The sequence below is a fragment of the Pantherophis guttatus genome, chromosome 1 (assembly GCF_059756535.1).
Source record: "Pantherophis guttatus breed Tessera chromosome 1, ASM5975653v1, whole genome shotgun sequence".
Classification (NCBI taxonomy): Eukaryota; Metazoa; Chordata; class Lepidosauria; order Squamata; family Colubridae; genus Pantherophis; species Pantherophis guttatus.
In genome coordinates, this window is record NC_142063.1 from 164,651,802 (window position 1) to 164,723,890 (window position 72,089).

Consider the following 72,089-nt stretch of genomic DNA (forward strand, 5'->3'; position numbering starts at 1 on the left):
GCCTAAACCTGGCATTAGTAAAATGAGACTGTTGTCTTTAACTGCAAAGATAATTGAGGAGTTAGAAGCATCAGACCTGGTTCAGTTCCCTGGTTCTCAGCTGCAGTGAAGGCGACTGTAATGTTGAAATAAGCTTTGATGGCTACTGTTGGTGTATGTGGGATGAAGAAAATGACACAACTCCATTGCCATAGCCCTTCTTCAACCTTTCCTACTTCTGCTTCTATTCCTTTTTAGTTGGATTAAACTAATTTCTGCTACTTGAAAGAGAAGTTTAGAAAGGGGGAAGACTATGAGTTCAAGTCTCACCTTAGCCATGAAAGCCAGCTGGATGATGCTGAGCCAGTCTTAGCCCAACCCACTTTACAGGGATGTTGTTGTGGAGAAAATAGAAGGAGGAAGGTGTGTTAGATATATTCGCCACCTTAAGTTATTTGTAAAAATAATAAAGGCAAGATGGATACATTTACATATACATATGTGTGTATTTGTGTATGTGTGTATATACATACAGTATAGTATATGTATACACACATACACACATACATGTATACCAGTGGTGGGTTGCCCCCAGTTCGGACCCGTTCGCAAGAACTGGTAGTAAAACTGGTGGGAGGCCCCACCCACTGCCCCAGATGTCATCATCGGCGATCTGCGCATACGCGATCCCATTGCAAACCAGTAGTAAAGGTAAGTAGAACCCACCCCTGATGCACACATACACACACACACACACACACACACACACACACACACACAGAGTTTGTGTATGTGTATGGTATGTTGATTAGAGAGTTAGATTGGGTACTGATTTAAGTTCCTATTTAGCTACGGAGCTCAAGGAATCCTTTTCATCTGGACACTATCCCTCTACCCAATCTATGTCAAATGCTTTATTGTTATGAAGCTAAAATCGGAGGAGAGAGTGTTTTGTTCTGCCCAATTAAAAGGTAGAGCACAACATTATTAAAGTGAGATATCATGTAAATATAATTGAGTTAGATCATCATGATACCAAGGAAGTACTGTAACTAGAAAACCAAAGAAATAATTAAAGGTGTTTATTGCAAAAGTGATAATAAGTTGCTGCTGGAAGTTTGTTGAAGGCAACCTTTCCAGTGCTGAGAATAGTTTGTTTGTTGATAGAGCGCATGCTTTTAAAAAAGGTCCAATATTCAATTCATGTTCCAAAGGTGCTTTTTCAAATGACAGCTGGACTTTTCTTTTCTTTTCTTTTTTTCCCAATTTTTATTTATAAGTACAAACTAAACAGAACAATGAAACATACAAAACATAAAAACATATAAACATCCATTCCAATACATGTCCAGTTTGTCGCAACTGTAATATACATTTCTCTTTGTATTTTGACTCTTCCTTATTTGGTCATTCCCTTTTATCTATCTACTATTGATCTTTGTTGACCTATGTCTGTTCTTTGTTTCCATCATATTATATTTGGTCATTTTGTTTACTTCCTATTGCTTCATCTCTTTCCTATCTTTCAACCAACTATACCACTTTTCCCATACTAAGTAAAAGTCATGTTCTTCCCTATTTTGTAATTCCTTTGTGAGTCTATCTAATTCCGCACATTCCATAACTTTATTGATTACTTTATCTGGTGTTGGTATATCACTACTCTTCCAGTGTTGCGCGTATAGTATTCGTGCTGCTGTTATCATATGTATAATTAAATAGGTTGTTTCTTTTTCATAGTATCCATTCACTATGCCTAATAAGAAGCTTTCTGGTCTTAGTTCTATCTTTTGGTGTGTTATTTCCTCTATTTGTATTTTGATCCTTTGCCAATATTGTTTCGCCATTGGGCAGGTCCACCACATATGGTAATAGGTGCCTTTGTGGTGGTTGCATTTCCAACATGTTGATGGCGTGCCGGGGAACATTCTTGCCAATCTGGCTGGTGGCAAGTGCCACCTATAAAACATTTTATAGAGATTTTCTTTATAGGGTACAGACATTGTCAATTTATAATTTATTTTCCATAGTTTTTCCCATTTGTCTAATTGAATACTATAACCGAAATTTTTTGCCCAGGTTATCATATTTTCTTTCACTACCTCTTCTTCTAATTTATATCCTCGTAAATAATTGTAAATTTTTTTGATCAGTTTGTCCTGTGTCCCTTGCAAAATTTTATGTAATTCGGTTTGACCTTTTTGGAATTCAAATTGAGCCGAATCTTTATTGTATCTTGATTTTATTTGTATATATGGCCACCAGTCAATGTCTGTACCCATCTCTTTTAGTTCTTGCCTCATTCTTAGTTCCCCCTGATTGTTTAACAGGTCTTTATAAGTTTTCGTTTTGTTATAGTTGATGGCATTTGGATAGATCTGGGCTTCCATCGTTGACAACCACTCCGGGATTTTGTAATAATGTGCCTTTTTAATACTCTGCCATGTTTGGTATAATGCATGTCTGATTGTATGTCTTTGAAAATATTCATGCCTTTTGTCTGTGCCCTCCCATAAGAAGGCATGCCATCCTCACTAAAGATCGAATCCTTCCAAATTCTTTGCTTTTCAAACTGGATAACTGAGAATCTCCATAGATATTCAATTCATGGCAACTTTTGTTAAAGGAGATCAGATACAGGAGCTGGGAAAGAGCAGTGCTAGTGGTGTTGGAGAGAACCTACACGGTCAAGGAAGACATCCTTAGGATGAATGAATCATTGTTCCAACCTGCAACAAAGAATCTTACCCACACAATTTTTAAAAATTGGTTCTTTTGTACACTCAGGGAGAATTTTTCATGGGCAGCACTCAAACATATGGACTCTCTTTCATCAGTACCTCAAATGTTTGAAGGCTTTGCGGTGTTGTTTAGGTGGATGTGAAAGAAGATATCATCCTGGCATTGTTTGTTCATTTTTAAACTTTACAATGATGCATTTCATGCATTCGTTTGAATTTGCAGACATGAAATATGGAGAGTCATTACCTGTGTAGGTTTTAGGCAAGCTGACAAAGAAGCACAACTGTTCCAGCAAATTCTGATCTACTGTCTTTCTAGATATTTATTTCATGTTCATTATCATGGTATCTGAGCTGTTATGATTGATCTAGTCTTCAGCACAGTAAGACTCTATAAGATGTTCTATTAATCCTAAAACATCTCCCATCCATCAACTTAGTTCCTTCAGAGGAGTTATAAAAAAAGAAATTTAAGAGCGCAATTTAACATGGCCTGAATTAATATTTTTGTGCACCCAGATGGCCTAATTGATGGCCAACTTAACTGCTCCCATGTCTTTGTCACTAGAATGTTAACTCTTAACTTATAGTATGTTGGCATAAAGAATGACAGATGAATAATAGAATCAGAATTGATGTCAACAGTAAGGAGGACTTTTGAAAGAGTCCATCATGCTTTCAAAGAAAGGGTAAAAAGTCTTTGTTCCAGAGCTGCAGTAGCAACAACATGTTTTTTTCTGAAGCCCATTGTATAGGAAAAATTCAGTGTACTTTTCAATGATGGGATAAAGTAATGGGATGGAACAGTTTTTCATGATTCGTTCCTCCACATATAGAGATGGTTTCAAAAGCTGGAGCTGCAAACATTCGCTTATGGCAGGGGACAAAATTTCACTAGTTCAAAGCCTGCGGTTTTAAACAATTTTACACCACTTCACAAGAACAATAGCACTAGGCTTTACACAATATGTTAAAAGAGTCTCAATTCAAAATTAGGCAAGGATAGAATAACGAGGGAGAGGAATTATTGGGTGCTTTAATATGAGAACTGGCTATTTTAGGCTTCTGAAAGTATTAAAACATACATTGCAACTTAACCTCCTTCAAATGAAAAATCACACTAATTGTTAGGCCCCCAGCTCTTATGGGGTGGCTCTGATGAAGGCTTTAAATAGGATGCTGGTGGGTTATAAGCATTTTATTGCATTTCTGGCTTATGGTAACGTCGTATTATTTAATGGCCATAGCCAAAAGTACAGTGGCTCGGCTCAAGTTGGCTCTTGTTAACAATGAGAAGATAGCAGGGCAAAGAAAGAAACAGAGTTGTGACAACTTGAGGATGATCAAAAGCAGTCTTCAATTACCTGCAGGATTGTCACAGAAAGAAAGGAATGGATTTGTTTATGGACATTTCAGTCATCCAGGTCATAGTTGTCCAAAAGGTGCTTTTTCAAATCCTTCCATTCTCCACCATTCAGTCAGAGCTGAAGAAGCTTCTTGGATGAGAAGTGAAATGTCTTCAAATAAAAGCAAGAAAGCCCAGTTGCCTCTTGAAAAAGCACCAGAAGGCAAATGGCTAAAGTTATAAGGAAGGAGGTTCAGTTTAGGCAACAGACTTCCTGACTATATGACTTGTCTGCCAGGTGAGTTGTTCTTGTGTTGGTCTTCCAACAGAAAACTGGATAGTGATCTGTTAGAAATGTTCTAGTAGATCTTCACAAATACAGGTAGTCATCAACTTACAAGAGTTCATTTAGTGGCCATTCAAAGTTCATTCAAAGCCCATTGAAAGCCTTGGTAAGACCACACTTGGAATATACTGCATCCAATTTTGATCACCACAATAAAAAAAAAGGTGAAAAAAGTACAGAAAAGGGCGACAAAGAGGATTGGGGGGCTGAAGACTAAAACATATGAATAACAGTTGCAGGAATTGGGTATTGCTATTCCAGTACAGTATTCAGTATACAGTATTCCAATACTTGAGGGATTGCCATAAAGAAGAGGGGGTAAACCTATTTTCCAAAGCACCAGAAGGGAAGACAAGAAACAATGCTTGGAAACTGAACAAAGAAAGAAGCAACCTAAAATTAAGGAGAAATTTCCTGACAGTAAGAACAATCAATCAGTGGAACAATTTGCCATCAGAAGTTGTGGGTGCTCCCACACTGGAGGCTTTTAAGAAGGGACTGGACAACCATTTGTCTAAAATGATATAGGGTCTCCTGCTTGAAGACCTCCAAGGTCCCTTCCAACTCTGTTATTCTATTATTGGTCTGCCTCAATCATCAGGATTTAACTGGCTCTTAAAGTGGTTCCTTAAAATATCCAAATGAGAGAGGAGAGATCTCAATTCAATAGTGAAACCCCCTTTTGTTTTATATTAAGATTTCTTAAGAGGTCATTCTGTCATGAAAGTGTGATGAATTGCTTAGTTCTTCATGCCTATGCCCCTCTGTATCTGTATCTCTGGGTAAAATGTAAAACAAAACAGTAAGAAGCAGAGAGAGGCCAGTATATACTACCAAAATGCCATTTTGGGAATGCTATAAGGCTTGATCTATACCAAATGAAGCTTGTCTACTTAGTCTGCTCCTTATTTTCTAGAAGTCTAGGAGAATGTGCAAATACATCAGCACATCTCCAAGTACCATAGTAAAGGTGGTATTCTGTTATGCTCTGAATGAGCCCTTTAGCCTCTTCACTGAGTGGTGTTTGCCCTTTTATTCCACAAAGAATGTAAACCTGGTTCTTAAATACTTTATTGATTACATTCCTGTAAAGTTTCTAAGATGATGGTAATAGCCTTCTCACTATAATATTAATCTCTCCACCAAGGGAAAGCAAAGCCAAACAAGTGAATTTCCCTCTGCCAACATGCAGTTAGATCAGTTGTAAAAATAAACAAAGCAAATGTCACTAGTGAGAAACATTGCACACAATTCTGAATATCAATGGCATGTCCAGCCCTGGGGATCTTAGAAAAACACATTAGCCATGCTGCTGAAGACAGCAAAACTCTTTAAAATCCTTCCATGAATCTCATCAGTTTTTTTTAACATGTAGGTGCTTTAAGATACTTCAGAATAGGATAATCTCCATACTACAAAGGGGAGGATGTACAGATAATGCAAGGGAAAAAAAGCATTTGGTTTTGTAAGTATGAATTGATTTGGGGTTTGGGACTGAATCCTAATGTCAAATGCTTTCTTCTGAATAAGATCAGTGTGGGCAGGGAGAAGGGGCCGATTTTGTAATAGCAATGAACAACTAACTTTTCACTCTGATATAGGGATTCTCTCACTCAATAACAGAGTTGGAACGGACCTGAGAGGTCTTCTAGTCCAACCCCCTGCTCAGGCAGGAAACCCTATACCAGTAATGGCTAACCTTTTTCTCGTCGTGTGCCGAAAGCGCGTGTATGCACATGTGCACATACATTCCGGCACCCATAGCACACATGACCCCCATGCTCCCCATGCCCCCCTCTGCGCATGTGCACATGACCGCACACACACTCCCCCCACCCCCTGCACATGCGCACACAAACGCCCTAGCAGGCCTCCCTGCAGCATCCTGGGCCCAAAAATGGGCCGTGGGGGGGGGATCAATTTGCCTCCTTGCAGCAAATAGCCTGCTTTAGTTTCATTTTCATCACAGCCTGATTAGCATAAGAAAAAAAATCTGCCTCCCAGCAATTTGCCTCCTTGCAGCAAACAGTGGAGGCCCGTGCAGCAATAGGCAATGGCGATCCCTGCAGCCTGAAACAGCTGAGGGTCGGGAGGCCAATCCAACTGACAACAAACTGCTTGTGCTAATCAGGCTGTGCTGAAGCTGAAACGGGCTGTTTGCTGTTTGCTGCAAGGAGATAAATTGCTGGGAGGCAGAGGCCAAAGGGTGGGGCCGGTGGGTGGGTGGGGCCGGTGGGTACATTCGGTATATAAGATGCACCCAAATTTTCACCCTCTTTTAGGGGGAGAAAATGTGTGTCTTATACTCTGAAAAATACAGTACTTGTTTATATGCATTGCAGATTTAAAAAAAATACCAACCTGGGTTAAAAAGTTCCTGTTTTCAAAAAGAAGAGTTTTATGCTTTGGGCATGCATAGGCAACACAGAAACAGAGAATATATCTCTACCTCTATCTCGCCACCCATGAGCAAGGATTCTCAAATGGCTGTCTGTGAAATTTTTTCTCTGCTCAGTTATGACTGGCACTGAATCTTGTAAACTTTCAGTGCCAACTGAAGATGTATCTGCTCTCCCAAATCTTTGGTTAAATTTGTGCTGCTGAGCCTTCTGTCTTGCTATTGATTTTCTGCCTGTTCTTGCCAGTGTTCCAGGGTATTTAGCTAATTTATGGCTTATTTTAGATGCAAGAATTCTTGGAGGGCATTTATTGTGCAATTGTTTCACTGCAAATTGTTTTAATTTGTTCTGCGCCTGCACTGGGATTATTTTATGAATGCTGAGTGGTTTAGAAATGTATTAAATAAATAATGTCAGAACATCTTTAATAGGGAAGCCACCAGCATGTTCTTTCCAGTATTTAAGCTGTGACATTGAGAAGGAACAAAGAGCCATATCTGAAGCAGGCTGGAGTAGCCAGGAAAACCATGGGCCTCTCAATTCCAAAGCCCTCCTTCCTTCTTGCTGCATCTCTCAACAAGCCATCTGGCTAACCTAACTACTCATGTTGCTGGAGTAGATTAATTACATCCCATTGGTTTCAACTGGAGGGCATTCATCTGGGTAGTTGTTCAGGACAGGATAGGACAGGACAGGAAGACATACAAATCTAGCCTATCTATCCTCACTTCCTACTACCCAGCTGTCAGGAACCTGATAAAGAGCCAGACTTCACCCAGTTTCGAACTCAAATGGAAGCAAGCAGAAATTCAAGGACACAGTTGTGGAAAAGCTAATTATATTAGAGGTATTGGAAAAGCTCTCTCTTTACCTATCTACCTATCTACCATTTATCTACCTATCTATCATCTATCTATTTGTCATCTATCTATCTATCTATCTATCTATCTATCTATCTATCTATCTATCTTCTATCTATCATCTTCTCTATCATCTATCTACAGTACTTATCTACCTATCTATCTACCTATCTACTCCTCCCTCCCTCTCTCCCTCTCCCTCCCTCCCTCTCTCTCTCTCCCTAATCACCCAAGATTTAACATTAATTTTTCTTTTGCCTCCTCAAATACTCTAGCAGGTTGAGAACTGGTTATTTCTCAGTGAAGGGGGTAATTGATGTTTGTGCATGGTCATTGTAAAGATTACATCAGTGTCTTGTGGCAAGGAGAACAAATGATAAACAATGCATAACAATACCGTCATGCAAATGCTACAGTTAAAATATTTGCATCAAGTATCAGGATGAAAATACAAAACCCCAGCACTTGCATGATGGTGACTATCAGCCTTTGCTTATGTCACTGAACAGATGTATCTGGTTTCATGTTCTCTACTCTCTGTTCATATAGGAAGTAGTTCTCTGATTACTTTTCAAATACTGCTCTATGCTTTGTTAAAGTAGGACACATGGTTATTCTAATTAAGCCTTAAAGATAATTTCATCTAATCGTTTCCATATTTGCATATACGTTGGAGATGATTGAAGAACATTTGAAAGCCTCCTTCTGAGGTTTCCATATCATAAGAGTTTGATTATGGGAATCCTAAAAGTTAACTGTGTAGCAGCAGATATGAGATTCTTTGACTCTAAAAAAGGTTTGCTTCCCAATAACAGTCAATGATTGTTTTCTTAACATCCTTATACTTAGTCAGAAAATAAGTTAAATGTCTTTCAGAAATATTGTCTTCTTTTTATCTGGTTAAACCTTCTGGCTCACTTTCCATATAGTTCGTTTTTCCTGCCTGAGGAGGACGTATTATAAGAAGACCGGGGTAGGAAGAGAAATCAGTACTAGGCCAAATGAAATCCAGAAAAAATGATATTGTTCTAAGCAGACTTTGTGGGGGAGTGTGTGGTGCTAAACGTGTAACAGCTAAATGGTACCGGACTAGAATGTGGGAGGCTGTGAGTTCAAGTCCCAGTTTAGGCATGAAAGCCAGCTGAGTGACCTTGGGCCGGTCCCTCTCTCTCAGCCCAACCTAACAGGGTTGTTGTGGGAAAAATAAGAGGAAGGTGCATCAGGTATATTTGCTGCTTTGAATTATTTGTAAAAATAATAAGGGCAAGATACAAATAAATAAAGAGATAAAATAAATGCACTTCTCCAATGCATATTTTCTATGCACCTGCTTCTCAGCTTAGTGTCACCTTGCAGAAAATTCACTGGGAGACCCCCAAAGAATATACGTGTCTGATGCTCTTCTTTATGCATTGAATTGTCATGTCTTCCTCTCTCTGTGTAATATCTAGGCTAAAACACCTATGAAATCTCACAACAGAACTAATGTTTGCATATTAATTTAATTGCCTGTAGTTAAAGTCAAGCTTCATAGAACAGAATTTTATTTAGAAATGACATCTCTTCTCCACTAAAAGCTCATAGTAAAGGTAAAGGTTCCCCTCGCACATATGTGCTAGTTGTTTCCGACTCTAGGGGGCAGTGCTCATCTCCGTTTCAAAGCCAAAGAGCCAGCACTTTGTGAAGACGTCTCCGTGGTCATGTGGCCGGCATAACTAAACGCCAAAGGCTCAAAGAACGCTGTTACCTTCCCACCAAAAGTGGTCTCTATTTTTCTACTTGCATTTTTTACATGCTTTCAAACTGCTAGGTTGGCAGATGCTGGGACAAGTAACGGGAGCTCACTCCATTACGCGGCACTAGGGATTTGAACCGCTGAACTGCCGACCTTTCAATCGACAAGCTCAGCATCTTAGCCACTAAGCCACTGCATCCCATCAAAAAAGCTCATACTGTATGTATCAAATAAAAATACATTACGAAAATGTATATTTTGGAAACTTTAGGAGATTATTAGGGAACTTAGGGTTTTTTTAAATACTATTATTTTTTAGCCAATAGTCATGCAAAGAAAATCAGATGTTTTCAGGTAAATATACTTCTTGATTTATCAATGCCAATCATTTAACTACTGGAAATAAAAATGTGTATATTATCAAATAATGACCTGTATCACGAGAGAAAAAAAGTAAATAATATCATGATGATATTCTGCTAACTTTGTGGAAACCACAGTATTGACATTAGTGATTGGTTCATCTTGGACTAGACTGGAGGCTTCCCATATGGACTTGAAAGGTTAAGTTGAGAAATCTGAATTTTGTGTCTGCTGTTGAGCATCCCTGAAAAACCCCAGATCATATTAATCACAACAGTTTCTATCCCTGTATCCACAAGTGTCTAACACTATCTGGGGAGTCAAGTTAAGCAATCATTGTCTCAACCCAATTCACCTCACAGATTTGTTGTTAGCCTAATAGGAGAAGGAGGGAGTATTATGTATATGCCAATCACAGAATTCAGAATTCGGAATACAGAAAAGAATAAATACTATATAGAACAAATCAGTCCCAAGTTCGCACTTCAGATATACATGACCAGACTCAAATTATCTTATTTTGGATACATTACGTGAAGATTTAGCTCACTTGAGAAGGCTCTAATCTTGGCAAAAGTGGAAGGAAGGAAAAGAGAAGGATGACCTAACAGCAATGTGGACTTCAGTTGCAAAGGGTGCACTGTTGGAGGATCAGATTGGGGACAAGTCATTTTGGAGAAGGTTGCTTTATGTTTTACTACCAATAGCAATAGCACTTAGACTTATATACCAATTCACAGTGCTTTTACACTGTGTCTAAGCGGTTTACAGAGTCAGCATATTGCCCCCAACAATCTGGGTCCTCATTTTACCCACCTCGGAAGGATGGAAGGCTGAGTCAACCTTGACCCTGGTGAGATTCAATCTGCCAAATTGCAGGCAGCCGGCAGTCAGCAGAAATAGCCTGCAGTACTGCACTCTAACCACTGTGCCACCACGGCTACTAAGAGTCAGTACAATCAATGACACCATTAAATACTGTCAAATTGTTACTGACTATCTCTATTCTCAATAAAATACACATGGATTCTTTTTCTTTTAATAAATGGCACTCATATTTTATACCTTTGTATCTGTGTCTGTACCAGGGGTGAAATTCAGCAGGTTCTGACAGGTTCTGGAGAACTGTTAGCAGAAATTTTGAGCAATTCAGAGAACTGGCAAATACCACCTCTGGTTGGCCCCAGAGTGGGGTGGGAATGGGGATTTTGCAGTATCTTTCCCCTGCCACGCCCACCAAGCCACGCCCACCAAGCCACGCCCACATAACTGGTAGTAAAAAAAATTGGATTTCACCACTGGTCTGTGCAGGTAGTCCTCAACTTACAACAGTTCATTTAGTTACCATTCAAAGTTACAACAGCACTGAAAAAAAGGGACTTATGACCATTTTTCACATTTATGACCATTGCAACATCCCCATGGTCATGTGATCAAAATTCAGATGCTTGGCAACTGGTTCACATTTATGACGGTTGCACTGTCTCAGGGTCAAGTGATCCCCCTTTGGGACCTTCCGACAAGCAAAATCAATGGGGAAGCCAGAATCACTTAACAACCATGTTACTAAATGAATGAGGATAGTGATTCACTTAACAACTGTGGCAAGAAAGATCGTAAAATGGGGCAAAATTCACTTAACAAATGTTTCATTTAGCAACAGAAATTTGGGGCGCAATTGTGGTGGTAAGTTGAGGACTACCTGTATTTGTATTGATGTGTACATATGTGTCTCTGTGTGTGTGTCTCTCACTCTATGTGTGCGCGTGCATATGTGTGTGTGAGAAATATAAATGCAAAGAAGAGAAAGAAAAATGTTGCTGACTTTACCTAGCAGAGAGATGGGGCTTCATTTTATAATGATTGTATTCATCATTTTTTAATATCAAATTATTCAGCTTTAGGGTTCAGTGCCTTAGGTTCAGGACTAATGGGATAATGAATAATAACAAACGTCCACATTTTTTGCTGGCCAGGGATTGAATCTAGAATATTAATAAGGTAATCTCTACCTTCTCTGCTTCTGCCTCACTGCAGTTATACCCAGAGTAAATTTCAGCTGACAGTCTGAACTGATCCAACTAAACATAATTGGTGAAGGGAATGCAGCTTTGATGTTCATTACTTACCATTTCCTGAGGCAGCAGAGAATTTTTACCTAACAATGATCTTCATTTGCTGAGGAAATTATCTAAAGTAAAGAAAGTCAACAAATAAGTTTGATGGATTATCAGCAGTGCCTGCAGAATTATTAATATTTATTCGTAAAAGAGGCAGAGTGGTGTCTCTTTCATTAAGTTAAGCTGCATAAAAAAAAGCACCTCCTAATGTAAACTTCAGTGGGTTACTGTTTGTAAAACTGGTGGGTGCCTGATGTAATTTAAAACACTTGGTGAATTCGACAATTGTGCTGAATTTCAAACAGATGGAATAAAATGGACCCATTTATCCATTTTACTCTAATTTTTAACACTGGTACCTGCTATCATTTGTCAAATGTGCGTCTGATGATTATTTAGGCTTGTGAAGGAAAACCATTTTTTCTGTTTTGTTAAGTTTCTATGGTAAGTACTAAAGTTTGACCTGGTGTATCAGCTGCTGCTAGATTTTTATGGTGTATGTTTCCTGAAGCTTAGATGCTCTCAGGTCCTGGATGTGTAAAGAGGAAAAAGTGTAGTTTCTACAGCTTTATGCCTATTCCTGTATGAACTGTGACTTCTCTGAGCTGCCTCCTCTTATATAGATTGGGATATGAGAATATGAGAATGGGAATTGCTAACCCTTGATCCTTCTTCAGGATGCCTGAACCATAGGCTCTTCTGGTGATGCTGTGCCACCAGAAGAGCCTTGGTGGCGCAACAGACTAAAGTGCTGTTAAGTAGCACCAGCTGCCTGCAATTACTGCAAGTTCAAATCTCACCAGGCTCAAGGTTGATTCAGCCTTCCATCCTTTTGAGGTAGATAAAATGAGGACCCGGATTGTGGGGGCAATAAGCTGACTTTGTATAAAAAGAACACCCTTGGGGGGGGGAAAGCCCTACTAAGCAGGTATATACAAAAGTATGAAGGCTATTGCTTAACGCATTGTAAGCTGCCCTGAGTCTCTGGAGAAGGGCAGCATATAAATTGAACCAATAAATAAATAAATAAATAAATAAATAAATAAATAACTCATAAGAAGCTACTTCCACAGGACATTCTTGAGGACAAATTCAGAATAGGGAAGAATAAAAATTCAATTACAGAAGAGACTGGGGGAACAACAAGTGCCTAATCACCCCATACAGTACTTATTCAGCAGCAGTTTTTGACCAATGATTAAGGGATCAAACTCTACGACTACATTTTAGCCAGTGACTCTCCAGAGCAGATTAACTAAGTAAGCAAGCTCAGTAGAAAGAGCTTACATAAGGATGGGCAGTATTCCCAGTTTGAAGACTGTAAGTTATGTCTCCCAGAAGTTGGTAATATCATAAGACAATATTTTGGCCCCTTTTAAAAAAAAATTAGAGCTTTTCCGGTACTGAAAAATAATATCGTTATAGTTACTTAATCTGAAAGTGGATCCTCATGTAATATGATGAGGCCTCTGTGAATAAGCCCTAATTTTATGTGAATTTGGTATTGGAAGAGGGCATTTTTTTTTTATTGAAAAAGTTTTTCAAATACAAATTTTTCCCCCTTTCCCCCCCTCCTCCCTAACCCCCCCTCACCCTCCCCTCCCCCCATGGCTTCTTCAGGGTACAACCCAAATTCATAACAGATTATATAATACTTTACCATCCCCTTGCTCCATCCCCCATATACTGACCCTTTCTTTCTAATAATGTTATTATATTCCCCTTATACTATACATTTCGGAATAACATTCTACTATAACATTATATAATAACTCCTAATTTAGCATAGTAATATTATTATATCCCCCAATTTAACAATTTCTACTCATGATCTACTCTTTTACTCCTCCCCCATACATATATCTCTTAAATCAAATCTTTTTTTTTGTGTATATTAATATAATATTTCAAAGCAACCTTCCACTATAAAACTATATAATAAATCCTAATTTAACATTTATTCAACTCATAGTCTGCCCATTTCCTCCACCCCCATAGATATATCTCTTAACTCAAATCTTTTACATATATTCATATCTAAACATAATATCCCTTTTCTTCAAATAAACAATCAATAAGCTAACCTATCTCCACCCACATTCCTACAGAACTACCATACATAATAATTCTTGATCTCTTTATTCTTCTGCCCACACCACTAAGAAGTATTCCCTTATATAAATAAAATCCTCAAATGACTTTAAGCTTGTAATCCATATAATATCTTCTGTAGTGTCTTTCAGCTGGATTGTTAACTCCATCACCCATATTAGGGTAACATCACATCCTAATTCCAATAGTATGTTCGGTATCTTCAATTACCATCTGCCCCCATCAACAATAGATGACTTGATATATAAAAAACAACCACCCGAGTGACTTTATATTTGTATTCCATATAGTGTCTATAGTAGTGTCTTTCATCTAAATTATTAATTCCAACACCGTAATAGGGTAACAACCAGATCTTCTGCGTGCCCGAATCCCATAACTCTCTTGCCTTGTAGCTCAACATAAACGTAATACATTTATCAAAGAATCCAAAATAGATAATTCCAATCCATTCAGTTTAAGGCCCTTTTCACATCCCAAAAGTACAGCACTGCAGAGGTCTGTCACTGTCCTCAGGATAATTTAAATCAATACTTCGCCTCAGCTATCTTGTCATATATTCAATCATCTCTTAGATAACTGGCATTGCACTGTTGTTTAGTTTAAAAAATTTTGTTTTTGTAAGACTTGCTTCTTCTTTTCTTGACTTTTTGTGGGTTAGATCTCCATCCTGATTTCCTTTCTATAAATTGTGTATCAACTATTTGGTTTTCATGCTGATCTATAACTTGAACTTGTTGGTTTTGCTTTTGTGGCTTAAGTCTCCATTCTGGTTTCTTTTCTTTGAGTTGTATGTCAACTGATTGATTTCTATGCTGGTCTGTAACTTGATGAATCATCACATTAGAATCCAAAGCCGCCTCTCTTGTATTTATAAATAGTCCAGCTGTAACCTCTGAAGGAGAATCCAGAAACTGCTCATCTACAAAGTCCTCTGTAACTTGTTGTTTTTCCATTACTTCCATCTCTTTCTGCTTATCCTGAATTTCTATCTCTTGTTGATTTTGCTTTTCTTTATTCCACTCATGTATTATACATGAAGATGTTGAACCCATTTTAAGAACCTTATAGTAAAATTCTTCCGCTTTTTCAACAGAATTTAGTTGATATCTTTCTCCTTGATATCTCAATATTATGCCAACTGGGACATCCCACCTGAATGAGATGTTTTGTTTGTTTAGCTCAGTCACCAAAAATCCGAATTTCTTTCTATCTTTTAATATCTTGGGCGGCAACTCTTTATATATCCAGATCTTTCTTCCATGCAATTGTAGAGTAGAATTAAAAGATTTTTGCACAATATCATTTTTTATTTCTTTATCTGTAAAATAAATCACCACATCTCTGGGCAATTGCCTTTGCTTTGCAATCCAAGAATTTACTCTATAGGTCTTGTCGATCTTACAAGATACCTCCTCTGGATGAATCTTTAAAATCCCAGCCAGAACTTCAGCAGATATTTTTCTTAAATCATCTCTATTGTTTTCCTGTAATCCTCTCATTCTGACCGCAAATTCTGTGAGCCTGTATTGCATCATTGTAACTTCTCTTTCAATCCCTTGTTTTATATTTTCTGTATTGTAAATCTCGTGATCAGCTTCCTTTTTAGACTTTACTTCAGAACTATTGTCTTGAATATTTATCAAATCATTTTCCATTCTTTGTATTTTATTATTCAAATTATAAATCTTATCATCAACTTCCTCCATTTTAGACTCTAATAACTTGATATTTGTATCCATCTTTATAACTATTTCTGAAAAAGCATTAGTCACTGTTACAATCTTTCTTTGTAAGTTATCATACTTTAATTGTATGAATTCTTTAATTTCCTGCTTAAATTTTTCAAAATTCTGGTTCACAATCTCGTCATGTCTTGCCATTTCCTTCAAAACAAATTCTTTTAAATTAAAACCATCCTTCTGAGTCTGTAAACTAGAAACTTGCTCACACAATTGTAAATGGGGGAAACCCCCCCCCGCTGCTTGTTTGTCTGGCTTTGTTAATTTTAACGCCATCCTGCCACACAGACAAACTCTTTTTGAAGAAAGAGGACTTCTCTCCAACAAGATCAATATCAGATCGCCAAAAAAAAAAAAAAAAAAGAAACTTAGAATAGAAATTTTTTTTCTTTTCTCTATTCTAGCCAGCACTGTTTGCTCTGTTACTTTGTATCTTGTTACGGAAGGACTTTCACTTTCGGCTACTTCTCAAGCCTCAGCAGTCGCCATTTTAAGCTTTTTTTCCCCTTCGCTTAGAAACGCTTATAAAATCATTAAAAATACTTGCAGTTTAGGGTCCCAAGTCCAGATCTCATCCTCTTTGATTAAACAATCTGTTGTTTTCATTGAAAGGCTTGATCTCGTCGCCTGGCTCTGCAAGAAGCAGAGGTCTCCCGAAGCCCAGAGCAGCAGCGAGGGAAATAGGGAGCCTCATCCTGCTTCGTCCCCAAGAGTAAAGGAAAAACTCTGGGGACTTCGCAGAGAGCTCTACCTGCCCTCACCTGCTCTATCTCACATTTCCTTATGGAAATGGAGTTTTTCGAGCCGCCTTTCAGATGTAAAGGCGGCTCTTTACAAGCGACGGGGCTGGCGGTCTCAAAGGACCATCTGGTGGCGACGGAAGTCAAACCGGAAGCCGAGGGCATTATTTGAAATGTTGGAATGTCATTGAGATTCAGACATAAACCAGCTTCTTCGAGTTGTTTTGAGATTCAAGATCCAAAATGAAAAAAAAAATGTCCATAAGAAATTCTGGGGAGTCATCAAAATGCTTTCAAAAGTCTTCCTTCCTTCCTTCCTTCCTTCCTTCCTTCCTTCCTTCCTTCCTTCCTTCCTTCCTTCCTTCCTTCCTTCTTTCCTTCCTTCCTCCCTCCCTTCCTTCCTTCTTCCCTCCCTCCATTGTGATAAATGGATATTAAAATATATTGATCTTGTCTAATTTTGCTGATTTTTTGAAATATCCCCTTGCATCTTTTTTTTAAAGGTGAGATAGTAGGAATGAGAAAGAATTGAGAAAAGAACAGCAGCTGCCAGATTGTTCAGGACAAGTCTTGGTTGTGCCCTTTTGAAATCTTTCCCGACAATTGTTTAAAATGTAACCTTTTACTTTCCCACTTTGCTTTTCAGGAGTATCAGTCTTGGCATGACACTGAAGAATGACTGTTGAGATATTCTTGTAGGATCTAGCATTTTGTGGGTTGCAATTTGTGTTAGTGTCATTGAAGGATCCCTCTGATAGGAAACCATATCACAGTTGTGACATCCTGGCACTACTCTAGTTTCTTCAGCAAAAGAAGTAGCAGCAGACTGAGACAATGAGAGACAATGGCCCTGAGAAATAAGCAGGTTACAGAGAAATAATGCTGAACAAGTGACTTTTCCACATACTCTTTTTTTTTTAAACCCAAATGTTGAAGCTAGAATCTGTGTTAGCCTGGCATTTAGTCACCAACCATTGAGAGACATGAACTGTCACAATCATGCAGATTGTATTTGCTTGAGTTGACCCGTATGTCTGTCCAGGACCACCCATCTGGAGCTCATGTTCAGAAGGCTGAGAGGTGAATTGCACTACAAGGCACATTGGAGGAACCTGTTCAGATGTGTAACATTTTCTTGGAAGAAGAGAGCAAGAAAGTTAAGCCTTGGAGCTAGAGAAAATGAACTCAAAGACTCAAAGCCGTACTATTACCAAAAGAGCTGTGATAAATATCAAATTCAATAAAATATCAAATATAATATCAAATTCAATAAAACGATAAAACCAGCTATCATTTGATTGCTATCATGGCTACTCATGCCAGTGTCAGGCAGTGTATCACGCAATTCATTCTCTCCCCCCACCCCCTTACTATTTTCCATGTGTAGAAATGAAGTTGCAACCCTGACTTTTGCCTTGAAAGCAGCACAGAAAAGAAAAAAAAAAAGCCTTCAAATCTGCAAAGTGCTTCAAAAGGTTAAGCACTGCTTTGTAGCTGCCTGGTTTATTGCTCTGCTTTGAATTTGATCCCCCTTCAATCATGAATCTGCTTTGATGGAATGATGTGATCAATGCTTCATCAAATCAACCACTTTCCACAGCTGTAGGCAGCCTGAATTCTTATCTCCTCTGTATGGAAGGTGCGAGAGGCGCAGTTTCCTAAGTTTTTCTCTCCCACTGCTAAACTTAATGTTAAGGCTTGCTGGAGACCATTTTGATCTGACGCCAAAAACAAAATACCATCTCTCTTCCACAATTCGAAATAGGGAATTCAAACAAACTAGTCATTGATTCTAACAATTCAAAATGTCCTCCACATCTAAAGAGAAAGAGCCATGGTGGTGCAGTGGTTAGAATGCCATATTGCAGGTTAATTCTGCCGACTGCCAGGTATTCGATCCTGACTGGCTCAAGGTTGACTCAGCCTTCATGTTTCTGAGGTTGGTAAAATGAGGACCCAGATTGTTGGGGGCAACATGCTGATGTTGTAAACTGCGTAGAGAGGGCTGTAATACACTATGAAGTGGTATATAAGTCTAAATGCAATTGCTATTGCTATAAAATAATTGCTTAAAAGCTTTTAGTAAAATTACTAAATCTGGGCTGAAAAATTCTGAATGACCACTAGATGTCAGCAAAGAAGTTGACAACTCTTTACTGCCAATTTAGTGTCATCCAGCATTTTGCAACTCAGATACCTAAGACTCCTAACTGATTTTTATTGCAAGATCTTGCTGATCCAACACACAGAGCATTTCTCTTCAATTTACCAGTTTAGCATTACACCCTTATTGGCTTCCTGTCAATTCTTATCTCTTTGGCATATCCTTTTGAAAGCACATGCTATCCAAAAATATTTCTTTCTCTCTCCCCCATTTTCAACCAAGGAAATGGCAATTTTGTTGAAAAGCAAATGGGAAAATGAAATAGGAAATTCATTTTCAGAACATTTATTCCCTTGACTCCTTTACAGGTTGATAAAAAGAAAAGTGAATATTTGGAAGAAATAATTGGCATTGTGCATCACACTATTGAATATATCCCTGAGATTATTTAGTCACAGTCATGATGAAATATGATTTTTAAAATATAGGAAATACATGGAGATTATGAAAAGCTATTGTGATATTAGTTTGCATGCTTATGAACATTTCATGCTTTAAATATATGGCTGCAATATTCATATTTTTGTATTTAGGAAGATCTATGAAATGAAACATACTATTATTGCATCATACTCATGAAAAAAAACAACCCCAATAATACCAAAAGCCAGAATTTCCATTCCCATAGTTTCAATAATAAATTCTCATTGAAGTCTGATTGGACAGGATTGTATATAATTATCTTACCTGTAAAAATGATGTAAAAGCAATAACTGCAGCAGGTGAAAATTATCGTTTCATGTTATGAATATTTAAAAAAAGCCCCACCAATTTATTATCCAAAGACGGTAATTACCAGGTTTATAGAACAGCATCGATTATTATTTCATTAAACAAATAAAGCAAATAGAAAGTGTTTACAACTGCAACACAGGTTTACTTGGATCCTTAGGGAACTGGTGGGTGGTATAATAATTCTTTGAACTAAATTGAAGCTTCTGTTTCAGGTTTTTAAAAACCCGATAGGTGAATTACAGCTTCAGTTATTTAGTGCCTCCAGAATCATGTCATACGCATTACTCGCTGCAGTTTATTTTTCACAAAATATCATCTCACCCATGAAATATTGTATTCATTTTGTAAACTAGATCATTTAACATGAATTGAAACTGGAATAACTGTCCAGTTTTTTTTAAAAAAAAACAAGAACAAAAAGGAGTGCAGGCAATTATACATGTCCCAGGATAATGTTACAGGATCCAATCTGGATCGGTCACTGGAACCAGAGGATTCAGCCTTCTGGAAGTTAAAACTTCTGGTCCCAGTGACTGACTCAGATTGGATCCTGCAAAATGAAGATTCTGTTTTCCTTATATAGGGAATTTTGTGGCCTGAGATTTAAAGCTGACACGTGTTTAGGGGTGCCTTTCTTTTTAGGAAGGATTGGGGGGAACAATGAATGAAGTAAGGAAGAAATGTGGGATGATTCAGGCTATGTCATCATTGGGGTCTAACCAGTGGTGAAATGTAAAATTTGTTACTACCGGTTCTGTGGGCGTGGCTTTTACAACCTCTTCGGCTGAAGAGGTTGTAAAAAAAGTGCCTTTAAAAGCCTCTGACAATCCCAGCTGAGCCACACGATCATCAGAGACATTTTTTTTTACTTTTAAAAGCATTTTTTCAACCGAAGAGGTTGTAGAAAAAATGCTTTTAAAAATAATTTAAAAAAGACTGATGATCGTGTGGCTCAGCTGGGCATGGGGAGGGGACCCCGGGATTTTTGCTTCTCTGAACCCCCACTGCCCTACTGGATTGGGCGATCCGGTCCGAACCGGGAGCATTTCACCCCTAGGTCTAACCCCACAAAAATTGTTAACTGTTAATGTAATTATACGGGGAGCTTTTACAGATAAATGTTTGAGGAAACATTATGTGGGCTGCTTTAAGTTGCACAAAATAAAGTGAGATAGATATCTAATCAATAAGTATCTGCTTAAAAGTCTAAGGATGATTTGCATTTCTCTAGGTGCTGCACAGGATTACTTTTGCTGCAGCATATACAGCATAAGAGCCCACACTTCATTGGAATTTCTTGCATAAAAGAAATAGCACTGAGGGCTTATAGGTAGTGCCTTGCATGTTTTAATTTAGGAGACATGTCATCTTCTCAGAAATTAGGTTGACACATGACTGAAAATGTTTAGCATTTAGCAATCACAGCTGGGACCAGCAATCCAGTTTTTAAGTGAAGTGGTGGCTGAGTGAAACCATGGCTGTGCTTATGATCTGACTTCAGCTTTCCCTTGCTTTACAGATCTGCAAAAGTTGTAACCTCAAGGATTGATCGCAACCAGGGCCGGATTTTCCTGTAGGCTAACTAGGCTTCAGCCTAGGGCCTCAAGATCAAGAGGGGCCTACATTCAAATTGTTAGCAAAATTAAAATTACACTTTCACTATAGGTGAAAGGGCCTCATAAGTGGAATAGCCTAGGGCCTCTTTTCATCTAAATCCGGCCCTGATCGCAACGTTACTTTTTCATCACTGCTGTAACTGGGAATGGTTGCTAAATAAGGCAGTCGCTAAATGAGAACCTGTACTAGAAAGATGCTATAAATTGCTAGTGTAAATAGCCTCTGAAGCTTTGAGAAGGTTGCGGTAATCCTTTCTTTTACTCATTGAACCAGACCTTCTCCAACTAGGTGGATTATTTCCCAGGTAAAGTAATTAATCTCCAAATACAGTAAACAACTGAGCAAAATAGGAATGGAAAGCTAAGGGGAGGACTTTAATGTGAAATCATGTAAGATTACAGTCAGGAAACCATTGTATTATTTTCAGGGAAGCAATATTATGATTCTATTCTTCAATTTAAGAATACAATTAGCTATAAAAAATATGTGACTTGCTGCCTTAAAATAGATTACCACTGAATGTTGAAATGTTTGAAAGCTTGAATGACCTGGAAGGAATTTGAGACTCTGTATTGCTCTAATTTCTTGGAGTAAGCAGCTGGCACTGATAAATTGCAGGGACCAATGTCGAACAGCATTTTATTCTTTGCACAATGCTGTAGTAATGACAAGTGGCCTAAAACAGGCCTGAACAATTGAGGGATCACTGAGGTGATTGTTGCTGATGAGATACAGAAGTAAGCCAAAATTGGAAACAGTCTTCATTAAATAGTAAAGTTGTGCAGATCAGCCATGTTCTACTTCAGAGGCAAGATTTGTGGGTGACATTATCTGGTTCAAATTTGTGATCTGAGATTTAAAGGTGACAAGATTCAGGGAATCATTTCAAACAGATTTGCAACTCAGTTAGTTAAAAGTAATGACCATAGAGTATAATAAAGAAACACCAACTTTTCTGAAGGTTTTCTCCCCCCCCACCTTTTGGGAACAAGGGAATTAAAATAACAGTGATGGGAGACCATTTAGAGAATATTGATCCTGAAAAGTTACAGCTAAATTCATGGTAATAATGTTCTGAAATATTTCACAGTACTTCTTTGAAGTCAAAGATAGCAGGGAAGAAATGCCATTTCAGCAGCCTCTATATTGTACAACAAAGATTCCACAGAGAAATTGTGTTACACCAATGTCCAAAATGCCCACTCTAACTTTCAGAAATTGTTTTCAAATCAAACTCTTGGAAAGATGGAAGAATGACTATCCTCTTGACAGTTTTCTATTCTGGGTCATTAGGGGAGAAAGAGGAGGGAGGTATGTGTGTATGAAAGAGAGAGAGAAGCAGGGAGAGAAGAAGTGAGGGAGGAAGACATCCCTTCCAGTGTTTCTCAAACTTGGCAAATGGAAGATGACTTGAAATTCTGAGCCTAGGAAACTTAGAACTACGCCGTCTTCGATATGACCTAAACGAAGCTCATAAAATTATCTACTACAATGTCCTAACTGTCAATGACTACTTCAGCTTCAACCACAACAATACACGAGCACACAATAGATACAAACTTAAAGTGAACCACTCCAAACTCGATTGCAGAAAATATGACTTCAGCAACAGAATGGTCAATGCCTGGAATACACTACCTGACTCTGTGGTTTCATCTCAAAACCCCCAAAATTTTAACCTAAGATTGTCTACTGTTGACCTCACTCCGTTCCTAAGAGGTCTGTAAGCAGCGTGCATAAGAGCACCAGCGTGCCTACCGTCCCTGTCCTAATGTTTCCTCTATTTGTATCTATTTTATGTATTCAATTCATGCTTACAATTATATAAATTAACTAATACATTCTTGACAAATAATTAAATAAATAAATAAAATATACAAGTTGTATTCACTTACACATGCATTTGATTTGTAGGACATGGGATCACCCAGGGGTAGAATGAGGTAAATAGCAAAATGATATTGTTACAGAAATCTTTAATATGTGAATTGTGACATCACTATCCTTCCTCCCAAAGTATGGAAGTTGTGGCATGACACTGTTTTTGTCATTTTGATGAAAACAAGATGTTTCTGTGGATGAATGTGTATGTATGTGAAAAGTGCTATATAAGGAAATACCTTCTGCTTATACATGATATATAATGTCTTAGATTCTTTCACTTAATGAAAAGAACCACTCATTTACTTCCAGAGATAGACAAACAAGGAATAGTAAAGAAACTTCTTCTGTATGTTTTTGGAAAGAGTGGGGTGAATGCCACTGGAATGAAATGGAATGAAAAAAGGTAGGGCTGAAACTGCAGAGAAGCTGAATTAAAAGGGATTATACTGCAGGTCCTCATTATATGCAAGAGGCAAAGAAAGTCAGACAGAGTTTCACCTTCTTTTTCTCCATCCAAATGAACCTTTCCAAATAGCAGACTGGCAGATGAATAACACCCAAACTACATAGCGGCCTCCTTCTCCCAAGCAAGATTTTCAGAGGAGATTAAACTCACTGGCTAGCTACCCATATCCATATGAAAGAACCATTCACACCGTGAGCATCCCTTCCACCATTTTATCCATTTTGGAAGAGAAGCAGCAGCCATGTTTCTGAAAATTTAGAAAGTCCATCAAGTCTCCAAATTGCCTTGAAGGTTTGATTTGGGTAATTTTAAATAATGGAAAGTTACATCTCACAGTAATCTGATCAAGATCTGTTCAAATAATTCCTTCAAAGTTTTGTTCAGCTCCATTAAATAGGGCAGAGTTATCTTGAGATTTTGATAAAACGGGGGAGAAAGTGAAACTGGCAAATTCCCACTCCTAGGTGCCGCTTTTCAGAGTTTAGTTCTCTGTAGTCTAAATGAATGTGGCCATGTGTTTATTTCTGACGTACCTTTTCTCCCCTCCCTTCCCCTCTCCCAAACAGACTTTTCCTCTTTCATATGTACATATCAAACTGGTGCAACAGAGCTCTATCCCTGCCAGGAATGATTGCATCCAATGATTTTGATAGATACAAATGGGTGAAGGATTCATACCACTCAGATTTCTGAAATAGGAGTTGCCAAAATTCACACTTTCCTTCAAAAATGCAATGGAAAAAAATTAAAAGTTTTAAATATTCAAATGTGGGAGGAATCAAAATTGACAGATTTATCTGTCCCCAGCTGGCAAGCAGACTTAACAGCCTGCCCCCCCACCCCCATTCCCATTTACAGAACCCCAGGTGGGCACTGAAAATATATCTCTTCCTGAGGCTCTATTTGGCTAACATTCATGGTTGGTGGGTTGTGTGGTTCAACTTGATGAGTCACAAGTATTGTTAGTCTGATTTAAGTTGTACACGACTCCTTTCTACTGTAGAAAAACATCTTGCAACGTGACTATAAATAAACATAGGGGCACTAGGTTTTTGGTGTTTTTTTTTTTCCTAACACAAAGTTTTCATTTTGCATGTCATGCCATGTTTATGCATTTGAATTTCTATGCTTCTTTTATGCTGAAGCAATACCAGCTTCTGATCAATGATGATATTGAATCTATTTCCTTGTTTATGTCATGGCAATGAAGGGAAGAAGAAAATCAATTCTTGGCCACAGCATAACTTACGAGCAATTAAATATTGTAGGGTTTCAAATAAACCATCCATTTTATTTGCCCTGATGGTGCCAAGCAAACGTTGCCTGCTCTCTTCTTTGGGAAACAAATTGCATTCAAAGCTACTGGATTAATGATGCTTATAAATAAATAAGAATCTTCAATTTACTGTTAATAGAAGACCAGCTGGCATCCCACTGTTGAGCTAGAGGGGCAGGAGGTGCTGACAGAGATTGGTGATAGGCTGCTGATTCATTTTTCATTTGCCTGTTAGCTGCTGCTGGCACACCATGGCTTTTGTTGCATGAAGAACTTCCAGTCCCAATGCGGAGTTCTCCTCCTGAAAGTTAGTTATCACACTGGCAAACAGAGAAATAAGGCATTTGAAGTTTAAAATGCAACATTTAAACTCTCTGCATCTCTCTTCCACTCAAAAGAAGGAAGGATTGATAACCTATTTTATTCTCATTTAACACAAGTATCAGTCAGAAGACATGTTGAAAACTCCTTAATTTCACAACACATGGACAAACTCAACCATAGTTTCAGCTGGGAAACTGTGAGCATCCTAGAACAAGCCAACCCCAAAAATGCTCATCAGACTGAGTTAGGATTAGTCTAAACCTGCTCTCTTACCTCCAAATGAAATTCATTAGAAATGAAATTATTTAGAGTGATATGATATACCCTCATGATTGGACAAGTGGCAGAGCATGTAATGATGAACTTGTTGCGCTCTTGGGAAATACCATGCTGAGTTTTTGGGAAACATCAGAGAACTGTGTGGCTATTCTATAAAAGGAAGGGCAGGTGCCACTCCCAAACAAAAATATTGTATATAAATAAAAAGAAGTTATAGATTTATACGACAGGAGAAATTTCCTGAGGATGGGCTCCAGGATGAATCCAAAAGCTCTGAAAACTAAATTTCTGGTCCCGGTGACCGACCCAGATTGGATCTTGCATCATTATCCTGGGACATGTATATTCTTCATCCTTTATTGTTGAACACCTGTTTATAAGAATCTAACTGTCTTCCCTTGGGAAACAATAAATATAGTCTTAAGGGTTAGATATTGGATGTTTCTCCTCCCAAATGGATTCCATGCTGGAATGTGTCTTTATTCCCCCGATGGAGGCACCCCTCTCCTTTGGCCATCGATTCCATATGTGCAGTGATGGGTTTCAAATAATTTAACAACTGGTTCTCTGCCCTAATGATTTCTTCCAACAACCAGTTCACCAAACTGCTCAGAAAGTTAACAACTGGTTCTCCCGAAGTGGTGTGAACTGGCTGAATCCCACCATTGCATATGTGTGATAAAAATGTGAGAGCTGTGGTTCCATGGAGGGGAGGGAGGGAGAGCGGGAGGGAGAAAGAGAGAAAGGGAGAGGGGGAGAGGGAGAGAGAGAGAGAGAGAGAGAGCAAGTGAAAGAGAGAGATGGAGAGAGAGAAACTTTATTTTCTCTATTTTGGGAAAGAGACAACCACCTCAATTATTTGATTCAATGATTTGCATGTGAGAAAAAGAATTTGTTAAGAAAAACAAGGATAACAATATTGAGATGGCAGAAAATAAAATCCACAATAAGCACAGCCACACACTCTTTGAAAAAGGTTTTCCTAATGAAAAAAAAGACACATGACCGATGACAAAATGAATTTCCAATCTGGGCAAAACATCGCTACATTGCAACTTATACTAACTCACAGTAGTTAGTTGTGAGAGCCAATTTGGTGCAGTGGTTAAAGCACCAGGCTAGAAACAAAGAGGCAGTGAGTGAAAGTCCTGCCTTTGGTTTGAATCCAGCTGGGTAACCTTGGGCCAGTCTCTCTTTCTCAGTTTTAGGAAGGAGGCAATGACAAACCACTTCAAAAAAAAAAAAAAAAAAACTGCAGGGACTTGTCCTAGCAATTGCCAGGAGTCAAGTCTGATTCAAAAAGGAAAAAAAAGGAAAAAGAAAAAAGGTTGAGGTCATATCCCATGAAGTGTTTTTTTAAAAAATGCTAATTTCAGTATTTTGAGAGTTTGAAAAATGAAATTACATTCCTATAAAATGGAAGAAGATGAAAAATGATAGAAGTTAGATTTCCACTAATTGATTTATTCAAGAATATCTGAACAAGGTCTTGATCATTTTTGGTCATTTTTTTTTGTTCTAAGTACAAAAAATGTTATGTTATGTGCTAACATACAAGCTGCCACCTGTTATGTATTTGCTTATATCTGATACCTTCTTCTGTGCAGGAGTATTTACTTCATTAAGCTCCTCATTTGCTGAAGGGATATGGATGTTTCATCCCAAACTTTTCACACTGCATGATGGAGAGATGAAACTGAATAGGAACCGAAGAGAGTTATGCCTTTTAAGCAGCTTGTCCAAATTAATAAAAATATTCACAGAAAAACAGTGGCGAACTGAAGAAGCTTCTTGGGTAAGAAGTGAAACATCTTCAAGGAAAACAAAGAAAGTCCTGTTGCCGTTTGAAAAAGCACCTTTGGGGCAATCATGACCTGGCTGACTGAGAATTTCCATAGACAGTGGCCCATTCAGTGGAGGCTGAGGATATGGGGCAGAAGATCAGGCCTGGCTTCGTTCATGAAGTCAGATGTCTTCAGTCCTTTAGATACGTTTGAATTATTTACTCTGAATAACATGCAGGAAGCTCTTGGACTGATCTGAGAAATAGAATATGTATTTCTCCCCCAAATCTGATACTCCATCCACTGTATTTAGCAATGAAATAGCTAACTGCAATCAAGTTTGATTAAATCCATTGGCCTTTATTTCTCAGCGGGCTTAGAGTTCTCAGAAAGATCTATGCCTTCCTGTGACTGTTGGCTATTCTATTCCCATTTAGCCATGCTGCCCAAACCTGGCGACAGATTCATTTATTTCTATTGGCAAAACAGTTAAGAGCTTGTAAAAAGGTGAAAGTTGTTGCAGACCCCATCTGTTGGCTAATGGCAGGCCCGTAAAAGGTAATAAAAAAGAAGCAGTAGCCAGTTTAATTAAGAATAGCTGAAAACCAAAAATAAATAAATAAAAAAAAATTGTGCCAATTTGGCATCAGTGGCTTGGAGTGGTTGTCTCTCTAAAAAGCACAACACAGGAAGAAACTCGGTGAAACTGCATGAAAACATATAGAGAACAAAAGCTTCAAATCTACTTGAAAATGATGCAGATTATATAAAAGGTAAAGGTAAAGTAATCCCTATGGATTTTATTCCGCCAGTCATTGCCGACTATAGGGGGCAGTGCTCATCTCCATTTCAAGGCTACTGAGCCAGCGCTATCCGAAGACATGTCCGTGGTCATGTGGCCAGCATGATGTCATGGAGCGGTGTTACCTTCCCACCAAAGTCGTATCTATTTATCTATTCGCATCCGCATGTTTTTGAACTTGCTAGGTGCAGGGCAGGAGCTCACCCTATTGCATGATGCTTGGGTCTTGAACCTGGGCTGACGGTCTTCTAGATGACAAGCCTAGCATCTTAACTGCTGAACCACCATGCCATCCTGGAGATTATATAAAAAGAAATACATTCATTGTTCAATGCTCATCTAGATCCTGCTTCTTTTGAATAGTACCTTCATATTAAGGGAAGGGAAAACATGTTCAGGTGACTTTGCAATAAGAAGCTCTGCAGTTCTTGAGTTAGTACAAGCAGAATAGCATACGTTTATGACTGTTTTTAATGCAAGTCTCAACAAAATTTTAATATAAATTTTCTGTGTATATATATATATATATACACACACACACACACATATAGCAAATGCATGCAAAACATGCGTATTCATGAAAAAAATAAAATAAATGTAATTTAATAAATTCCTGTGCACAAAGGTATTCCTTGGACAAACTTGTAAAAATGTAGGTAATTAAGAAAAATATATAAATGCATGTGAATTTTCCTCATTTTAAAATATACAAATACATAAAATAGGCTTTGAGAAATTTAAATATATTCCTGGCTTTGAGGTTCATATGTACAATGGAAATAGTCTGTTTAATACATGGCATTCCAATCATTTTTTTCCATTGAAATATGTCATGATAAAAACAATCATGCATAGCAAAAATATTATTGTCCCTCCCTCTTTGAATAAAGGGGGGCAGTTTGCTTCATTGGTCTTATTGGTCATTTTAATTGTATCTTCTGCACAAAAAGTTGGACATTTGATCAGCAGAGGGTACAATTTAGAAACCTCATCAATAAATAAATAAATACAGAAAAACAGAATAACCCTTCCCTGTTCCTGTTACTTGAATTGTGGTATCTCTGATTAATGTTTTTTTTTTTTTTTTGCCTGCCCCAGGTACATAAGATGTGGACCAGCGGTGATTTGTTTTAGTTGTTTTAAATTTAATTTTTATCGAAGACGTTTTACAAAGTAAAAAATTTTAAAAAAACAAAGTACAGTAAAAAAATAGGAAAGAAAGGAAAGAGACAAAAAAGTTAAGAAAGGAAAAACAAAATAAAGACGTAGCATCCAATCTTCACAGCAGTTATAAATGCATTTATATTTTGTCCTTTCTCTCTGAGGTTATGTCATGTCTCCCTTCTCTCCATATGCTACCCTTTCTAATTATCAAACCCAGAAATCACAAATTCAAGTTTTTCCCATTTTCAGTAAAAGAAAGTTCATAAAGGGTTTCCAGTCACTGACGAATATAGTTAGTGTCTTCATTCTAATTAAACACATCCATTTTGCATCTCTGGCAAAATTCTCTCATCTTCCCAACCACTTCTCTGTTGTGGGTATTTCACAAGGAGTATAAAAAGTGATGATTTGTTAGGAAAAATAATTTAATCACATTAGTGTGCCTATGTTAAGGTAGGAACATTCTGTTCTCTTTCCTTTTGGAGCAGAAACATGAACTTACTTGTACTTAACACATGAATTTGATCATCCAAAGTGAACCATTTTCTTTTAAGAACAGGATGAGTGCAATTGAGCAGGATATGGCAAAATAAGTTGGATAGAGGCTTTGGAGCCAAGAAGGGTGTCCTGACTTACTGGTGTTGCATTTTCCCACTTATTCCTTAAAATTTTAATTTGGATGGGATTTCTTTCAGTTCCACTCAGTTTATTGGTTGGTGAAAAATTTGGGCATCCCAGCTGTTGTTTAATGTATTGCTGACCAGAAAATAAAGCCTGGTTATGTTTTGTTGCTGACTAGGATGAAAGAATAGGGGTGAGGGTCATATTTGGATGCTCATAGTTTGCATTCAGTGACTGCCCAAGTTGAGACTGGCAAACAAAACCTCCTTTCCTACTGTTATGGAATAATCATATTAAAATACTCCAGCTTTTGGAACAAGAAGGCTGGATAAAACCATATCAAGCAGATATGTTCCTATAGCCATTTATTTATTTATTTATTTATTTTATTTTATTTTATTAGATTTCTATACCGCCCTACTTCCGAAGGACTCAGGGCGGTGCACAGCCAAACAATAAAAACACATACATACAAAATTTAAAAATAGAATAAAATCAAATTAAATAATTTTGGCCCCGTGATGCCAAATGATGGCGAACCCATGGCATGCATGCCACAGAGGGCACGCAGAGCCCTCTCTGCCCAGCCCAGCTCCACCGCGCATGCGTGTGCGCCTCCCCCTGGCCAGCTGGTCTTCAGGTCTCTGCCGCACATGCACGGGGGTGGGGCGCATGCATGGGGGGGACACACATGCATGTGAGGGTGGGTGGGTGGGGCACATGCATGGGGGGGTGCAGATTGGTGCAGGAGGCTTTCCAGGCCCAAAATGGGGCATGGGGGGGCCTCATGCACCCTATTTTGGCTTCCAGGTTGGTGTAGGAGGCTTTCCAGGCCAAAACAGGGCACAGGAGGGGAGCCTGCACCCTGTTTTGGGCCTGGAAAGCCTCCTGCACCAACCTGGAAGCCAAAACGGGGTGAAAGGTGCATGCACGGGGGGGGGGCGCTCGCATTTTGGGGGTTCTGGCACACGTGCATGCATTCATGTGCACACGCTCCCGCTTTGGGCACTCAGCACCAAAAAGCTTAACCATCACTGTCCTATAGGATATCACCTATTAAGATAGTAGATATTTTCTCTCATAAGAGGTATTGGCATTTGAGAGCTGTGGTGGCGCAATGGTTAGAATGCAGTACTGCAGGCGATTTCTGCCGGCTGCCTACAATTTGGCAGTTCGAATCTCATGAGGCTCAAGGTTGACTCAGCCTTCCATCCTTTCGAGGTCGGTAAAATGAGGATCCAGATTATTGGGGGGCAATATGGTGACTCTGTAAACCACTTAGAGTGGGCTGTAAAGCACTATGAAGCAGTATATAAGTCTAAGTGCTATTGCTATTGAGGCACACCAGGTTTTTTTGTTTTAAAAGTGTGCCCTTGTACCCATTGAAATAACCAGCCAGAGAAAGGCTGCAAAATGAACTAACCTTGGAATTGGTAGGGCAGTACCAAGAAGCGACTAAAGTGAAGGAAGAGTGTGCTTTAGGAAAGATAAAGTAAAAGATAAAGGAATTCCTGTGGATTTTACTCTGCAAGTCATTGCCGGCTATAGGAGGCAGTGCTCATCTTTGTTTCAAGGCCATTGAGCCAGCGCTGTCCAAAGACATTTCTGCAGTCATGTGGCCAGCATGACCGGTCAGTCAAGTAATGGTCATAAATCAAGGATTACCTGCACTACCTTTGCTCTGCTTTCCAATTGCTACGGGCAAAACACATTCATGTACATTGTAACTTAATGCCACGAAATATCTAGAGCAGTGATGGTTTTGGTGCTGAGTGCCCAAATGCATGCATGCGTGCCCAAACCCTCAAAATGCAATGCAAGCGTCCCCCATGCATGCACCCCACCTTGTGCATGTGCGCATGTCCCCTCTGCATGCGCCCAAGCCCCCTGCACATGCTTCCAGGTTGGTGCAGGAGGACTTCCAGGCCTAAAACAGGGTGCAGGGGTGTGCACGCACACAAACTCCCAAAATGCAGTGTGAGCACTCCCCATGCATGTGCCCTGCCCCCGAACATACACATGCATGTCTCCTACCTGCACCCTGCGCCCCGTGCATGTGTGACAGAGACCCAAAGACCAGCTGGCTGGTGGGAGACCTGCGTACATGTGCAGTGGAGCTGAGCTGGGATGACGACTGGCGTGCCTGCAGAGAGGCCTCTGTGTGCCACCTGTGGCACACGTGCCATAGGTTCACCATCACGGATCTAGAGTATTGGATTTTGGGAGACTATTATGGTGACTTCAACACTGATTACTAACATCTTGTTGGACCATTGCCTTGTATAAGCTCTTTCTGCAAAGAAGTACATGACGTTCCGAAAGAGCAAATATGGATTCCATATAGAATATATCCCATTTGTCTTTTAACCCAATTATCCCAGTGTGGGAAAAACATTTCCGATCAAAAACAGTAGTGTTACACAGCCTTGATTAAGCTACTAAGAAAGGAGAACTCCACGTTGTGATCCGTCAACACTTGAGGTATTGACATTGTGGGAGCTTGGTACAGAGTTTGGCAAGAAGGATCCATGCTGTGGGTGTCAGAAAAGATGCCATACATCAGCAAAACAATATTCACCAGCTGGCATCCCCTAAGTGGCATTTTAATTAAAACATTTTTAAGAGTTCATGGCCAATAATCGCATGATGTATTTCCCCTTAAGAATTATTATTGAGTTTGATATTACCCTCAAAAGTTGTATGATACTTGCCGCACTTTCTCTTTTCTTTTGCATTAACCAAAGAAACTGGAATAATGATTTTCCATTGGGACTTGTTCAATCTTGTGTACATGCAGTATTTGCGGAGCTTCTAAAAGTACAGATTGCAGTGGAGTTATGTCTGGTACTATTGTCTTTGGATTGAGATACAACCAGTTCTGAAACTTTCATGTTGTCATTTTTTAAAAAAATTGTATGAATATATTTGTAGTGAGAAACCATGGCCTCAGTATATCCTGTTTTGATCAATGCTTTCGTAATGTCAAGGGATGGGCCCGATCTCCAATTCTAAGTGGATTTGATGGTGGAATTCTTGTTTAATTGAACCCAGATTGAACAAATAGCCCTAAACTGCTGTAAACTTTAATGCAAAGACATCATGGCTCCAATATAAGTAACAGACTAATATAATTGTGTTATCTCTGTGCTGTGAAGTCTGTTTCTTCACATACATTTTGAAGCTAAGCAGGACTCTAGCTGTTATGAGTTGATCATCACAGTGTGTTTTTGTAGGTAGAACAGAAAGGCTGAGGCTAACAAATAATCTTATTATTGTTGATATAACTACTAAATCAACAAAACAAACATACATATATAATGATCCTAATGACTGTTCTGCAAGCCAGGCTTGGACAATTGTTTTATCATGTGATCACTGAATATTTTTTCAAGCAATAGAGCTATTTCTATGCCCTCCTGTTTTTTTTTTTTTTTAATAGCTGTATCTCCAGATTACACCCAGATCATCAGCATTGTTTAATGAGTCATCTAGAGTTATGCACATTCTAGTTAAATTGTTAAGGCTCTTTTTTAATTACACATTAGCATTATCTGAGATTGTTTGTTAGTGTTCCTCATTAGCCTTGAGATTGCTTTGTAATTCTCCCCTGATCTCCACCACAGTACTTTCTGAATTTGATATTAGCATCGTTTCTTTTTCTCTTTCCCTTTGTGCCCCGTGCAGGAACAAGGTGCAATCAGTATCAGTTACGCTTGTTCAAATGATCTGTCACCAGCTCATCTGATGGGGATGTTGTCTTAAATACTATGTGAACATAGCATGGACAAAAGCATCAAGGCTCAAGGGCAGTGAAGCTATAACAGAAAGTATAGTACACTATAAAATAAAGTTTGAGTTTGCTCAAGTAGCTGCTTAGATCAGAAGAGTACATAGCTGTAGAAAGTGAATTTGATATTTTCTGCCAAATAAAATTTAACCTGGAGACAAAGTGTAAGCCAAAGGAGTAGATTTGTAATTCAGAAGAGCTAAAGTATATGTGCTGTTTTACATTTTTATGTCCCTGGTTACTTACCCACAAAATGGATGGATGGACATCAAGATAGACAGCTTCACTTAGCAGTTTAGTAATTTAGAATTCCATTCACAAAGTAGTTTTACAATTTAGTAAATTAGTCTTAAACATTTAATTGTTTTAGTGTTCTACTCATATTTATAGTGTATTCTATATTTGAGTGTGATTCATTTATTTCTCTCAGTCATCTAGTACATTTATGTACTGTAACTTGAGCTTATTGTATAAAATGCTGGTCAGTGATTGTAATAAAGATACACCAGAGCAAAAGTCATGGCCAGGGAATTGAGGGCCATTACTAGATAAGACAATACAGGAAATCTCATGTCAAGAGAAAAGATCATTCATGTGGCAGATAATCTGTACAATGGTTATGTCCTCTAAGAAACCAATTTCAGGGTAATGAGAAGTATAATCTCATTACCATTATTACCATTATTAAGTAGTAATCCTTGCCTGCCAGAGTAAACAAATCAATACCCACTTTGTACCAAGCTTCTAGGGTGTCTTTATCAATCCACTTAGGTTCTTTGTTATTCCTAGACTAGTATGTCTGAGAGGTTGCAGAACTGATATTAATAGGAATAACCCACCTTTATAGAAATTACTAAACCTAGCACTTATATTTTTCTAGGTAGGACTGAAACTCAAAGGATTGACACTTCTAGCTTGACACTTTAATCCCTGCACCAGATTGGCTTTCTCTTCACAATAATATAGACTTGGGAAAGCCAGTTCTTTGTAAGCATTTTTTTATCTTCTGCTTATTTTCAACCCTTGAGAACTACAATGATCAGGTAGCCTGTAGTGTACCTGCCCACAGAAGGACCAATCCCTCAAATCTTTGAATATCTTAGCGGTGTTCAAAAGGTGGCATATGATATTGTCTACATTTTTTGGGATCAATGTATACCCCATATTCTGATTTTTGTCTTCCAAATAGGTCAGCTATTTTAGTCCATTCCTACAAATGCCCAACATGGTCTTCCTTAGAGCAGCCCTACATCAAAAAGTCATCAGTATACCAGGAATTCCATAAAATATATCATGTTGTTGTTGTTAGTTGTGAAGTCATGTCTGATCCATCACAACCCCATGGACAACATTCCTCCAGGCCTTCCTGTCCTCTACCATCCTCTGGAGTCTATTTAAGCTCATGCCTATTGCTTCGTGACATGTACTTCAGTGACATATATCATGTACTGTCCTATTAAATCATAAAATGATTCTGGAATCATTTTAAACAGTAACTCCCATAAAGTATTCTTTTGACATGTTGCTGAATATGGGTCAAAACCTTGACTGAAATCCTGAGTTCTCTCTTCTTGAGGAGACCCTTTGTTGAACAGAATTCAACTCACAGAACATCCTACCCTAAAGAAGGACAGGGATAGGTTTCACTGATTCCCCTTCCCCACAAATCTCCTATGTTAAACCTTTCCTTTAGTTCATATTAAACCCTTCACATTTGTTCTGAGTGTCTGAGTTATCATAAGACAAGCAGAAGTTTTGGAGTCAGGTCCCTGTCAGGATCTTCCTTCTCTATTGGTTTGACCTTGGGTCAAACAACTTAATCAGAATCAAGGACTGAGCCAACTACACCCAATCAAAGATGCCTCAAGTAAGTTTCGTGTCTGCCTATAAGAATGTACGTAAGATAAATGAAAGGGATAGAGCCGTGGAAGATAGTGAGCTGCCAGATGTCTCCTGAAGAGCTTGCTTCATTTAATTCCTATATAACATTCTGACAGTAATGATGTATCACTTAGTACTTTAAAAGATTCTTCAAACAGAGCAGAAAAGCAATGAGCAGTTCTTTTGACCCTGATACCCAGAATAATCATGATTATCTGTACTATTTAACCTCCAAAGAATTGAACACTGTTCATGGTCTGTTACTTTAGCGATGATGGTTGATAATCCATACGTGCAAGTCAATGAAGGTCATTCAGCCTTAGACCACTTCCAGTGCAGTTGGTTCACTTTTACCCCAATCATGCTGTCAGCCCCCCAGCTCTGTTGGCCCTACCCATCTTGCAAGTCTTGGCCGGAAGATGAAAATCAATTTCACTTTATATCTTGGGTGTAGAAAGATATAAATAAATTAATTGCTTGGCTTGAACAATTAATATGAAGGTTGTCATGTACTGGACTCCTGTGCCAGGGAAGAAAATCAGAGTATAGTCCAAAATACACTTAGCTAGTATTATCATTTTCAGAAGTCAGTGGGATGGGGTTCAAGATAGCAAACTTCAGCACATTTAACTGGGTGAAAACAATTCAGTAAAAACCAAGTCTAATTTAATCCCAAGGAAAAAAATAGTACCTAATGTGACATATACATGTAATTTGCTTCTTTCCTTCAGATAAAGTAGTCCAGACTTGCCATCCAACCCAATGGGAGACATCTTATGATGGAAGAAATGTCTAGTCATCATTGATTTCTGCAATGCAGTAAGAACTAATTTGGAATTGGCAACAGTTATAATGATAGGGTTTTTTCCAAAAGAAATATAAGTTTCTCTGAACTTTATGAGATGTAGTAGATTGTGATAATGCAGATTAGTCTGTAAACCAGCAGTTTTATGAGTCTATTAATGATTTAAAGCCAATCCTTTACATATTTAAATAAAAGCAGAAATCAATAAAGAATTATTTCTGGGCAATTATGTTACTCTAGACTTTTTCTGGATTTCCCTAGTTAATCATGAATTAATTTTCATTATATATTAGGCAGTGACATAATTGATGTTCATAAGGCAAGATAAAATAAAGCACACTGCAAATTATAATTTATAAAAAACAATATAAAGGTAACAGATCAAAGAGGTATTTCCATTGTTATAACACAAAATAAGCCTTCCTGTTTTATGGTTTAATTCAAATATATTATTTAGAGGTAAAGTAAATTTTTGAGCAGGCCATCTGATTGGGGCACAACCACCTACAAATCTTGTTTTGGAATGTGATGTTTTAGGGTGTAACAATTGAAAAAGAGTTATATAAATTAGGAATCTTTGCAGAAATATGGTGTTCATTTTGGAAGAACCTTTAAAGGGAATTGAATTTTTATTGAATAAATTAAAAGAATTTGAAGCATTAGCTAGATAAGGAACTAGATTACCAGATTTCCACTAAAATACCACTAGATACAACAACAGATCTAAATAACAATTTATTACAAGATCAACAAAGAGAAGACAAAGATGTCAACAAAATACATGAATATACAAGATAAACAGAACTGATGAATAAAAAAATTTAAGATTGAGAAGAAAGTAAAATTCTTGGGTATCATGTTGTTTCAAAGTAACTTTGTTAATACATGAAATGAAGTTAAAAAGTTATGCTAAAATGGGATAAATTGTCACTGTTGGGGAAAAATTTCTGTGATTAAGACAAATGTTTTATTCAGAAGAAAAGAAGAAGATTGGGTCTACTAAATTTGAAATTGCTGCCCAATGTTTAGCTTGGAAGAAAGAGTGGATATTGCTAAGAAACAGAAGGCTATTGGAAATAAAAAGGCATGATCTAAGATTTAGGTGGCAGGGATATCTAGTTATGACAAAGTTAGAATATGGAATCAGTATAAATTTAGGTTGTGTCTAAAACACTTTTCTGGATCTCAACACAAGAAGTATTTTAAAGATGAGAAAGAATAAATAACCATAAATGGTTAACTTTTTAGATGTATTAGACTTTTCTCAAGAGCATTATAAAATCAAATCAAGAGAAAATTTGACAATAGAAGGATATACTTGTCAATGGTTTTTTAATGTACAATTATCAGAATGGTTTAAAGTGAATAAAAGATTTTGAACAATGCATGATTGATTTTTAAACAGAATTACATACTAATGATAATGTTATTGCTAAAATGTATAAACTTTTGCTGACATATGAGACTGAAGAAGAACAAATGTAAGAATACGTGATAAAATGGACCAAAAAGTTTGGCTACAAAGTACAAATTGATCAATGGGGAAATATAAGGTTGAAAGGATTAATATTTATATTATGTTGTAGCCTTAAAGAAACATTTTATAAAATCAAGTATTGGTAATTGTCACTAGAGAAATTGTCTAGAATATATAAAGGTAGTTCAAATTTATGCTGAAAATCTGAACAAAATCAAGGGACATTTTATTATGTGTAGTGAATATGTAAAAAGGCAAATAAAATGGATACAAATAAATACACTAATTCAGAAGATACTAAAGGCTAAGGTACAATTAAAACCAGAGATTCTTCTTTTGGGAATAATGAACAGACAATTCATAAAAAATCATGAAACTTTTTTTTTATATATGACAACTGCAGTGAGAAAATTATATGCTGAAACTAGAAAAGTTTAACATTCCCCAATAGAGTGGTTGGTGAAGATGATGGAATTTACAAAGATGACTAAATTGATTTCCTTGATTAGACAAAAGACAATATCTATATTTATGTCTGATTAAAAACCCCTTATATACTTTTTGCATGAAACAAAAAAATATATAGTTGTGACTTGTGGTTTTGATGATTAGGAATGAATTAGATAATAGGAAAAAAAAAATCCAAGCTTTTTTGTGACCATAGAGTAAGATATATCTATATAATTATGTTTGCTTTATAATCATATTTATTGGAAGCTGCTTTCTATTTCATGGTACCTTTTCTTTCTGCATTTTGGTTTTCTTTTTCTTTTATCTCTTTTTGATTATCTTAGTTCTTTTTATTGTCTATTAGTTTGTGTTAGTTTTTATAATCTTTTAAAAACTTTTAATAAAAAAAAAATCTGAAAAGGACTGTGATGTTTTAAGTTGGCAAATATTAACTCTAAATTTTAACATAATCTGTTCTCATTATGCATGGTAGAGAAAGCTACAAAGATAGAAATAATAGACATTTGCAATGTTCTCCAGAAATCTGTTCTAAAGTAAGAACTTCTTGTGGATTTCCGCGATATAGTCAGCTGGTGCCATCGCTGACTATTGGGGGTGAGTCTTTACCCCCCACAGAGAGAGCCCGCAATCTGGGTGTCCTCCTGGATGCACGGCTATCTTTAGAAGAACATATGACGGCCGTGGCCAGGGGGCTTTTTATCAGGTCCGCCTGATCCGCCAGTTGCGGCCCTTTCTGGACCGCGACACCTTGCGCACAGTCACTCACGCCCTTGTCACCTCCTGAGTGGACTACTGCAATGCTCTCTACATGGGGCTCCCCTTGAAAAGCACCCGGAGGCTCCAACTGGTCCAGAATGCGGCCGCGCGGGTGGTTATGGGCGCAACTCGTTGTGCCCACGTGACACCCCTCCTGAGTGAGCTGCACTGGTTCCCAGTGGTCTTCCGGGTGCGATTCAAGGTGTTGGTTACCACCTTTAAAGCGCTCCATGGCATTGGACCTGGATACCTTCAAGACTGTCTTCTGCCACCAGTAGCCTCCCACCGGCCAGTTCGCTCCCACAGAGAGGGTCTCCTCAGGGTGCCATCAGCCAAATTATGTCGGCTGATGACACCCAGGGGGAGGGCCTTCTCTGTGGGAGCCCCTGCCCTTTGGAATGAACTGCCCCCAGAAATTCATAAAATCTCTGATCTCCTTGTATTTTGCTGTGCCCTCAAAACCATGTTGTTCCGCCAGGCTGGGCTATCAATGTAAAGATTTTAATTGGTTTTAAATGGGATTTTAAATTTGGGGTTTTATAAATTGGGCCTATTATTTAATAATTTTATTTATTTTTAAATTTTGTCTGCCTTTGTGTTTTTAATTAGGCTGTACACCGCCCTGAGTCCTTCGGGAGAAGGGCGGTATAGAAATAAAATTAATAAATAAATAATAATAAATAAATAAGGGCAAATGTAGGATCTACACAACTCCATTATCTCATTTCCCTCAATCATTGATTGTAATCATATGTTGCATCTCTAGACATTTAAGCTTTATTTCCATTTCCTAAAGAAGATAACTTTTGAACTTTACATCAGTATTGAAAATAAATGGAAGTGGAAGGAACTCACATGTGATTTTTGGAGGAGATCCAGGCCTCAAAAAAATAAAATAATTTAGGAAACCATATGTATTATACCTGTTATTATTACAATTATTGTAACTTCCTGTTGCAACCAATGGATTAACACTCATTTGATCTGAATAAAGCAGACCTAGTACAAGGTAAAGTAGAGAAAAATATGAAAAGAAAGCAGCTTTGCAGCTGAAGAAATGATTTGTATGTTGAAACTTCTAGAACTTAAAAAGCCACTACTGGTCATTTATACAATATATTATATTGTATAATTGGCAAGATGGAAAAATGTTCTGCTATCTATCTGGGAATATCCTAGTTTCCTATGCATGCATGTATATCTATTTATTCTGGGAACTATAGGGTTTTGTCAAAAGCTTCACAAAACAGTTGGTGTTTGGGGCATGGTAGCCAAAGAAAGAGGAATCAGAACACCAGAATCTTGGTCAAGGGTGACTTTGGGAAGTGCTATATAATTATGCAACTTCTTCTACCATTAGCTCAGACTGGGTCAAACTTGTGGCCTGTGGCCAGATGCATCATGCATGGCCACACCGATACCCGGTTTAGCAAATGGGAAAAAAATCCTGATACATCATGTGACACCACTGTGACAATGTGAGTTTGACACCCCTGGTCTAGGACAACTTGCCATGGCCAACTCACCATGGCTAACTCGCCACAGTCAACTTGATGCAGGACAATTCAGTGCTGTATTAATTGTTTCATTCCGTTACCTTTATTAAGAGTTGTGGTGGTGCAGGCAATAGAATGTAGTATACTGCAGGCTAATTCTGCTGACTGTCGGCTGCCAGCAGTATGGCAGTTCGAATCTCATTGGCTCAAAATTGACTCAGTCTTCCATCCTTCCGAGGTTGGTAAAATGAGGATCCAGATGGTTGGGGGCAATATACTGACTCTGTAAACCATTTAGAGCGGACTGGAAAGCACTGTGAAGCAGTATATAAGTCTAAGTGCTATTGCTATTATTGGTGACCACATTTTCATCAAAATTATTGTAACTCTTGTATTTCTGGATTTACTTTATTTTATTATTATTGGACGTGGTTCCATTGACATTAATTTAACTTTTGTATTTGCTCACTGTTCTGCAGTGAGGTGTCCTGTGGCAAGTTGGCTGTGGTGAGTTTTCCTGCAGTGAATTGGCCATGGCAAGTTGGCCATGGCAAGTTAGAATTGGCCATGATGAGTTGGCCACAGTGAGTTGTCCCATTCTGGCTCAGACCAAATCATCCAACTTCTTTGTCTGTTGTAATTGTGTCAAATTGTAACCAAGAAAAATTCTTGTGTGGGCATCACTTAGTTCTAATTCCCCACTAGGAAGAGGAATTTGCATTCCTCACAATTTGCACTAATTCAGTTTCTATTAGATTTTTCTTTTATTTGATTATAATGGAATAATTGTTTCAAAGACACTGTCAGCCAGAGAGCTATCAATGAATGAAATCTAAAGAAGAAGAGTTGAAATCAATAGGTACTAATGACAATTTGTAAACCCACAGACAATAGAGGAGAAAGCCTGAGCCATATGATGAACAAGAAAGATCCATTAATAGAAAAGAAAAATACCTGCTTAGGAATCAATAGCATCTACTATACTAAGTTTTCAAAAAAAAAGTGAGATTGTTTTTTATCCTTACAGGATACAGACTCCCCCGCTCCAAATGTTATTAGGTTTGCAACATTCCACATTGTTGCTCTCCTTGCTTCATCCAAGATGGAATCAATGGAAAACATCAACAACAGAGGTAGCTATTCCACTCCCATCCATACTCTTAATTTTGCCATGTTGGGTTTTGATTTGGAGAGGAGAAACTATGTACTTAGCCACTGTTGAAGGATGGGAGTGGCAAGACACTCCACTTAGGGAAGCATGGGAGATGGTCTGAATTTCTCCCTGTCACCAGAAAGCAAGACATTGGGGCATCTTGGCTTCCCCAACTTTTTTTGGGAGAATGCCTTGGTTTCTGACAAGAGAGAATATTTTAGAGGAAGGATGAAGAAGGAGTTCCCACTAATGAAAGTTTCTCATTCTGCAGCTCTAGGGGAAATGCCACAAAACTGTTTTCACTGAAGCAAAGTTAATCTTAACTTTCCAAAATAGCCAGGAGCCCTCATTTTTATGGAGGTGTGGTGCTGATGTCAAGGTGGTACATCCACTGCATATTAAAAAAAAATGGTGTTTTCAAATGGCAACATTTGAACTAGGAAAGGTATCATATTTGGTTCTGGATCTTTTGTTTTTTAAAAGACATTTGTGGCTGGTCACCAAAAAGTGAGTACTTAGTCAGCTTAAACTCAAACCAAGGAATGGTTTGAGAAAAAGCAAGATATAGTTTCTCCATTTGCTGCATTTGCTGCATCCTCACCAAATTGAGCCCTGAAAACTCACACGTTTCAAGGCATCCTGGTGGTTAATGGTTAAAAATGCCAGTAAAAGGAGAGCCAGTGAGGCTAGTGTTGAAGTAAGTGTAGAACAGTGGTGGCTTTCAAATTTTTTTACTACTGGTTCTGTGGACGTGGCATGGCTTTGTGGGTGTGGCTTTGTGGGCGTGGCAGGGGAAGGTTACTGCAAAATCCCCATTTCCTCCCAATCAGCTGGGATTTGGGAGGCATAGAATAGATAGGGGTGGGGCCAGTCAGAATTTTTACTACCGGTTTTCTGAAATACTCAAAACCACTACCGGTTCTCCAGAACTGGTCAGAACCTGCTGAAACCCACCTCTGGTATGGAAGGAGAGGCCTAGGTTGAAAACCATCATCAACCACAGAGGTTCATTGGCTGATTTGGGCTCAGTCATGGGAACAATCACAGCAACAAATCTGGGTAAGGGACTAGTTCTTGGTGAATACCTGAAGGCAGAAAAATGATGAATAATAATTTCCCAGACTTGTATTAAGTTTGTGGCCTGGGGGTGAAGATATAGGAACCTTTTGAGCTCCCTTTTAATGAACTCCCCGGACTGAGATTGGGGGCTTTGATGTTAGTGAACTTGCTAGGTTCACTACATCATTAAGAATTATTTCAGATCCTTCTGCATGTAGTAAATGTGTTAAAATGGTAGTTGCTATTTTCTTGATGATAAATGTTCCCTCCAAGATCACTCTCTTCTCTGGGGCACAATATTTATACCAAATGCAGCATGCTTGGGTTATTCAGGAAATTTTACAAAATATGGCAGGGTTAAACTGGTCAGCTCTCTGTTTATTCAATGATTGCTTCATTGTTTCCATCAAAATGATAAATAGAACTGATGACTAGAGAAAGTCTATTTGCTAGATAAATGTAATCCCAAAAATAAGTGAGTTTACTGTACTTGCATTTATTTGCTGGGGATTCTTGGTGCCTTAAATCAAAGTTCTAACTGCTGTTGGTAACATAATTATCAGCACTCAGATCCATTAGTGATAGTTAAGATTCCACAATGATGCATGCTTTCCCTTCCCTTCCTGGTGCTAGAAAAGATGATCATCTTGATTGAAATCTTGAAGAATGGGAAGCAAGCAACAAGAAAAGAAATAAAATCTTTGATATTTCTGACATACCACATGGTGTTTTGAAGCTGCTAAATGACAGGAACAAATAACAAAAGGCAGTAGAATCTGTAAACAAAGATTGGCTTTTATGTGAGGAATACGACCTCATTCTTCTAAATGGCAATGATAGTCCCAAAGGTGCTTTTTTTCAAGAGACAACTGGACTTTCTTTGTTTTTCCTTGAAGACATTTTTCTTCTCATCTCAAAAGCTTCTTCAGTTCAGAAGAAAAATGTCTGAGAAGAAAAACATCTTCAAGAAAAAACAAAGAAAATCCAGTTGCCTCTTGAAAAAGCACCTTTGGGACAACCATGACCTGGATGTCTGAGAATCTCCATAGACATTCGCAATGATAGTATTGAGATTGAATGAAAATTTCAAACTAGCTCTGCTTTATGACTATGGTTGCCCTGTATCTGTCACAGGCAGATAAAATGTATGATATCTTTGATCTTTGCTAAAATACAGGCGCATATACTATGTACAGTATCATGATAGGCTATATTATGTAAGCATGGAAAGCATATGCGATTCAATTAACTATATATCTGATATTTCTTATGGAAGGGACACATAGAAATCCTTGTAAAGTACATGAGTAATTACATTTTATATATTTTTTTAAAAGTGATTAAAAGAGTCTACAAGACTTGCTGATTCTACTCACATTCTTGCCTATAGGATTTCTTTCACTGTGACAGTGAATCACAGTTGTGTTCACAGGATAGAGACTTTTTAATTCCTTCTGAACTGGGACATTTTTAAAGAGTAGCCAGGAGCTGATTTATGTGGCTTCTCCTTGTTTGTTAACAGTGTGATCTACATAACGGATCATTAATCTCATGATCCAAGGGGTGGCCTGCTCTGAAGGGACCTCATTCTTCACATTTCCCATGAATGAACCAACAGGATGGAATGGTAATGAAGCCCAGATCACAGAGGCAATTCTATTATATGAATGCTTAGAGCGTCCTGATAATTTCACAGTTAGAAACAACATTCTCACACTTGATTTAAATTCTGTTGCCGCTTCCTCCTCCTGGAGAAAGAAACATGTTAAATTTTGGATTTGGGTTTCACACATCATCCTGTGATATTTTTTTGTTGTCTAAATCCATTTCTCTTTTAGAGCCTCAACTAACATAACATTTGCATTAGTTTTTAAAAAACCCTTCAAAATGTCATTTTGTTTTAGCTAAGCTATTAGCTAACTGTGTTTAGAGTTTCTAACGAAGGCATACTTTGGGAGGTATATCCTCTAGGATATGAGAAACACACTATTTACCTTTAGTATATTATTGTGGATGAAGAGTGTCTTTCTATCTTGGACTAAAACCAAAATCTATGAAAGATGAAGCAGGCACTAGCATAATTTTGTAATATTTTTTTAATTTTTAGTTTTGGGACTGATTCATAGTTTGAAACCATGCAAAGCAGAAGAAATCTAGATATCCATTTTGGAAAAGATCCCTATTGTACCTTTTAAAATCTATTTATTTTCATTTGATAAAAGTTTATAAATAGCTTTCTTCTTAATGCTGTCTCCTTTTCTGCACTATATATATTGTGTGGGGTTCTATGCAGGGGTGAAATCCAGCAGGTATTGATAGGTTCTGTAGAACTGGTAGCAGAAATTTTGAGCAGTTTGGAGAACCAGTAGCGGAAATTTTGAGTAGTTCGGAGAACTGGCAAATACCACCTCTGGCTGGCCCCCGAGTGGGGTGGGAATGGAAATTTTGCAATATCCTTCCCCCAGGAGTGGGGAGGGAATGGAGATTTTGCAGTATCCTTCCCCTGCCATGCCCACCAAGCCACACCCACCAAGCCACACCACGCCCACCAAGCCACACCCACATAACCAGTAGTAAAAAATCTTGGATTTCACCACTGGTTCCATGAGAACCTGATAGGCCACTATGAGAAATTCAGGGTAAAATAAAAAAAAAAAACTTAATAAAATAAAATATAATAACCTTGAATGAAGACTATTTTCTATCATTAAAACCTGATGCCTGAACTCCTTCTCCTCCTCCTCCGTTCAGCAATCTGAAAAATATGAAAGAATGTATTTAGTTAGTTTATGATATTTAGAGATTGTCCATCTCCCTCGGGGTGATATACAAATACACATAAAAACATAAAAGCTATATATAGATATTATACTGAAAACAATTTAAAAAAGAATAAAATACTTAAAATTCAGAATTAAAAAGGCAGGGAAGGGGCTTCAGGGTGCTAACCAGCTCCATGGCTGCATGGTCCTCTGTGAGCTCCAAGAAAGATGGCAGAATGAGATCTTTAGATATATTTGGAAGGTCAGGAGAATGTGGTCTCACCTCACCTCTGACAGGAGTATGTTCCAAAGGGGAGTAGATTACCAGAGATAATGGCAGAGAAGGCTTTCTTCCTGGACCTCCCCAGTTGAAATTTTTAAATGTTTGAGGTTTAATGTCAATTAAATTCAGAGGTGGAATTCACTTACGTTCCCTACTAGTTCACAAATGAGAGTGCATGTGCCACCTTCTACACCTTCGGCCTTCTGCGCATACTCCTTGCTCGCGCACATGCCTTCTGTGCATGCATGCGGCCTCCAAAACATGGTGAAATAGGACGGCATTACATCTGGGCGGGTGGGCAGAGCCTACCACAGTCGCTGCTACTGGTTCGCCCAAACTGGACAGAACTGGCTGAATCCCTGAATCCCACCACTGGTTAAACTAAATAATCATGGAATTTTAGAAATGAATGGGGTTCTTTAGGCTATCAAGTCTAAACCCTCCTTGGTGCCAGAATCCAAATTCAACTATCCCTTAGCGATTGTCAGGCGGGAGTTCAGAGTTTTTTTAAAAATACTTTGCTTGGAGAAAGCTGCTATGATTGAGACTGTGTGAATGCAAAATTAGAAATATGACATTGTTTGTTGAACTTAGGATGTATACTTGTACTCTGTTCATACTCTAGGGCTTTGTTGGTTATTAAATTGCAGAGTGCATTTTACAATGGTTTGAGTTATTTTGTTAAACAGTTTGTTGGTTTAAATTTATTATAGCTGTAGATCAACATAATAAAATCAATAAACATATCCATTATAAGTATATACCAGCAATATAAACAAAAAAGAGTAAAAGATTTAAAAGCTTGCAAACAAATGCCAAACAAATAAAAATTTCTCATAGTTCAATAAACCTAAATCATACTACCATACCCATGTACTTGTTAACCTGTTTTAGTGGGCTGCATTCTAGACATGATCTTATGTTTTGATAAGTTATCAGTATGAATTTCAACAGGGCCAAATTGAAGACTCTACCTGGAATTGCTTGGTAGTTTTGGAATTCTCTCCTCTTCAAGAGTCCTGTATTATTCCCCTCTTTAATTTTTGCTGACTTAGTTCTTGGTATAGGTGCAGGTATGCTTTGTGCTCTGATTAGAGCTTTTCAGAATGAATTTAGATAGTTTGCTAGAGGCAAATCTGTAATGTTATAATCATTGCGTTCTATTTATTTATACAAAAGTTATTATAAGTAGTTGGCTTAGTCATGTTGCTCCTGGTTTGGTCAGCTGGTTGGTTGGCTTCTCCAGCATCTATACCAAAATATTAACTCACTCCAAAATGCTTCCATTTAAGAATATTGATGAGAAAAATTAAAAATCCTGACCTGTAATGTGTTGGATGGATATCCTAGGTCTGTGATGCCGAACCTATGACACGCATGTTGGAAGTAGCAGCCATCTCTCTGGGCACGCCAGCTGTCGCCCATTGCTCTTTCGGGTTCTGGTGTGCACATGCCTGCCGGCCAGCTGGTCTTTGTGCGCATGCGTGCCAGAAACTGGAAGACCAGGTGACCGGCACTCATGCACATCCGGAAACCAGAAGCTCAGCTTCCTGGCATGTGTATGCATGCCAGGAAACAGCTCTTCCAGTTTCCGGCGCTACCGTGCATGCATGCTGGGGAGCTGCTCTTCTGATTTCCGGTGCTCCCCCCCAGTGCACACGCACTCCCGTTTCGAACACTATCCTAGGTGGATCATCTTAAAAGATCAAAAAAAGTTTAGTTTTTTGTTATTTTCTATTTGAAGATATTCCTTTCTCATGCTTTCTGCATGTTGTCTAGCTAGTTGCTGTCAGAATGGACTGTCTCCCAATTATTCTTATGGCCCTGGTCTTCAAAGCAAGAGATGTGTTCTAAGGTGTCTCTCTCTCCATCCCGCAGCCCAAATAAGAAAGTTAAACAGTCAAGTTACGTTGAGTTTAGGCTATTGAAAATAAATCAATCCCAAAAAAATTGAATTAAAAACAAAGCATGTGTTTACTATTGCCTTTTTTCTACAGTATGTGACAATCATTCAGGTTCTTGAAAGTGCTACCATATACCTATCACTCATCTTTCCTTGAGATTAAACAGATCCAATTTTCTCAGTTTTTCCTCATAAGATTGCATTTCTACTTTTCTGCACCTCTTCGGATCTGTCTTTTTGGAAAATAAGAAACGGACCATGAAGGACATGGTGCTTCATATGGAACATGTCCAGCAGAAAGTATAACAAAATTATTATTTCCCATGATTTGGAAACTACATTTCTGTCTGTCTGTATTCATGTCAGAAGCACTTACAAAGCTAACCAATGGGTGCTTCTGTGCAGCTCAGAAATACATTTGACCTTTTAGCAGTCATATCATACTGCTGACCTATATTTACACTATGATCAATGACAATTCTGAAATTATTTTCAAAGGCACTCATTCCCCATCCTATGATTTGGGAGGGTTTTTTCCCCTTGTAGCAAGGAATTTGATATTTGGTTGTTAAATTTCATTTTCAGCTTCTGTAAACTGTAATACTAAGATTTTAAAATTTATTCTTATCTTCTAGTGATCCCATGCTGTTTTGTACATTAAGGAAATCTAATATTGTACCGCATACAAATCTAATCAGCTTAATCAAAGTCATTAATAAAAATCTTGAACAGTAATGGTCTCAAAACTGAACCCTACTACAGCACACTTGGTATCTCACTCAAGTTTGATTATGAACCATTATTAAACTCTAAATTCAATTTTCAAGCCAATGGTAAATCCATAGAATAGAGAACTCATACAGGCCATTGTTTACTTACTAGGTTACTAAACAAAATAGCACGGAATATTTTGTTACATTCTTTGTTGGAATGAAGCTGTATTATATATCTGTGGCATTCTCACAGTCTACTAAACAAAATATTCAAACAATATTGAAACAGGAGGAACTAATCAGATTTAAGATGACACCAAGCTAGTGGGAATAGCCAACACTCTATAAAATGAGCTCAAGATACAGAAGGATCCCAAGAGACTTGTATGCTGGGAACTATGTAATAAAATGAAATTTAATGGAGAAAAAAGTAAGGTTCTACATCTAGACAAGAAAAGGTGGTACCTGGATCAATAGTAATAACTGTGAGAGGGATCTTGGAGTTCTAGTGGACAATCACTTAAATATGACTCAGCAATGTGCTGCAGCTGCCAAAAAAAGCCAACCCAGTGCTAGGCTGTATTAACAGAGGGAGAGAATCAAGATAATGTGAAGTGCTAGTACCTTTTTATAATGCCTTGGTAAGACTGCACTTGGAACATTGCATCCAGTTTTGGTTGCCATGATATAAAAAAGATGTTGAAGCTCTAGAAAGAGTGCAGAGAAGAGCAACAAATATTGCTTAGAAATTTGCAAAGATTAGGCAACTAAAACATACAAAGTATTGTTGCAGGAATTGGATATGTCTAGTTTAATGAAAAGGACTGGGGTGACATGATAGCAGTGTTCTAATATCTAAGGGGTTGATACAAAGAAGGGGGTGTCAACCCATTATCCAAAGCAGCTGAAGGTAGAACAGGAAATAATGGATGGAAACTAATCAAGGAGAGAACTTAGAAATAAGGAGAAATTTCCTGACAGTTGTAGCAATTAATCAGTGGAACGGCTTGTTCCCACAAGCTGTAGGTGCCACATAATTGGAGGTTTTAAAGAAGAGATTGGGCAACCATTTGTCTGAAAAAGTATAGGGTCTCCAGCTTGAAAAGGGGGTTGGACTAAAAAAATCTCCAAGGTCTCTTCCATCTCTGTTATTTTGTTCAGACAAGCAGGCAGGCAAACAACCTCAACCAACCAACTGACCAAATAACTAACTGAACAAACAAATAAACCTCAGTATGCACTATTTCTGATCATTCTTTTGTATAGTTTTCTGTCAGCTTCTGGAGATAGTCTGTCTTAGAAATGTAACATTGATAATTTTGGCACTTTTGAGGGTCCTTTTACTTGCTTCAAAACCACTGTAGAGTAACCCAGAACAAGACACCCAACACATTATATTTTTGACAAGTTTGTTGTCATTTTCTTGCCAATATTCTTTTCTGCACTTAATCTGTCTCCATGACAGAACTACTTCCTTGGAAATTACATATGTTGAATTCACACACACACACACACACACATATTCTAAATGAAATGATATGTTCTGTGTCACTTCATCATCACCACCAGATACTGTGATTCTGTGATTGCATTACTTTTTGTCCGACAGGTAATCATATAAAGTATGGCGAAAGCCCACTAGATCTATTCAGATTGAACTCTCAAATTTCTAAACAATCTGACAGACTATCATGTTCATGTTGGCTAGGCTGGAAGCTGAAAATCCAGCAAATCAGCTCCCTTCTTTATTATAGCAAGGCAATGGCCTAAATGCAAGATGCCCATAAAACTCTGCAACTGAATGAATGGAAAGAAGCTCTCGTCACTGGGAGATTTGAAAATTTTCACCCACACTGACCTTGAATTACACACCAGAGCTTGTTTCAACTTGGAAGAAATCTGTCCCCTCCCCTTTCCTGCACCCATGAGGAGCAGCATCTTATCTCATGGATTTAAAATAGTTAAGACATACTTCTTAAATATGTCCTTTTTTCACTTCATACATTTCAGTTACAGAAAAGAACGCCTTTGCGAATGAATGATGATGGTCTGAGAATGCCAGAATCATGAGTGAAGATCTCATCTGACTGGCCCCCAATGATTGACATTGGATTGACATCTGGGCACAAACTGGATAGCTATAACTGCTAAGCTTGAGCACTGATCAAGCTACTCAATTTTGTCTGTGTTAGCTTTCTTTGGTCTGTGTATCTCCCAATATGTGGACTTCATCTCCTGGAATTCCCCAGCCAGCATACATTGCTGAATACTCTGGGAGTTGAAGCCTGCAAATAAGGAATGGATCAGGGTTTGGGAAGATTAGGTTACAACGACTAGCAGTAGTTTCCCATGGTTTCAGACAAGAATACCAATAAAAGAGAATATTTGTAGTACTGAGTTGAAATGAGGGGTCCTTGGTGCTCTCTGAGCTTAGTTGTTTTCTTGGTAACTAGGTAACATCATCAGTGCTAGTAGGGACTAGATGTTACCTATTTTGGTAATGAAATGTCTGCAAGAAAACAGCCAAACTCAGTGAGTACCAAGGAACCCTCAGACAAAAGTGTTCCCCTATCTAACCTGGAGATGTTGGTTGTTAACTGTTGATTTCTTTGCTTGCCACTCTTGTGTTCTACAAAGTAAGCTAAGGAGAGACAAAAAACAAAACAAAACAAAACTCTGAAGAATTTGGATTCATCAAAAATTCATCCTTGAGCTCACCAGCTCCATGCATTAAAGTACTTAAATTGAATAGCATTCTGTTCTCCAGGATTAAGCCAGACTACTATGTTTTCACAAGCACCTACTACTTCAGAGTTCCCCAACCTTTCCAGCTTTGTGGATGGTTTCCTGTGAATGGTTTCCTGTGGCGGATAAGTGCATGCATGCCCACTGCTCACATAAATGGAGCACACGGGTGCTTGTCCGCCGCTTGTGCAACTGGGGATGTGAGCATGCATGATTGCCTGCCACTTCTGCAGCCCAGTTCTGAAGGGCTCAAGGCCTGGTAGTGGGCCACGGCCCAGGGATTGGGGACTCCTGTGCTACTTGAATTAGCTGCTTCACTGTGCCTGGCTTTCCCCATTCATGTAGCCGGGTTGGATTGCTGTGTATGCTTGAGCTTGGTCTTCTCTTCCTCAATCCTGTGAGGGAGATGCAATAGCCAGAACTTTTTTTGAACAAGCAACAGTTTCAACGGTTTTCTGTCTGGGTCAATTAATCAGTCTCTGATTATATTGGAGGGTTCAATGACTCTTCCAGACTGGGAGTTATACAAACTACTTTAGCATCTGTCACTGAAGGGCAGCAAATCAGATCTTCTGAATGTAGACAGCTCCTGTAGGGAAAAAGAGGCACTCACTTCTCTGCAGCAGCTCTCCGTTTCATTTCATCAAAGGTGTTTATACCACATTTAATAAGATAAGGGACAGCACAGGGTTCAGCGCATTGGATGAGATAACTACAACAGATGGGGAATAAACACTGACCTGCACATAGCAATTGACACCTTGATATAAAACCAACGGGAACGGCAACAACGAAGGGACACATCCACCAGTCAGTTGCGAAGAACAACTTTATATGGGCTGATGTCATTGTTGAATTTCATTGCATTGGAGTCTTGTTGTTGGAACTGTCGTTAGGTCTTATGGGGATTGAACTAAAAAATGGGATGACACAAAGTAAAGTAATTAGTGGCGAACGCATATTCACCTTGATTCAGATGGACTTCTTATGAAGGTAGGCTTTGGTACACAGAATATAACCTGAGCCCAGGAGTGGCCTTTTTAAAAATTTAAATCCAGATTTAGATGAAGGGTCAGGTCCTGTGCTGCATATCAGGGTGGGTAAAGCTGAAATAAGGGATGGGCTAGAGTAGAGATCTTTATAGCCATCAAAAGAGTGAAGAGGGTAGTCAGAACTGTACAACTGAAGCCTCCTCTTTTGTATCTAGATCAATGCCATGACTACAACCATCATTTTGACTTTTTTGATCTCTTGTGAAGGTACCTCTGCCTTAAAATGGGCAATGCTATATTACCTCTTCTTTTGGGACTTCCCTATGTTTCCCTTCCTGATATCCCTGCCCCACCCCAAATACTTCTGACATTCCAGGATGCTGCTGATACAGAATTGAACCGAAGGTGCCATTTGAAATCAGGCCACAAGGAATTAGTTTTGGTCAGGGTTGGGTTTCCAAAATTGTAGCAAGTGGTTGCCCAGTTGCTGGGTGGTCATGGTGGTCATGGCTAGTTGGCCTCCTCTACCATGGGAGGGGGGGTGTTTTTGCCCTCCCCGGGCTCTGGAGGCTTTTCTTGAGCCTCCGGGAGGGTGAAAATGGCCTTCCAGGCTCTGGAGGCCCTCTGGAGGCTGGAAATGTTAGGCCCGTTTTCACCCTCCCCGAGCCAGCCAGGAGTGGGATTTGGGGGTTTTCCGAACTTCACAGAATCTTAGCTAGAGGTCCTCCTGAACCCCCAGCAGCCCACCCCTGGTCTTGGTGTTTCACAGGCTTGAAAACTATAACTAGCTCATCTTTCTCATGTGATCCTTCACCCCAAACCAAATGTCAGTTTGCAAACCTCCATATCTGTTTTTTTTTTAAAGCCTAAATCCTGCAGATCAGGGTCCAGTAAGACTGTCATTCCAGAATCAGCTCCATCCTTGCTGCTTCCTCTACCAAATTTCTGGGAGGGATGTTTTAACCACATGCTTTAATTTCTAAATGTGCCCCAGACTACACTTGGAACTGTGCCTCAATATTTAATTGAAGCACAGTTCCATGTATGTGATTTTAAATTTCATGTAATATTTGAAATTATCCCTAAGAATTTGTTCTTTCTGAGCAGAGGAAAGATTTGTTTCACGGTGATCAAATATGAAAGCAAAATGAAAGGAAGTTTATATTTTCACCTTCTCATTAAGGCAGGCAATTTATCAAGCAGCTTCTTTTTGGTGAATGAGAATGTTTTAGTAATAAGCGTATGGAGAGGCATTTTGACCTTTTCAAGTGGGGTTAGCCAGTCATTAATTCAGATGACAGTGCATTATCATAATCTTTTGCCCATCAACTGTGAAGCCTATGTCTAGTCTCATTTACATATGCAAATACAGATAGCATTGTTTCATTAATTGTGATGTTGCGGTTTAATCTAGAGGCGGTTAACATGTTTCCTTTAAAAGGTCCAGATGACATATGTTTATAATTACCCATTAGAATGCTCGCCTAATATTTAAAAAGATGAGTTATAATGAATAGAACTTATTCATTTGAATGTGACAGATATAAATGTGGCACACATTCTTCCATAATTCATATTTTCACACATTTTTAGACAGTCTGTGGTATTGCAATTGCTGGAGACCTAGGTGAAATTTACATGAAGGTGTATTTCTTTCATCCTAAGGCTCAGATCTCAAACAAATAAACTCCCTCCCCAATTCTCCTCTGAAATCCTTGCGGGCAAATGCCCTCGAAAACCATGCAGTGCAATGAATATTTGATATCATTTTGCATCCAATTATTTTCTAGTTACATTCTTCATTGAATGACTGTATGACTCCAATAGCAGCCAGACTTAAAAAGCATTTGACAGCTGACATGCAATTGGATTAGGCATGTTGTACTAACATTAGTTTATTTCATCAATCAGGAAATGTACCTTTGGGTATTTGGAAAAGAGCCAGTTGATTTACAAATTCCATTGTCAAGTGTCAAAATAGAAATGCAAACGTTGATACTTTACTCTAAATTTCTTTTCAGTTTTGCATTCTTCCGAATGTTGAAGTTGGTATTGTTATGTATCTAATTTTGGAGGGAAAATTAAGCTGGAAAAAGCTTGATGATTATTGGCTAGCACCCAGGGCAAGAAGCTATATAAGGAGAGTTGCTCTGCTGTACATTTGCTGGATTCTCACTGTATATTAAAGAGTTGTTGTTCACTTCGACCTGACTCCTGTCTCCTCACTTGCCCGATCTAACAGCTATGCTGTCCAGAAACTGGATTTGCATATCAGTCTGAAAGTCAGTGCTTCATTTATCATGACTTAGTAATGTATGGATTGAACAGCTTCAGTTTGTATAATAAAGTATGGTTAAGCAAACAATGGTCACTGCATAAGTCTATGGATGTATTTGTAGAGTCTCTTCATGGTTCTACATAGTCCAGTTCTGGAAGGGTGGAAGCAGATTAACTCAACATTCAGAAGCTTCCAGATTCCACTGAGCATTCTTGATCCCCATGAGGCTTTTTTTGATTCCCTTCTTTGGGAAACACAATTGACAAAAATGTCCATAGGTATAATGATATGGCTGTTATTTCTTGAATTTGGGTATGATGCCTCAGTCCTTGTGAAACAAGGGTAGAAATAATGATAAAAAATAACTTTTTTGAGCCACTCCCTCCCAAGAACATCTCTTGCTTGACAACCATTTTTTATGTCCGAGTACCACACTCTGAAGAACAGGTGGAGCTAGGATAAAAAATTAAAATTCTCTGAATCATTTTACATTTAATTAAAATGTAACATTGTTTACATGAGATCAATATGATGAATTACTGTACTACCCCAACAAAAATGATGCTTTTGTGCCTGTTTCTAAAGGAATCCTGGAAGTTGCCCTTAATGCCTTCAGGGGCCATGCTGAGCCCAAGGGCATCATCAGGGCATGCCGTGTACTTCTGACATAAAGTAGGAAGGAAGATGTACTGCAGAACAAGATTTGAACATGAACAAAAATCTACTGCTGTGTTTTGAGAAAATATGAGAATTCTGCTCTGCTCTGCTCAGCTTCTCTTAACCTTTTTTTTTTTTTTTTAAGAAACAGAAATGGTAAGACTCACTCCTAGGTCAAGTTGACAGCCTGGATTGGGAGTGATAGAACTCATATCCAATGTATTTGGAGCAGACCAGGTTAGGAACAGTGGAGTTCTAGAACTCATCAGACTTGAGACAATATTATTTTGTGAAAACCTCTGTATTCAGGTGCTTTTCAGCATTTTTGGTTAATGCTGATACTTTTTTTATTGAGCTTTGTTTTTGTAATATTATAGGTAAAGAGATGGACTTCTAGAGGAATTTCATCACCAGATTGAAATAGTTCATCACTTTATGATTTGCACTGGCTTGTCCTTGGAGTTCTAGATTGGTGACTGAAACCTTTTGAAGAAGTACTGAAAGACAGAAACCAACATGGTGCTGTGATTAAGGTGCTGAACTAGAAAAAAGGAAATTGGGAGTTCTAGTCCAGCCTTAGGCTCAGAAGCCAGCTGGGTGAATTTGAGCAGGTCAATCTTTCTCAGCAAAACTACTTCACAGGGCTGTTATTGCTTTGGGTGAAAGGAGGGGGCAGGAGCCTTATGTATACCCACTAGAATTGTAGAAAATAAAGGTATGTTATAAATCTATTAATAAATAAAATCTGGTGTGGGTTGGTTTGACATGCATGGATATAAATACCATGTTATAATTTCTTTAGTTTGCATAGAGTATATAGATCATGATTTGCTTTAATTACTTTTTGAATTGTGGTTAGCACAACAGTTCATTTCCCCCTAATTTTAATTACTAGCACCTTATTTTATTCATTTGTTATGGACAAATAAGCCAGGACACTCACTGCAACTGTTGACATGTTAATTAGGAATTATTACCATAATGCTAAGTCAAGTAAAAGAAGGTAAGCTCCAAGGTTTATGTCTATATATATATATATATATATATATATATATATATATATATATATATATTTGAAATCAGATTTTCCCTATTATTTTACTTCAATGCTGATCCCCAGAAAAATTCCATTTTTGTAATAATAATAATAATAATAATAATAATAATAATAATAATAATAATCCAAGATAAATTGAAATTCATATGTCCGGTTGAGGTTTTATTTTCTTTTTATTGTTACACAGGAGCATTTTAAGTGATTGGTTTAACTGGATTACCTGCTTATACCAAACACATCCTTCTGAGATTTATCTTTTTTTACTAAGTAATTGAACAGGACTTTGTTAATTAGTGCTTTGGCATCTAGCACAATCTGGAAATTAAACCAGCTTGGTGATGTGGTGTGTTTATATTTTATATAGGGTTGAAATTAATGATTGCTGCTATTTTCTTTTCCTCTTGCACAAAGGGTCTGGCCATTCTGCTTCATTTCTATGCATACCATTCATATGACCAAACTAGACAATGTCACTGTTTATGTGTCTACTACAGGCCTGTCAAACTCCCGGCCCACGGGCTGGATGCGTCACATGATGGCCACACCCATTCCCAGTTTAGCGAAGGGGGAAAAAAACCGGATATGTCATGTGACACCGCCATGACGCCATGAGTTTGACACCCCTGGTCTAGCACATTCATTCATTAGAATTAGAGTTAGAATATTCTTTATTAGCAGTATGGCTAATAAAACTTGGCTAATAAAATGGACATGCAAGGAATTTGTCTCCGATGTATAAGCTCTCAGTATACATACAAGCAAAAAAGTGATAAATCATAAATCATGAGATACAATCAACAAAGTGATAGTCATAAGATACCAATAGGAGTAGGTGATAGGAAAGATGAGAAGGATAATAGTGATACTGATCTACTACATGGTTAGATATCCTTAGGCATAAGAGAGTGCTGTGGGAATTATGTGCTTAGCAGAGTGGTGGCATGGGGGAAAATTCTTTGGGTCTAGTTGTTTGGCATGCAATGCTGTATAGCAGCGTCCTGAGGGGAGAAGTTAAAACAGTTTATATCCATGATGTGAGGGGTCTGTAAATATTTTCTCAGCCCTCTTTCTAGTTTGGGCAGTTTATAGGTCAGACTGGAGAGAGACGGTGGTTTGTTTTTACTTTGTTTTATATCTCATTGGCTTGTTCCTCATCACAATCTATGGTGCTGATTAATATACTCAAAAGTGTCAGAAGTATGAAACTGTGATGGAAAGTTAACTGGGTAGAGGGGTATGAACAGAGATTATCAGCATCTTCAGCAGAGAATTTTATAATATATTTAATAGGGTGATGTAAAAAACAGTAGCTCTGTATCAGAAGGTTCAATGCTGTGAGACATTCTATGTTATGCATTTTGTGATGGTGGAGTGTTATTTGATTGTTAACATATTATTAAAATTTGTTGTTTTCAATTTATTATCTTTTCTTTTTCTGCCTTCTCTTTTTTAATCAGTCCTTATTGAGACATTTTAGTCTTTTTCCTAAATTCTATACGCTTTCATTTTACTATATTACCGTATATACTCAAGTATAAGCCAACTTGAATATAAGCCGAGGCACCTAATTTTATCACAAAAAACTGGAAAACTTATTGACTCAAGTATAAACCTAAGGTGGGAAATGCACCAGATAGGGGTTAATAAGAAAATAAAAAATAAAATATAGCAGAGTAAATAAATGTACTGTATATCCAAGACCAGAGATATACCGGTACTTGTATTCAGCAATACTTGGGCGGAGCAAGGGGTTGTGACCAAGCATGGGTAAGACTATAAAGGCTACGTCATTTGTCACAGCCCTGGAGAAGAGCAGGAGAACACAGAAGCAAGGAGGTTCTTGTCCAGTATGGCACGGACAACACAGAGGCTGCTGGCATGCAGGAGAAAAGAAGACTGGTGATATCAGCAGTTATCAGACCACCCACAGAGGCTGCAGGAGCCCGCAGATGAGCGGGAGAGACCGGAGAACACCCGCATTGCACCGGAGAACAGGTAAGTGGGACTCTCACTCGAGTATAAACCGAGGGGGGCTTTTTCAGCATAAAAAATGTGCTGAAAAAATCGGCTTATACTCGAGAATATATGGTATTTCACTCTTTTTCTTTCGAGATTACATTTTATGTACAGTATTCTGTCTGTATACTACCTGAACCTGTTATAACTTAGACCATATCCTTCCCTTCTTCCTCCTCACTATTTAATTCTATCCTGCTTCATGTTTGTGCTGTAAACTGTGAATTAACTAACCCATATAGGACTGAGCAAGGTACAATTCCTACTGTCACCTTGATTCAGAAAAATAAAAATAAAGGACAAAAATGTATAAGATTTAAATCAACACCTAAAGAAGTATTCTACTCTGCACCTTTTTTCCGGAAATCTGGCAGGCCTATCCCTTTGAGAAGACCTTATGTTGTCTGAAAATGTCATCTTTTCATTAAAAAAAAAAAAAAGTTGCAGCTAGATATTCTTTCCCATGTCTGTCAATGAGAGGCATAAAGTTTTGGGCTTCTGCATGTCACTTTAACTTCAGTTGTTCACTTGGAGAACTGAAGTTAAAGTGACATTCAGAAGCCCAAAACTTTATGCTCCAATGTGTTCTAAATGTGCTCTAAATTAAACTAGCTCCAATGTGCTCTAAATTAAACTAGCTTATTTTCAAAATCACCAATTTGGTGACAGAACTTCTAATGAAAAATGTTTTTTTATATTGACAATATTTCATTTTTCAAAATGTGCCTTCATAAGGAAAGGAAAGAAGATGAGCAGAAAGACCAAGACCGAGTGGCTGTGGTTTCCAACATCCCGATATAGTCAGCTGGTGCCATTGCTGACTATTGGGGGCGAATCATTGGCCCCCACGGAAAGGGCTCGCAACTTGGGCGTCCTCCTGGATTCACGGCTGTCTTTAGAAGAGCACTTGATGGCCGTGACCGGGAGGATTTTTCATCAGGTTCGCCTGATCCGCCAGTTGCGTCCCTTTCTAGATTGGGACTCCTTACGCACAGTCACTCATGCCCTCGTCACCTCTCATCTGGACTATTGTAACGCTCTCTACATGGGGTTCCCCTTGAGGTGCACTTGGAGGCTCCAACTGGCGCAGAGTGCGGCTGCACGGGTGGTTATGGGAGCGACGTGGAGATCCCATGTAACACCTCTCCTGCGCGAGCTGCACTGGCTCCCAGTGGTCTTCCGGGTGCACTTCAAGGTTTTGGTTATCACCTATAAAGCGCTCCATGGCTTACGGGACCACCTGCTACCACCAATAGCCTCCCACCGGCCAGTACGCTTCCATAGAGAGGGGCTCCTCCGGGTGCCGTCGGCCAAACAATGTCGACTGGCGGCCCCTAGTGGGAGACCCTTCTCTGTGGGGGCACCTATGATCTGGAACGAGCTCCCCCCGGAGATACGGAGGATCCCGGATCTGCGCACCTTCCGTCGCGCGCTCAAGACTTTCTTATTTCATCAAGCTGGCCTGGCCTAAAACTTCTCCCCTTTTAAATGTAATTTTTAATTTGTTTTTAAATTATTGGGTATTTTAAATTTGTCTCAGCCAAATTATTTAATTCGTTTTTATTCTATTTTAAATTTTTGTATTTATGTATTTTATTCTGTGAGTGTTCACCGCCCTGAGTCCTTCGGGAGTAGGGCGGTATAGAAATCCAATAAAATAAATAAATAAAATGACTAGTGATGTGTCATGCAATTTCAGAATTTCAACTCTTAAAATTAAGTTTGCTTTACTTGGTTTTTTAAATCCAAAAATATTATTTTTCAGTGGTGCCTTAGTGCAGATAACTTCAAAGAAATTCAAAAGTGTGGGGTTTTTTTGTTTAAATATCAAAATCAAAATAAACTACAGGAAGACATAAACCATAATTGATAAGGATCTATATAGCCTACTTCCTCTGTGGCACTGCATAATTGGTCCTGAAGAAGATTCTTCTCGCTCTTCACCAAAAAGGTTGTCTAAAACTCCAGATCCAGGGAAAGCCTCTTCAAGAGGAGATGGACCAATGCCTCCCCTATTCCTGGGTCTGGATTCATTCCTACTGTATTGCCACAATTAATGGGCATGTGTCCTGACCTTTTCCTGGGGCCTGATTTCCTGTTTTCCTTTTATTTCAACACAGTTGATGAGCCTTACTATAAAGATCAAGTCATTTCTGAGCTCTGAGATCTACAGCAATTGCATCTCTCGTTCCACAGAACCAAGACCTAGTTCTTTGGTGCAGTGATAAATCTGTGTCTGGCTTGTGACACTTCAGACTGCAGGTGGGACTCACATGACTGAATGTTCCTGTAGAAGGGGAAAAAATCACTGTCATTCTAATTCATTTCTCTAAGCATTCTTCTTTCTGGGAGAGTCTAAACTTGCAGCTGCAATTGCAAATTGGTCCATCCCAAATCCTCCTCTTTAGAGAAATAACAAAATCCAGAACACAATTATGTAAAAGAAGGGGTAAGGCTATGCAAATATGATCAAACTTGGTTTTTAGTGGCAAAGCTCATCAGAGGCAAAAGATAGATTGCACCCATTACTGTCTCTTGATGGCTTAATGCCTCTCATGTGAAGCCAACACTTCTTCCTATGGGCAAAACATAAGCTAGTGCATTCAGTGGTACATTTTCAGCCCCTCGAAGGATGAAATGAGGTACACATATTCATACAATATGGCCATCAGCAATAGTTTTCTCATTAGTGATAAAGAACTGTATCTACCTCAGATATTTTATTTGATATCTGTGCTGATTTCTTTTTTCTTTTGGCAATATAATGTAGCTCAGCTGTGTTGGCCTTCACAAACACTCTGAAGAATAGATAAATGAATAATTATAGTTAGAGCTATGAGATACACTGATTACAGGAATTTAAGGATGGCATTAATCACTTACAGAACTTTTAGTCAGTTGAAATGTGTGTATATATGCTATTACCTTGGTTTCTTTCTTTTTTTGTGTGTGAAAAAGAATTCTTAAAAGAAAAGGTTGGTTTTAATTGCTTTTTAAAATAGCAGCTGTTAATTTCAAAGCCTTGAAAAGAGTTGGTTTTAGAAATAACAAGAAAAATATATTTCAAATTCCTGAAGTCAGGTTTTTATCAAAATGTGTCAGATTCTGATTGCAGTGAAAGATCTGAAATGTTTACTATTTCTTTGTAAAGGCAAATAATGACCAATTGCCAGTGTTTTCTCTTGATCTATGTTAGAGAGCTTGCTTCTTTTTTTCACTTCCTTTTGGCTCAAATAGATTTTTTTTTGCCATCTCTGAGCAACTACATACATATACATACAAGGGATGCTCCTAATTTGTAGGAGCTTGTCTACAAAAGAAACTAGAAATGTTGTATATTATAAAAAATCCTATGCCATCATTAGCAGTGTAAAAACAATTCTAGAATTCATACCCCTACTATTTTCAAAGGAACAAAAGAGGCATCATTACTATTACTCTGCCAAGCTATTACTGAATTGTGTATGAATTTCACTACACAGTTCATAGACATGTCCGGAACTTTCCTCTTTTTCTTTCTTTCTTTCTTTCTTTCTTTCTTTCTTTCTTTCTTTCTTTCTTTCTTTCTTTCTTTCTTTCTTTCTTTCTTTCTTCTTTTCTTTTCTTTTCTCTTCTCTTCTTTTCTTTTCTTTTCTTTTTTTTTGCTTAAGGAGAATTATAACTCGTAAATTCATGTAAGGAGTATCTTGCAATTATGATTCTTTTGGCTTTCTAGTAACTTGTAACCAAAGAGAATCCCAAAGATGCTTTTTCAAGAGGCAACTGGACTTTCTGGTTTTTCTTTGAAGATGTTTCGCTTGTCATGCAAAGAATGAAAATACAACCGAAAAACCAGAAAGTCCAGTTGCCTCTTGAAAAACCACCTTTGAGACAACCATGATCTGGATGACTGAGAATCTCCATAGACATTAACCAAAGTGGTTTGGGGTGATAGCTAAAATACTAGTTAGAAACTGGCTGCCAAATCCTGTTTTAGGCATAAAGCCAGTTGAGCGACCTTAGGCCAGTAGTTCCTTTTCAATCATAAAAAGAAGCCAAGGGAACATCCAAAAAAGTTACCACAAAAACTATAGGGACTTGTCCAAGCAGTTGCCAGGACTCAACCCTGATTTAAAAGCATACATATGTACACAAAAGTAAGCACTAGTCATCATTAGAAAAGATCAGTTCTGGGCTAGGACTGAAACACATCAATATGCCTTTATTGTGAAGAAATGGAAATTTAGATGAAAATGGATTTTTTCCGGTGACAAAAACATTTACTTTGTCCACATCATAGTATTCTGAGTAATTTTAGTTTTATCCAGGAAAGAATAAGCTTCTTATTCTTTGATTGTTCTTACTTTCTAATATCAAGTACCTGTGAAATTATTGCAAACATATATTCTCTCCATGTTTGAAAGATAGTGCAATCTCATAAGAGATATATAAAATCAAGCATTATTAGTTTTTTAAAAAAGAGAGAATGTAAATATTCCTTTTTGGATCTAAGTAGTCACAGACAAAACAGCAATAAAGGAGATAAAACAAGATGCTTCTGCACATAATTTCTCTTAATTAAAAAAAAAATCTTTGCTGGAAAGTAATTCCACATAGCATAAAAGACACATCTATTAGGCTTGAACAGAGAAAATAAATACCAGAGACAAAATATTCATCTTAAATACTCAAAGATAAAATTACAAAACAACAACAACAGGTGATGCACAAATTGAAGAGAAACAACTAGAAAAAAATATTGAAATACCGCGATCTGCAAATTGAAGTTGAGCGATTGTTGAGTAAGAAATCAATGATTGTACCAATAGTAATAAGAGTCCTTGGAGCAATACCCAAAGGGTTGCCCAGATAGATGGAAATTTTGAATTTATCAGACCTGAGTATTCTGACTTTGCAAAAAAACCACCTTACTCGGAACTGGCTATATACTCAGACATTACCTTAACAGCACTTACGTTCTTGGTTAGGACTTGAACTGTTACATTTTTACTAGTCCCAGATTGTGAACCGAATTGAAGACTAAAGCTTAAATAATGATAAACAACAACAACAACAATAATAATAAAATTGGGCAGTACTTCTAGCTAATTTATACGAAACTTTTCAAATTACTCTGTTTCACTTGTTCCTGAATTTCTTATCCAGATCCCTGAGGAGTCTAGCGTTAATTCTGGGGTTGTTAGGGAGATGGAACAAACTATTCCTGCAGAAAGGGGTTTCCGGAGTAATCTCTGCATGCTTGATCTCTAGTAATGCCTCAGTCAGTTTAATGTATGAGAACTCAACTGCTGATGGCTGTCACCGATTGGGAGGGAGGAGGGCTGCCAATCTATTCACTACTGTGTGAAGTACTGAAATGCAGTATCTATATTTTTTAAAAATGTAACTAAATGAATACATCCCCAAATCCTTTACTTTCATCAGTAAGTAAATTTATTAGTTTTAAAAAAAAATGTAATTCTGAAGATGTGCTTCAACTTCTCTGCAAACCAGAAGCTAGATTTGGTGGCCAACAATATTTCTGATTAATGGAGTAAATATTTCAGTGGAAAATGCAGTTTTAGGAGTTTCTAAGAGGTAATTACATTACCTCTTAGAAAGCCTGCAGGCAATGCAAATAAATGAATAACTCTAAATACTAATATTAGGAATGATGTACAACTCAAATAAACTTTTTAATGAGAGGCTTTGTGTGATATTTTATTTGGGTAATCTTGAGGATTTGCCAAGGTATTATTATTTTTTATCAGGGACGTGGTGGCTCAGTGGCTAAGACGCTGAGCTTGTCGATCGAAAGGTTGGCAGTTCAGCAGTTTGAATCCCTAGTGCTGCATAACGGGGTGAGCTCCCGTTACTTGTCCCAGCTTCTGCCAACCTAGCAGTTCGAAAGCACGTAAAAAATGCAAGTAGAAAAATAGGGAGCACTTTTGGTGGGAAGGTAACAGCTCTCCGTGCACCTTTGGCATTTAGTCATGCTGGCCACATGACCACGGAAACATCTTCGGACAGCGCTGGCTCTTCAGCTTTTTTTTTTTATTGAAAAGTTCAAAAAAAAAAATTTTTACAAACAATTTTCCCACCCCTCCTCCCCCCTCCTAACCCAACCCTCCTCCCCCCCCCCGGACTTCCCAGAGCAAAATACAGGGTATAGACTTAACAAGTGCTAAAGAGCCTTGGTAGTACAGTGGTCTAAGGCACCCTGTTATTAAGCTGGTTATTAAGACCAGCTGCCTGCAATTACTGCAGGTTCGAATCTCGCCAAGGCTCAAGGTTGACTCAGCCTTCCATCCTTTCTAAGGTAGGTAAATTGAGGAGCCAGTTGTGGGGGCAATAAGCTGACTTTGTATAAATATACAAAAGGATGAAGGCTATTGCTGAGCACATTGTAAGCCACCCTGAGTCTCCGGAGAAGGGCGACATATAAATCAAATTTAAAAAACAAACAAACAAACAAACATAAGCTAACATATGCAAACTATCTATAAACTCCTATCTCCCTCTTGCACTTTAACTCCCCTTTACATGACTAAATATAAGAATTCCCTTAAATATCTTTTTTTTTCATTCATAAGATATTTGAAACTTTTTAGTCCCATATTTATTTTGAATATAGTCAATCCATCTTCTCCATTCCAATATATATCTTTCATTTGAGTGATCCTTCAAATATGCTGAAATTTTAGCCATCTCCGCTAAATTCACTACTTTTAGTGCCCATTCTTCAATAGTAGGTAGATCTTCCTTCTTCCAGTACTGCGCTACCAAAAGTCTGGCTGCGGTTATTAATTTCAAAATCAAATTAGTCTCTATAACCGTACAATTTGTAATTATACCCAATAAAAACAACTGTGGGGTAAACTTTATCTTCTTTTTAAGAATATTTTGCATAATCCACCAAATTTTAATCCAAAATGCCTTGATTTTTTTACATGTCCACCATATATGATAATATGTGGCTCTTCGGCTTTGAAACGGAGATGAGCACCGCCCCCTAGAGTCGGGAACGACTAGCACATATATGCGAGGGGAACCTTTACCTTTACCTATTGTTTTTTATGAACATCATTTGTCACACATTTTGTTTTACATAAGTCTCCTCTTTTTCCCTTCTGTCTTTAATCTGTAAGAGGCAAAATCAGATCAGCATGCAAGTTCATTTTTACACATCATACGGTATAAGTGTCTCTATTAAAACTCCTGGATAACTGAAAGATTTGTTTCAAGGCTGCTTGTGAAAGAAACACAATCAACAGTAATATAATAATTTATTTTCAGTTTGAAACAATTTTTTAATGTAATACACGCCACCCAGTTCCCTTTACTGACATACACTGGGTCAGTCAGGGCTGGAAAAATAAAGTTGTCTGATTTATTAGATTTCATTTACTCATATCATGATTCTTCTTCTTTATGCAGCAAGTGAATTTGTATGCCTGTTGACACTACTAAGCAGATAAGGGGGGAGGTGGGAGGCAGGGAGAATATGTGAGAGAGAAAACTCTAGATTTAAACTTGTCAGCTTGTTTTCAGCCCTCCTGGATATACTGGTCAGGAAACATGACTAGATGAGCTAAATTTACTTCATTGTAACTAACAGAATATTGCAAGTCTGCAGGTACAAACTTCCTGGTATCACTTTTAACCATCTGATCTGTTAGAGTGGGTCCTTCTTAAGTTTCTTTATGTGACTAAGGCGACTCAGCCAATCTCATAGTACACATGTTGTGCTCTGACAATAAAGGTTTGAATCTGATTTGAATTTGAATTTGACTGTTAAGCCCTTGGTGGCTTTCCCATCTCGTCTGATTGTTTGCTAAACAGCATCTCCTTCCTTCATACTCCAACGTCATCCACACTTTCCACAACACCTATATCAATCCAAAATAACAGACAAGTCAGAAATTCTATTAACCGACTTTAGAACAGGAGTGGACCACTCAACTCATGAACTTTATCAGCATTGCAAGGACCTTTTCCAAAATTCCATGGAAAATAACCAATAAAGGCATCATGATTTCCCATCAATTGTTTGCTTGAAAATAATAAAGAAAGGGGTAATGGATATGATCAGGGGTGAAATCTAAAAATTTTCCCTACCGGTTCTGTGGGTGTGGCTTAATTGGTGGGCATGGCCAGGTGGTCAGTTGACCTGGTAGACGTGGCTTGGTGGTCAGGTAACCCGGTGGGCATGGCCAATAATAATAAATAATAAAAATAATAAACAAAGTACACAAAACAAGAGATACCAAAAACCAACGTTTACACTTTACACACACACAACACAACGCACAATGTAAAAGCAGCTGCACTTGACCCAAAATGGCTCCTGCAACAAGCAAAAACCTCACACAGCCACAAAAAGCTCAAAAACTAACTTTCACAATTTTTCCACACAAAATGCCACATACAGCTTTGTGAGATTTTGTGTGTTTGTGTAGTTAGAGTGAAACACAACAGAAACACACCAAATCTCAGAAAGCTGCACAAATATTTTATTATTTCATTTTATTTATATTTTTAGATAAAAGCAGCTAAATTTAAAACTTCCTTAACTTTAAATTGCTATGTCTAAAAAAAAAACTTCTAAAAAAACCCCCAATTAACTATTTTTTTTAAAGCTCCCCCCCCAAAAAAACCCCAGTTACTTACCAAATTGAAGGCACAAGGCAGGCAGGCAGGCAGATTGAGTTGCTCACCGATTGGATTTATTGCAGGCAGGCAGATTGAGTTGCTAGCTGATACAATGAATTGCAGCAGCCAAAGCAAGGCAGGAAAAGTAAATGAGCCCGAAAGAAGCAGCAAACTGCCAAGTGGGCAAATGGGGACCAGGCGATTGGGTGGGCATGGGCGGGGTGGGGGGGGCAGGGATTTTTGCTATAGGTTCTCCAAACTACCCGCCGCCATTGCTAATGGATCGCCCGATCTGGTCTGAACTGGGAGCATTTCACCCCTGGGTATGACCCCCCAATAATAGCTTCTGTAAAAGAAAAGGGTGCCCAACTTTCTTTACATGTTCCTTATCTACAGATTCTTATCCAGAAGTCCTGTTCAGAATAACATAGTCTTTAATAAGACTATGCCTTTATAGTCATGCACTTGAATTTGGAAATTTCTTTGGAGACTAAGTCAGATGTGTACACTCAGATTTTGATAACAATTGTGTGGGACCAAGAAAGATAAGTGCAGCAAAGTCTGCCATTGTGATCTTAGATTTTTTTTTTTTTTTTTTTTTTTTGTATTTGTGGAATCTGGGGGAGTTGACAGGGTGCCCTATTGTACGAGCTCTGCCATCTGTTGGTTCAATTTGTGCCCAAATTGGGTTTTATGGGCCATGTCGTGTGGGTATCTGTGGATGGATTTCAATGGTGATCAATGTATCTTTGAGGGAAGACAGGTTATGTATAGCATAACTTCCAGATGCAATTCTTTTCCAACCCATTATTTTTGAATTTCAACTTCCTATTTGTCCAGGATCATTGCTCACGCTGGCCAGAGTTTCTAATTGTGTAGCTTCGTCTCCAGTTTTCTACAATAGAATTCGTAGAAAGCATCTATCATCTGCAGCAATAAAATATATATATACAATTCACAAGCAACGGCTTTTTAGCAGAGTTTTCATGACAGCCTCTTCTCAGATGATGGGGCAGAGAGGATTTCAAGAGCTCCTTCCAGGTCAACATATGGACCTGAAATTGGAACTAGTAATAGCAGAAGTCTCCATGCACACAGAGCAGAACATGTTTGCAGACACAGATTTATTTGCTCTCTAAGGCACAGATTTTATGATTCAAAACCAACAACGCCATTTAAAAGGATATTAAGTAACATGGCAGAAAAAAAATATCTATTACTTGATACTTTGGTGCCAGTCTCCAACTCCCATGAAAGCTGTAGGGTAAAGCGGTCCTGTGATCTGATTCAGAAGGAGGGGCTCATTAGAGACTTGAACACCCAAAAAAGCTTTGATTGAGAGGATAATGATACCTTTCTCGCCAAAGTTTTTATTATTCTTAAAATGAAACAAACGTTTTCTAGAAACACAGAATAGGAAAAATGAATGTTAAATTAACATCACAAAGCATGTTTTAAAGTAATTTTCCACCCTGAAATAGGCCAACAAAAAGTAATTTAACACCTAATATCAAATGGTTCAATAGAGAAGCAAATAGATTCTGGAGGGAAGTTAAACACACAAATATGCTTCAAATAGTTTCTAAAGGGAGGCTAAATGCAAATATAATCAATTAATGCACTGTATAGTAGGAGGAAAATATCTAAATCTCTTCCTCCTTGACAAGGTCTCATTCTCCAAATTACTGTATTATTGTAATTATACTTCTTAATGTTACAATATCAGATTTCCCAGTTTTTTTAAAAAGAAGTCTAAAAATGAAAGTGTATAGGAAAAGAAAATGTATTTATTACAACATGATGATCAGATTTGCAGAAGGGAACACATATAGGGTTTCCACATATGATAAATTTAGACTTTAAAATTACCCTAGCTTTCTGGGCTGCAATCAATATGATGAAATCCAATAAAAGAAGATGCATGTAAAAGCATTACTCATGAAAAGGAAGAAAGGAAGATGCACATATAAAATAGTAGGAAGCAATTTGGAGAAAGTTTGCTTTACGTAGCAACATAATTGCTTAGATAAACAAAACATCTAATTCATGAGTAGTAAACTGGAGGAGGAAAAAAAGAGTTGTGGAAAATTGTCCATCGGTTTAGAGGCTGTTCAATGAAAAACTAAGAGAGGACAAGAATGAGTTCATTCATAAACTAATAGGATTGGCATATCATTTTTTTAAAAATGCAGACTGTTGCAATATTTTCAGGATCAGACTCAATAAATCTAGTAAGAGTTAAGAGTTCAAATATATCTCTCTTTATTTACACAAGGCATTCTATATTCACTGAATATTCACAGATAGAAGCGAGGAAATGGATGCATACAGCTCCTTATATATACAATGGGTGGAGCTAGGTGTGGGAGTGGTGAATTATGAATACATTAAGAAGTGAAGAATAAATTAACCCCTGATACCCCGTTCATATACTATTTACACATTAGAGAATAAGGCATTTACATGTGACAAATCCCCCTCTAAATGCCGATTCGTTAAGCTACACCAATTACATTCAGATTCAGGACAATACAAGACATATAACTTGGAAGTCAAGTACTTATGCTGCTTAGAAGGTAGAGGCTTTGTCAGTATGTCAGCTAATTGTTCTGATGTTTCACAATGTACTGCTCTGATAAATCCATCCTGAGATAATTGCCTCACATGCTTAAATTTTATATCTATATGTCTGGACCTTTGTCCAATGGCGTCAGATCTAGATATTTCAATAGCTGCTTTATTGTCTTCATGCATAACAAAAGGTAAAGCAGGTTTTTTCCAAACATCTGAAATTAAATCATTAAACCATACAAGGTTATTTGCAGCTTTAGATAAACAAACATATTCTGCTTCTGTCGTTGAAGTGGCCACTAATTCTTGTTTGCCAGTGTACCAGTAAACTGGACAATCATTTAGGAGGAATACATAACCGGATGTACTTTTTCTACATGAGGTGTCTCCAGCCCAATCCGCATCTGCGTAACATGTGAGGTTTGGTTCCTTAATATTATTAGGTTCTAACATCAAACAAAAGTCTAATGTATTTTTCAAATATCTTAATATCCTTTTAACAGCTTCCCAATGGTACATTGTTGGTTTGCTGACATGTCTGGATAATAAATTGAGGGGTAAAGCGATATCAGGTCTTGTCCAATTGGAAATATAAAGAAGTGAACCTATGACTGATCTATAAAACGTGTTATCTTTGAATTCAGGGGATGATTCATCAGCATTTCTTAGGAAGTCAGTCTGCATAGGAGTGTCACAAGGCTTGGCATCACTTAGATTACATTTGTTTAAGAGTTCTATGATCTTATCTCTCTGAGTAAGTTTGAATCCTCTTTTAGTCTTATTAATTTGAACACCAAGATACTTATTTACTTTGCCTAAAGATTTCAATGAGAAATGTTCATTTAGCTTAGTTACAAATGTTTCTCTTCTCTCTTTATGTTTACCTATGTATAAAATGTCATCCACATAGATCAATACAAATTCTATATAATCATCACCTTTTTTCACAAAGAAACAGTTATCAGCAGTAGTAGCATTGAAATCCATAGTTTTAAGTACTTTTACTAAACAATCATACCATCGTTTACCAGATTGTTTTAACCCGTATAAACTCTTGTTTAACAACCAAGTCTCATTCTTGTTTGTGTATTGACTGTGAGGTGCTCTTACATATATTTCCTTATCTAGTTTTGCGTGTAGATACGCAGTCTGTATGTCATATTGGAATACATCGAGATTGAGTGCTGATGCTACTACTAGAGCTGTTTTGACACTCTCAGTTCTTACTGTGGGGGAATATGTGTCAGTATAGTCCTCCGGATATTTCTGTGCATAACCTTGTGCGACTAGTCTGGCTTTGTATAAAGTATTGGCTCCCTCTAAGTTTTTAATTTTATATATCCACTTAGTACCAATAATTGTTTTGTCTTTTGGTGCAATTGCAGGTGTAAATACGTTTAATCCTTGTAAACTTTCCATCTCTTTTTTCATTGCTAATTCCCATTTTTCTTTTTCTTTATGAGGAAGTTTTAACACTTCTTCATATGTATTAGGTGTCATTGATTCACTATCCATATGCATTATGTAATCCTTGTATTTATTTGGCATTTGATTTCTGGTGTTTCTAATTGTTTTTTCAGGTTTACTATTATTATCATGCAAATATCTTGCTTCCTTTTTTGTTAGTGTGTCTGTCTTTATTTTGTGTTGGCTATTTGTCCATGTTTTGGTTTTGTTTCTATGTTTGTTGTCATTTTGCTTTTCTATAATTCCTTTTTCTTGGGATTTTGTATCTTTGTTGTTACTTGGAAATATTTCATTAAGATGTATTTTAGACCAGTTGGCCTGCTCATGGAACACAGCTGTTCTGGAAACTATAAATTTGTTATTATTATCAATGAATCTGTATCCTTTAGTGCCTGTCTCATATCCCATAAATCTGAGTCTTCTGGACACATTTTCTCCCTTTCTTCTTAATTGTTTAGGTATGTGTACGTCTGCAGTGACTCCAAATATGTGCATGTGTGCTAATTTTGGTTTCCTATTATACATCACTTCATATGGTGTCTTATTTACAATGCTGGACCAGGTTCTATTCTGTGTGTAATTGGAATAATGTAGGGCTTCTGACCAGAATCATTTGCTTAAGCCAGCATCTTCCAATGTGCATCTAATCATGGTTTGTAACGTTGAGTTCTTCCTCTCTACAGTTCCGTTCTGAAACGCAGAAAATGGGCTAGATGTGTAATGTAACATTCCTTTGTCCTTCAGCCATTGGGAGAATTCTTTAGACATGAATTCACATCCCCTATCTGTCATGATTTGTTTTATTTTGGTATTGTGTTGTGTTTCTACGCGCTTATAAAACTCTTTAAATTTTTGAAAAGTTTCATCTTTGTGTTTTAATGTATAAACAAATCCATAGCGACTGTAATCGTCCACTATGGTCAAGAAGTAACGTTTTCTATAAGTGATTGATGGAGTTAGTGGACCAACTAAGTCCATGTGTACTAAATCAAAAATTTTGTTGGTTGACCTAGTTGATTTCCTTGGCCTGGGGCTAGTTTTTAGTTTTGTAGATTTACATACTGAGCATTCCAAATAGTTTTCACAATTTTTTATTTTAACATCTTCTGCGTGTTCAGTCATTTTTTGTACTACAGGAAAACTGGCATGTCCTAACTTCCTATGTAAAATATGAGCACACTCATCATGAATTGGCTTACCTATTTTTGGTTTTTTTTCATTATGTGTATCTTTGTGATCATGAGCTATTTTTCATTCATCATTGTCACTATTGCTAATGTTTTCATCATCTACTTCAATACAATCTTCCATATTTGAATCAATGTTATGCAAACATTTTTCTTTTGTTATTAAATAAGGTAGGCCCCCTTTAATCATCACTGTACCTATATCTATTTTATTTTTCTCCAAGGTCGCTTTTCCTTTTGAAAAGACAATGTTAATATCAGAATCCTTGCTTAGTTTTATGGCACTTAGTATATTATGAGGTATTTTGGGTATTAGTAATACCCCCTCTATTTTTCCTAGGCCA

At 37.9% G+C, this 72,089-nt stretch overlaps 1 long non-coding RNA gene across 1 annotated transcript; it reads right to left on the reverse strand.

Moving 5' to 3' along the window:
* Window positions 1–28,029: 28,029 nt before the first annotated feature.
* On the reverse strand, window positions 28,030–51,696 carry LOC117674960 (uncharacterized). The gene is made up of 3 exons (XR_004594065.3): window positions 51,630–51,696; window positions 45,166–45,238; window positions 28,030–28,107 (listed from the first exon to the last, which is right to left on the reverse strand). It is a non-coding gene; the product is annotated as an uncharacterized LOC117674960 (long non-coding RNA).
* Between the last annotated feature and the right edge of the window lie 20,393 nt (window positions 51,697–72,089).